Source organism: Chaetura pelagica, unplaced genomic scaffold, assembly GCF_000747805.2.
Source record: "Chaetura pelagica isolate M959 unplaced genomic scaffold, ChaPel_1.0 scaffold29, whole genome shotgun sequence".
Lineage (NCBI taxonomy): Eukaryota > Metazoa > Chordata > Aves > Apodiformes > Apodidae > Chaetura > Chaetura pelagica.
In genome coordinates this window covers 561,553-627,284 of record NW_009970720.1, presented here as the reverse complement: position 1 = coordinate 627,284, position 65,732 = coordinate 561,553, and the positions used below count along the sequence as shown (strand labels likewise).

Here is a 65,732-nt window from a genome sequence, read left to right as displayed (position 1 = left end):
AACTGGGGCGGTACTGGGGTGGCGGGAACAGCGGGAACTGCGGGGCCGGGAAGGCAGGGAGGGCCCGGGAGGTGATGCTGAGAAAAGGAGAGAGGGGGTGAGGCAGAAACCCTAGAGGTTTTCTGGCACGTCCTTTCCCTGCCGCCCCTTCCTTCCCTCGGGCGCCGTGAGGAAGGTCAGGGTGACGCTGCCGAGGGATAGGGTGTCAGGAAGCACTTGGCTTCCTGGCGGGACTTGGCAGGAGCAGTGAACCCAAGGGACACTCATGTTCCTGGGTCAGCAGCCAGAGAAACCCCGGACCTGTGCAAAACCCTTCGGACAATGTCACGTTCCCCGTGTTCAGCCGGTTGCAGCCAAGATCCCGGAGCTCCATCACACCAATCCCGATGCCCTGTGGGATGCCCTAAGATCCTCTCCGTTTGTTTGTTTGGGTTTTTTTTATCTCCACAACAAGCTACAAATTTTCACCAGTACTAACGTCTTTGAAACCTCTTGGCTGGCGGGTCTGGGGTCCACAGGACAGGTCTGTTCAGCAGAAGAGAAGGGTGAGCATCCACCGCAGCGTAAGTTGCTTTTCAGCGGGAAATTCACTGGGGAGTTTGTACAAGTTCACTAGAGACTTTTTGTACAAACTGCGGGAAAGACTTTAAAATATGAAGTGGCCTTACAGAAAGGCAGTGGGAAGTCCTGCTGAAGTTTTCCCTGTGGTTACATCCTTTGTTGTCAGTTACGGGCTGAGCCAATGCTGCAGGATCTGGTCTTCCTGAGATTTGAGGGAACATAAATGTCTCCAGTAGTCTCTAATAATACCCCGGAGTCAAATGCAAACAAAATTAGTTTACAGGCTAATGTAGAATATGTAGAAATTGTGTCGAAAATTGAACTGCTTGAATGCTTTTAATTAGTTGCTCATGAAGGAATTGGCAGTGTCCTTAAAGCTGCAATGGAGTTTAAATTACAGGGTTTTTAACTTCAGGAAGTATGAAAATGTTTCTGCTGTTTACTAGCATGCACTTTCCTAAGAAATATAAAAGCTTTCACTTGGAGTTTTACCTCGGTCAACAGCCAAATTAAACAACAGTCACAAGAATCTGTATAAAAACTTCTTATTTAGATTGTTTTCTAAAGCACTTTTGCAATTTCTTAAAAAAAAAAAAAAAAAAAGGTAGAACTTTAGTATCTCTATGTTTGCTCCACTGTTTGCAGTAAATTTTTGTGCCTTGCTAGGGGGAAAGTCAATGGGCTACCAATGAACCTTTTCATTTGTCCCATTAATACCACTGAGCTTTCTCTACCTCACATATTGAAAATCTCAGGCTTACCATTGCTTGTGCAGCTTTATTTTTGCACTTTTCTATATAGTCATTATGAGGTAGATTTTGTCAGCTGCTTTACTTTTTCTGCAGTTGCACATTCAGTGTAGAATTAAAATTTTAAAAAAGGTTTAAAACTGAGTTTTATCTGTTGTGTTACAAAAGGTGTAAAGCTATTATTCTCCATCCATCAGTATATTCTTTGGGACTTAAATGATTTTTATAAAAAATGTATACTTTATTTTCCAGAGTTGTTTTCTTGCTAATCCCCTTTCTACATTTAGTTTGCAGATTCTCTAGCTCAACGCTCAGAAGCACAAAAATGTTCCCAAGTGCTAGCTGCTCTGAAATGATTTCACAGAATCACCAAGCCTGGAAAAGAGCTTTGAGATCATCAAGTCCAGCCTGTGACCTAACATCACCACATCAGCTAGACCATGGCACTAAGTGCCACATCCAGCCTTTCCTTGAGCACATCCAGGGATAATGACTCCACCACTTCCCTGGACAGTCTGTTACGATGTCTGATCACCTCTTCCATGAGGAAGTGCTTCCTGATATCCAACCCGAACCTCCCCTGGTGCAGCTTAATGATTTTGTGTATTAACAAGGCTCTTCCCAAATGGACCTTAAAGAATGCAAGTCTTCCCAGGGCAAAAGGAGAGGTCCCCACATGGGCTTATAACTGGTGATAAGGAGAAAAGATAAAATAAAAGCTGTTCACAGCGGAGGGTGTTGCCAGCAGGCTGTCACACGAATCCATCTGGGACCAATCTTGCTCAGTGTACCCATGAATGACCTAGAAAAGACACTAAAGAGAAATGAAGAGAAATTACAAAATAGTCTCACATTGCCAAGCATCATGAGATCAAAACTAAAATGGAGCATAAGGAGTTGCAGAAGAACCTCAGAGTGAGTGACTACTGAGTGACATACCAGCAGATGGGAGTTCAGTTGAAAACTGAACAGGGGAAAATATACCAGAAAACAAGTTTAACATTCCATACTGGAGTCCTTACTAATCAAGAAGGAAATCTTGGCTGTCACTGTTTTCAAATCAGTCAGAAGGTAAAACTAGGTTAGAAATTATTAGGAAAGGAATACAGCATAAAGGAGATGATCTTGTTTTACCTCACTATAAATCCTTGCTGCTCCTACAGACTGTCTGTATCCTCCATTGCCAAAATCATACTGTAGCATAGAAAATAAGTACCAGAAAGGGAAGAAAGCCATGATCAAAGATTCAGAAAAAAAAAAATCTCTAGATGGAGAAATTGAATACATCATGACTCCATAGCATAGGGAAGAGACTTCTCATGAGGGCAGTAGAATTCTGTAACCTCATAAATGCCCTGGAGAAGATGACTAGAGAGTGATGATAAACTTCTTCTCATAACAAGAGCTATCAGACAGGAATTTTAAAATAGAGAAAAGCAGGGAACAACACAAATACTGGAGCTCACTGCTGTGAGCTGTAGTGAGGGGTAAAAAAAAATAAAATAAAAAAAATTCTTCATTTAAAAAATTGACAAATTTAAGGAAGAATTGTTCATGAAACAGCAGCATGTTTGAAATAACTTGCCCCTAACTTCCCAGTGTCAATCTATAATCTTCAGTAAGACAACTTAAAAAGAGTATAATGTTTTGCTGCATTAGAGTGCTACAAAAGAAAAAAATAAAGGGACTGTGGGACACCCCACCAAGACATAGCGCAAATCAGAGTCAGGCTTTAAGCTTCACATACAGTACCTGAACAGTGAAATAATCAAATAACCTAGCCAGATGGGTCCCATCCCTTTTCATGTGGTTTTAGATTGACATCAGGAACAGAATTTCTCTGAATGAGAAGAAATAAGCTATCAGAAACAAGCTATGAGAATCTGCCCTTCAACTTAGTTGTAGACAGGATTAAAACTCCATATTGCTGAATTGATGTAATAATTATAGCTGAATTGTCATGTTTCCATTTAGAAACATTTATCTTGAGTTTAAATAAGGTATTTTTGCATACTAAAGACTTATTTATCTACAGTTCAAAACCAAAACTGTGCATCTATGTCTGAACTGGGTAGAAATGCTGTGTGTCTGACACTGAAGAGTTTTATTTGGGTTTCCTTTGCCCTTAGATAAGTGGGATGTGGCTGAAGGGATATTGTTCATTGGCAGTGGGTTGGCAGGGGACACTGCCCTAGAACTTGTACACTATGAGGCTGGATATATGGTCTGCTTGTGAGCTTTGCAGAAGTGGAAATGGCAGTCGGCTCGTACTTCATTCACCCTTGTCATTAGTGCTTGTTGCAGTGTGGGATTTCCTTGGCCAGGAGGGATGGTTAATCCTAACTGAAGGAAGCACCATTGAAGAGCACCTGGTTACGACAGAGCCTGAGCTAAGACTGTTTTATTAATTTGTATTCCAAGATCTCTCTTATTCCTTCACTGAAGTATTTGTTGAGATCAAAAGAAGAACTGCTGATCCTTTCCAATAAATAAGGCTAAGAGAGCCTTGGGACATACTGCAGATTACCTGTTCTGAACTGTCCCCACACTGGTGCCCAGGCCTGGGGTGCAATCAGAGGTTCTGCAGGCTCGCACCCTGCACAGCTGGGCTGAAGGGCTGCTCTGAAACCCCAGCAGCAGCCTGCTGGGCAAGAGCAAGGTGGGAAAGGGCTGTGTGATGCTGTGCCAGGGCCCTCAGCCCTGCACAGAGCTGGACTCTGAACAGACCCAGGTGACCACCTCAGACCTGCTCTGATCCTCCTGCTTGGGTTCCATGGGTCTGCATTGGATAGGTCAGAGTCCTGCCCCACCATCACCCTTGGCTTCCTGGCTGGGGGCACTAGAGCCTGGTGAGAGAAATAAGCACAGATGAACCCCTCAGGCCCAGGGAGTCACTTCCTGCTGGGACAGCATATGGAGGTCAACCAGCAATAACTCTGAGCAGCCTAGACCTGCCTGGAAGACTAACTAGGTAACAGAGTCCCTATATCAGGCACCTTTTAATCCCTCCCTTGTGTACAGCTGCACAAGGTCTAAAAAGCCTGTTCTGCAGGCTGCCCTCTGTGTCTTTCTTCATGCACTTCAGAAAAGACTCACTGGCTGTTCCACTGTCTTGCTACACTCTCCATGAAGAACTTTACAATCAAGATGTAAAATGGTCTGCCTAATTCTTTATGGCTTGAGAATGCTTATGAGGTCTTGAACCAAAACTGCCTTTGAGATACAGGAATTTACACCCTCCAGCAGTTCTTTGGAAACATTTTTTAGCACTAAATATATTTTAAAAAAAATATTTCCTAGCCATGTACAGTTCTTTGGCTCATCCACAGGAGAATAAGTCCCTGCTTGAGCAGATCTCTCAGAAAGTAGAGCAGAAAGGACTGGGCATTGTTCTGAAATGAGAACCCATAGTCAGGATGACTCAGTGTGCAGAAATGTACTGTAATTATATCTGTGGGCTTTCATCCACTGATTTAGCTATTTCATGTTTATAAAGTTTGCTCAGAAAGCCTCTTTTCTGTAAGGCCTTGTTAAGGACATTTATATTTATGACACCCATAGTCTGACGTTCTTCTGCTGTACCAAAGGAGAAATGCACTTTTCCCTGTTAATAATAATTTAAAAATCATTGTTGTCTAGGACTGGCGTTTTCCCTGCCTTTAATTGTGTTTGCTGTGCAAGATCAGTTTATAGTGTGCTTTCAAACTCTGTGGAGATCACACCCCTATGAAACACCGGGTTTATCTGTGTTTGACCACTATTTGAAAATTTTGGTTTTCAGGTGTTGGTGGAAAGGGGGTTGCAAAGCTGAAGCCTTTTTTCTTCCTCTCAACATGCCACGGGTAATTCTGCAGCCTTGTATTTATGCCAGCAGAGAAAGCTTCCGCAGCTTCAAACACAGGCAGATTGCCTTCTGCAGCTAGACCCAGCTGTGCATATCAGTTCTGATTCAACAAGCCATCTAGTCTGAAAATGGTCTATTACAGATTCAAAGTTTGAAGTTCAAACAATGTCATTCTGCTTTAAGTCTTGTGAATGCTGAAGGGGAAAAAATGTCTATTAGATTTTCATGTTCCCTGAAGAAAAAAATTCAGTCTTTTGCTATGTTTGTGTAAAACATGCTGTTCTAGATATATATTTTTCACTTCTTGCAGTCATATATTTCATAGAAGATTGCAGGTTTTTCAGATTCTTCTTCATAGGAGAAAATTCACTTTCTCCTGGTGCTGAGAGTCATAATGGATAAGCCAAGATGAGGCAGGAAATGCAAGAAATGTCTCAAGTGTTGTATGCCCTTTATTAATAATGAGCCTGAAAGTATTTTAGTATTCCAGGAAGACAATTAAAATTAGATGGGACCTAGAGCTCATTAAGAAACATGAGACTGCACTGTGCCTCTGCCCCCAAAGAGCATCATTTCATTAAACCTGGCTTTTTATAAAGCTTTCTCTTACCCTCTTGTCACACAATCCAAACATAAGCAAACAGAAGAAAATGCACCTTCTCCATCTTCTCACATTTCACATCTTGTAATGGAGACATCAGTTCTTATCTCAGATTAATGTCTGTGTACACAGCAGACTAGCAAAATCTCCAGACTAAATGGATCCATTCAGGATGACCCTGTAATCGTTATGAGATGCTTTCACCAATAATTATGTCCCTGGACAGTCCATGTCATCACAGATCTAAAATATTTACTCACAGGCTACAGTTGGCCCGGCAGAAAAAGCTGCCTATGATATCATTGATAACTGATAAGAAGCGGTCTTACAATCAACTGCATTATCTCACCATTTTCATTCAAGAATTGTCACATTTTTCGCCCTTCATTAATCTCATGAGATACCAGAAGCTGCCTGTAAAACCTTGTGTCAACAGAATTGTATTGATTTCATCCATTAAACACAAACCCATATGGATTCCTGCAAGTTTCAGTTGTTGGTCTGGGGTGTTGGTAACACAGGAAAACCACTGCGACGTGATGAGTCTTTCAGACTATAGCTTCATGTTGCACTTAATCCAATTTAGCTGCTGCCAAAATGCTGATCCGGCTCTTCCTTTCTCCCAGCCCTGGCTCCTGTCCTTCCATTAGCAATCACATGCCTGCATGGTGATTTGAATCAGTTTGCTGATCCCACGGGAAACGCGCCCGTGTCCTGCTGGGTCAGTCTCTGTGGCAGCCGTCTCTGGATGCCATGCAGCAGGGACACTGTGGGTGTGGGAGGGAGGGATGGCCAGTGCATCTCATTCACCTGTAGTCAGCACTTAGTTGGGATGGGGCTGAAGGCGAAACTCCATCCAGAATGTCCTGTTTGGAGTGGGATGGTGGCTCCAGCTCTTTCATACCACAAAATCTATCTTCTCAGCTTGCAGCAAGGAACGCTCCTGCACACAGTTTAAGCCCAGAGCTGTGGATCAGGAGTGGTCAGTCTTTGCAGAGCAGGTAGAGAAGCAAACAGCTGCCTTTGCTAGGTAATCTGAGACCTTCAGTACCTAGGAACACCAGCCTGTAGCCTTCCCAGTCCCAAAATTTAAAGTCCAAGAGCAAAAACCCAGAAATCACAAATATCCCGCAAAAATGTGAGTTTGTTATTTTGGGAGGTTTTCTGTTATGAAAATGAATTACAGCTTGTAAGCTGCTTTCCAACATATGAACCTACCATCATCACTGCTAAGTATGTGTGTGGGACAGTTACAGCCTGTAATAACAGGCTCCTGTGCATGTGTCCTCCTACCCTCCCCATTGTTCCCATCCCACAGCCTTCTAAAATTGGTTACCCAGTAAGTTCCTGTAATGCTTGCAGTGCTCTGCCACACCCCAGCCATCTTCCAGCTCTTCCTGCAGACCTCCTTTCATTCACAAAAACCTGCTGCCACTTCCCACTTGTACCAGACCTTTGGCAAGATCCCAAAGCCTCGTGCTCCACCAGCTTCTACAGTTGCTGGCTCAGTTTTCCTCCCATCCTTTTCAAGAGATCAGGCTTCCTGGGTTTTTGGACTCTTCTTCCAGCTGAGGCGGTGGATTCTTGATGCTTTACTTGCAAAGAAGAGCAGATTTTGCTGTTCCAAACCAGCACCAGTGTTCTTCCCCACTCAGAAGTAAATATACATGGCAAGTTACGGGCTGTACGCTCACATGAACACTGCAACGGGGTGGCAGGGCTGCACACACAGAAAAACTGGGGAGGGACTTTTTACAAGGGCTTCTCGTGAGGGGACAAGAGGTAATGGATCAAAACCGGAAGAGGGGAGATTTAGGTTGGACATTAGGAGAATATTTAGTCTGAAACTGGAACAGGTTGCCCAGAGAAGTTGTGGAAACCCCATCCCTGGAAGTGTTCAAGACCAGGTTGGATGGGCCTCTCAGCAGCCTGATCTAGTGGGAGGTGTCCCTGCCCATCCAGGAGGGTTGGAATTCATTGATCTTTAAGGTCTCTTCCAACTCAAACAGTTCTATGATTCTATTCAATGCAAATTTCTGCTACTCTCGGTGTGCAGAATTCACCTAGACAGTCTGTTCTTCCTGAATCAGGTTCTAGTTTATTATCTTAATACCATGATACAAGGACCTACTCTCAGTTCTGCCCATTCTGCTTCTTGCACTTGGACTATATCCTGCCCCCAAACTGCACCTTCCTCCCGAACTCCCTCAGTGCTAGTCATGGCCCTTCCCTCCCTTCTCTGAGAAAGTCTCCAGTGCCAACGTGCCACCCACCCATATGGAAGAGGTGCTGTAGTTATATGCACTGATGGGCTCAAGCAAAGCACACTGACATCAGTGGAAAGATTATAATCAACTTCACTGGATTTTTAATTTCTCCTGTCTCCAGGTAGTACATAGGCTCCTCAGCCCATGGCACTTCTTCCTCATCTTCCTTCCCACTTGTATAAAGGCTGACACTATAGCCACTGACTTATTTCCTTAAGTATTTGTCTCCAAGAGCAGGCTTGGGTTGCTTTATAATGCAGCTCTCTGCTAGCATTTATTCGCATTTATGGAAGTAAAAGAAAAATTTCTAACCTGGCCCTTATTAGACCTCAAGGTTTTACCATGTGTTTTTATGTCATTCTTCCAGCAGAAACACGAGGGCATGTATTCATGTTAAATAAAGAACAAAACACTTTCAAAGTATGTGTATCTGTGATTTTTGTGCACATAAAGCGTTTGTATAGAATGATTTGGCCATTTAATCAACTTTAAAATTAAATTCCAGGCTCCCAAGAAGTCCTTGTGAGGATGAGGGTGCAGAATCACGAGAGGTTTTGATTTCTCAAAGACTGCCCTTTCCAGTGACTACCTCATTCTTCAGCACTGGCATAATTTCTCGTTAACTTAACCTAAACTGGAAACCACACCCCTAGCCTCAAGAGATCCTGAGCTGAAGTTTCATCTGTTTCTGTAGGGAAGACACCATCTAGGACAGAGCCCATAGTAGCAGCCTTGGTGAGAGGGATCAGGCTGCAGCAGTCCCTGCACACAGGTCCTTGGCCCCAGCCTGAAGATCTGATGAGGACTGCCGCAGGAATTGCCATCTAGAGATCCTCCTAACTCCTCTCATGGCAAAGTTTGACACCTGGCATCCCAAATTCTCAGACATCCACCCTTCCCAAACTACTTCAGCATGCAATGCCACAGTAATCCAATTTTCTTTTCCTAGCAGTGCTGCCTCTGAAGCTCTGCCAACAAAGTCGTAACTCACTGCAAGTCTCTTCTGCTTCGAAGACCTCAAAGCCAGATGCCTCTGGGCCCACCCAGACCCTGCTCACAATCCTCAGCCTCTGCAAGAGCAGCATTCACAGCACCACAGGTTGGAGGTTCCTTGTTGCTCATGCAAGGACAATAACAGCCCTATACCCAAAGCTATTTCCTGAGTATGTCTGAGTTTGACCCTAGAGGTTGTGGGATAGCTCAAAAACCTGCTTCTGTATACACTTCAGGAGACATCAGTGTGAAAACAAACAGACTTTAGGAGAAGTCTAAAACTGAATGTCATTTGGGAATGAGATGCTCTTCAAGTAAATTTCCCTGATGGACTATATCTAGTTGGCATGGCCTCAGCAAGTGCCATCTCAAGAGACTTGGGGCTCCTATCAAAAGTGGTGATGGTGGTTTTCTTTTTAAAGACAGGGGCTGAGCTGAGTGGTTGCTCAGCACCCATCAACAGCTTGAGAAGTCATGCAGGAGGCTGGAATCTGAAATCATAGAATCATAGAATGCCAGGTTGGAAGGGACCTCAAGGACCACCTGGTCCAACCTTTCTACACAATACTATAGTTTTATAGGAGATGGCTCAGCACCCTGTCGAGCTGAGTCTTAAAACTGTCCAATGTGGGGGAATCTACCACTTCCCTTGGGAGATTATTCCAATGTTTGACTGTCCTCATGGTGAAAAATTTAGCTCAGGTGTCCAACTGGAATCTCCCCAGGACCAACTTATGCCCATTATCCCTCATCTTTTCCATGTGACTCCTTGTAAAAAGGGAGTAGATGCCAAAAAGTGCATCCTTAGTCTGTCAGAACCAAATGTAGATCAACCCAAATTCTGTATCCACTTCAAAATTATCTTTTTCTGAAGTGCCCCTACATCCCTGTATTAACATGGTGCTGTTTTCTCTAGGCACAGATCCACTGGGTCCACAGAAGCCAGTTTTGCTTTGCCTGGCTGGCATGTTGCTCATTGGCAAAAACTCCCCCAAACCTGCTTGTGTCTTTGTTTGTTAGGGCAGGGTTTTATGCCCAGGATTTAAATTCCTGCAGTTAAATTGGACTAAGTGCAAAATGAAGCTGTGACTTTTTCATCTTTCAGAGTAAAAGTGTTGGGTATTGCAGAACAGTGGGCTTTATTCTTGTTCTGTACTATCCTTCAATATCACAGTCTCTTTATTTATCACCACGTAGGATTTGGGGCAGTTTTAACAAGCTTTACAAAGTTTTTAAGGAGAGATGCCTTCCACCTGTGCTGCCAGGGACCATCTCTTGCTTAAATCCATCCAGGTGCTTTTATTATTCTAAATTTGCAGCAGCCCCGCGGTCTTCAGAAGTGACACTGATCCGCGCAGGAGGCATTTTCATAGGCTGACTGAGGAGTTTGAGAATACCGCGAGTGAAACAAGCCGAAGGGCAGGACGCAGCAGAGTTTTCTCGGCATCCCCCACCCGGTTCTCCCACCTCTGCCGTGTCTTTTCCTGCCACCTGGTGGCGGGAAATGCCCCCGCTCCTCCTGTGTTTTGTCATCTTCGCCGTTTTGCTCCCCTGCCTCTCCTCCCTCTCCCCCCTGTGCAGTCAGATCAGCTGCTAAACTTCTCAGAACACGGGCATCCTCAGTGGTTCTGAACCAGCTCCTGGTAGAGCAGGATGATTGCAGGAGTCGCTGCTTTCTCCTTGATGATTTTGTCCATCTTTCACTGTCTAAGGTGCGATTCAATTGTTCAGTTAGCAATATTCTAACCTGTGCGAGATGTTCAGTGATATTATGCCAAAGCACTGTATCAAGGTGTGAATGGAAAATGTAAAAGCAATTTGTAGAGGATCAGTATTTATAGCTGGCTTGCAAATACTTCCAGCAATTTAATTCCAGGAATTAAAAAAAACAACAACACAGCAACTTTGTACAGACTTTTGCCTAAAATTGTAAAGGAATCTTTGAAAGGATTTTGAGGCTTGTGGGCCCATTTTCAAGAACAGCAAATGGCAGCAAACAGATCAATGTAAGTCACAGAATCTGACTTTGGACAGTTCTAAGTGCCCTGGTCAAGTGTCATTAGGTTAAGCTAATGAGGAGTAGGAAAAACATGGAAGTTGTACAGTATATTTGTAATATTAGTAAGCACACAGACATACACATTCCTGTATGAACGTGGCCAGACATGAGTGCAGATTTGATTGCCTGAACAGGCATTCATAATTCATCAGTCTTGCTTTTTTTAAATTATTATTTTTAAAAGATTTTTGTTTATTTTAAATAAGAACTGAAGTGAGAATGAACAACTGTTAATTCAATTGATTTCAGGGTATCTTCTCTGTAACAGAATAAGATACACAAAAGGCCATCACAGCAGCCTGGTAGCCCATAAAGCAGCATCCAAAACTAAATGCTGTCAGAGTTAGAGGTGAACCATATCTCTTTAATCCTCTAAGCTAAGGGACTTAAAACACCTGATTCCAGCCTGAAAACAAATTCCTTGTGCATGACTTCTGGTCACAGGCACAGCAACACAGGCAAAAGCTGCCCAGATGTCTATATAACATTCCCTGATAGATTTTTTTTACATGGATATTTTAACTTCTATTACCTCAATCCCTGTTTTAAATGAGATCTCTATCCTACCTCCCAGGGCTGAAGAGATGAGGAAGTCTAGGAAGGATTTCTCATCAAATCATACAGCATTACTGGCTTTCTACCCATAAAATGTCCATTGCACATAGTAGACAAGTTAGTGGGTTTGCTAAAGTATTAACCTCCAACAGCTTACGATATTAAAAATAGACATATGACCTGAATATAAAAGGAAAAAAGAAATATAAAATGCTAAATAAACATAGCAACTGGTATGGGCAAAATAGTGGACAGAAGGTGCTACCTTGTACAGGTACAGTTAAGAGACAATTCTGCTTAATGCGCATGGCAAAAGCTGGTGAGTCCACCCCAAGTAAAGTTAGTTACATCCTCAGAGGATGACATGGAACCAGGTCCTTCTAGGGCTGTTCAAGGAAACCCCCAGTCCCATGGGCTAGGGGGATCCCCAGCATCTTGAATCCATGGGAAAAGCTCTCACTGGGTGCCCTTGGGAGGCCAGTTTGGGTACAGGACTAACTAGGATGCAGGGGAAAAGCACCTTGGACTTGTGCCATCAAACTCCATTTCTAACTGTTTGGGTTAGGTGAGTGGCTCTATTCTCTGATACATGGAGGTTTAAGGGCCAGCAGCTAGGACTAGGAACCAGGGGTGCCAGGACCCATGCACCTGCATTGCACATTGATTGAATATCTATGCCTGTATGGTCATTTGCTGTAAATCAGGGTAAGAGCAGTGGAAACCAGGTACCAAAGCATCTTCAAGTCTGGCCAAGGACTAGGAAGTACAAGCCAGCTCCTGCAGCAAGTGTAGGATGTGGATCCAAATACAGGAATTCAGGCAACTGGCTCTCTGTAACATGGCCCACAGGGTTAGAGAATCCTGTGAAGAACCAAACTTTAGGGTTTCCTACTATAGATGTGATGGTTGTTACAGGTATATTAAGACAGAGAAGACTGACACTGGTCTACTTAGTTTCAAGCACTGGATCACACATGAAGCAGCAGCAGAGAGGTGGTACCAAGTTTTGTTAACATGCAACTAAGTCATACACTTACCTTGCTCCCATTAGTTTGTTACAACACAAGTTTTATTGCTGTTGCTTATTTCAAATGTCATTCACCCTTGTCTGTTTACCTGAGTGGGCATCTCATTCATATCCTTAATTTAAAACATAACAGAAGTTAAATGGGTAGTTAACAGGCACACAAAACATTCTATTATGGCAGAAGTCCAGGTTACTGTCATGTGGAGCAAAGACAGCACTTTAAGCTGAACAATGCCAGAGTTTTGCTCCCATGATCCTTAAGGAAATACAAAAGGAATTTAAGGCACATGTGACCTGCTCCTTTCAAGTAACAGTGAGGCTAGAGGGGTCATGCAGACAGCTCGGTTTCAATTACTATTTCTTGGCAATACTCGTTTCTTTCATGATATAAAATTGAAATGCAGTATAAAAATACATCTTTCCACAGGGTCTAATAGTGCCAAGTGCAATTTCAATATTTCAAAGCTTTCATAGGTAAGCTTGAGGTACATTAACAGTGCAAATTCTGCTGGAGTTTCTTCAAGATACCATGTTCAGTACAAGAAAAACTGATCTTTTCCTCTTGCTTCCCAAGAGAGGCTGCATTTTAAGTTAAACCAGTTTTTCTTAACCTCTCCCATTCGGCATTTCATCCAGACATGTTACTGATGTCCTGATTCTTCTTACTGCAGGGGTAGTTAATGTGATACCATAATTTACAAACACTCCTTGATTACACATTTTACAAGTGAGAGTCAGCTTCAACTTGCTTTTCATTGAAGTCTTCATTCTTTTTTGCTTGCTTCTTTTCTTCCTCATCAAGTTGGGCTTCAATCTCATTTGGATCAACATAGGTATAAAAATAAGCCATGATAGCAAAAATGATGCAAACTGCCAACAGCAAGGCAGCAAACAGAACATATTCTGCCCACTGTAAATAAATAAGAAGTATAATTTATCCATCAATAGTTATTCCTCAAAAGAATTACACCTTCTTACTGTTTGTAAGGGATTAAGTTAATTCAGAATGTGAAACTAAGCACATATAACAAGTACCATATGTCTTCAAGGATGAAGTATTAGATGTTTATGATAAATATTAAAGCAACTCAGAATTTACTCCCTTCCAACAGTTCTGACTTCAACGAAGAGACAAAAGTTCTATGAATGCTAGAAAGTTCTACAATATCCTCTTTCTGGAGGCATGAAAATGAAGTGAAAGCCTGAGAAGGAAACTCAGCATCTCCTTTTGGTCAGGTAATTTCATTTTTAACCAGGCTGGTAGTGAACCAGTTTTCACTTATGTCAGCAGTAAAGTTTCTACTGACCAGAAACAAGGGCAGAGATCAAGCCCAGAAACTTTGGTTTCAAAGTGCTATGTCCACTTGAAAAGCCTGTTTCATGCTTTTTCTGGTTAATTTAGCTGAAACTGAGTCTGCCAGACCCATTTCCAAGACAGGTTTCCCCTCTCTGTTATCCTTTTTGATTCATTAGGGAGTGCCACAAACGGTCTGAGAAAATGCCAAGTGCTTTTTACCAGGAGAACCACAGCTCTCATGCTCCAAGAAGTGAGATTTGAAACAAATGGAGCCAGAAGAAGTGTTGTGGCAAGACTGAGGTATGCAGATGAAGGTTCATTAGCAGTGAACAGAATTTTTGTAGCTTTTAATCCCATTACTCTAGAATTTCAGCTCAGGAGTTCAACAGCATTTCCACACCATGAGAAGCAATTTATTATAGAGATGCTAGAAACTGCTGCTTGCAAGAGAAGGAGCCTGACAGAGCCAGAGATAGGAATGGCAAAATACAGGTAAGAGGTAGAAACCTTTGTTGAAGGAGTATTTGTTAGAATCCTAGAATGGTTTGGCTTGGAAAGGACCTTAAAAATAATCTAGTTCCAACTCCCTTGCCATAGAACCTTCCACTAGACCAGGCTGCTCAAGGGCTCAGAGTTGTTTAATTTTGGGGGGAAAAAAAGACCAAGAGGAACTTTAGAAGTGTCTAGAAGACAAGTTTTAATCCAGTTAGCTTAAAAAGATTCATAACTCTGTTACTTGTGTACTCTAAAGAGATTCAGTCAAGCACTAGTTCTACAACTGACTGCTATACTCTTGTAGGCAACAGTAACCTCCTACATTCCAATTATAAATGCAAATCCACCATAAAGCTGGTGTTCAAAAGTTGTGGTTGAGGATTATCTACCCTCACTCCCCCCTGTATTCAAGCTGCTTTCTCTTCCTGTACCACAAAGGCACCTGACTGCTGATGTGCTTACCTGCTCACTGATTTCTGATGCTTCAGCCACAATGAGGACAATTATGTTACCAACAGCCACGGTCAGCAGCCATCCTGCCTGCAGCACTGCCTTCATGTTAGACGGGGCCTAGAGAAGTAAAGGCACTTCAGCTTTAGTCAGACACTGCTACCACTTATTTTCTGATGCTTACCACATTCTTTACATTATAACAAACACTAGTTGTCTGGGGACTTCTTGGTTTGGTTGGCGTTTGTGTTGTGGTTTTTGTTTTAATTTAAAATGTATATAGAGAACTAAACAGACCTGAGAAGGCTTTGAGGGGCAAGAGGTTGATAATACTGACTGTAACACCTTTTACTTTGTACACATTGAGTAACTAACAGGCACATTTTGCATCTGACTCAGTTGCACGTGGCACACATTAAATTAAGAAACCGAGTGCATCAGAGCCCAGCAAGGCACATCTTAGGGTGTTCCCATTGCTGCAGATTATGGACTCAGAATTAAGGGAATAAATACACACAGCTGATAATACAAACGAGAGCTGGAAGACAAAGGAATTAAAAGTATATAATCAAACTGCCACTAAATATTCTATGGAAGGAATTGGTGTGGGGATAACGTGTCAGTACTTGTTCAGTTTGAGTGCTCTCCTGTTTGGTTTTGCAGCAGCAGTGCAGTTCCACTTATTTTCAATGGAAAGTCACACATGGGAAGGAGATATAAATATTGATGGTTGAGTCTGCAAATTATGTAATTCAGAAGAGCTTAATGGGAAACAGTGAGTGCAAGTGAAACAAAGCCAGCTTGCACCAGCCTGTAGTCCTGCTAGTGAGCTCTGAAGGACATAACTGTCCAAAGCAGTAGTATGAAAGCACCAGTTTTGTTTGTAAAAACAATAGATCACAGAAGATCTTAATTTGTACCAGGATTCCTAACACAAGGAGAGCTCTGAAGGTAAAAACCTACCTGTGAATATGAAAACTCAAGCCCAGTGACAGAGAAGACTACTTCTGCACACGTAAGAATAAAATACTGAGGAATCTGCCAAGCCATATGGACTGTATTGGGTGGGATATCTTGAGAATATTCTACAGTAAGAGTTTCTGCAGTACACTGGAAATTAAAATGGCACATTAGGAACAGTGATAAAGAAAGAGTCTTGTACACTAAGCACTCTAAGCAGTTCTGTATCATCTCCACAGTTATATATGTACACACAGTTCTGGGTAAATAAGAAATACTGTATATGAAGCACTGCATACCTAGTTATAAAGCAGTAGTTATTTTATAGCAGATGCCATGCAAATTCTCAGTGTCTAACAGGCTAAAGTTTTAAGGCCATTAATGATGAACATAAAATTCTTGCATTATGCCATAATCATACATACCCATCATTATTTTTATAGTTAACCATGTTTTTATGTTCTGTTTAACATACCAGAGTTTTATCATATATATGACTAAGGACAAGAGTGATAATTCTACAAGAGGGTTTTTTTTAATTAAAAGAAAATGTTGCCATGAAAATAAATTCTGTTTTGTCTGTTCAAAAGCACTGGCAACTTACCTCATTAATTACAATAGTATAGGCACTGCCAAATCCAAATGCCTGTGCAGGAGCTGAACAAGTAACTGAATTTCTAGTGGCTGTAATTGTATCTTTTCTGAAAAAGAAAAAACACAGCTCAGACCACAGGTATAGACAATCATGTGTATCATAAAAATGAGAGAGATCTATGCCCTTTTCCCAGGGTCAAGCATGTTTTTAAGTGGCTTGATTAGGGTAAGGGAAAATGCTTACCTTCCTCCTGCAAAGGTGGTATAATTAGTGTTAGAAAGAGACATCAGTTCTCCAAAAGAAGTGTCACCCATAGTGACGTTGATAGGATCAGGCAAATTGTTTATGAACCTTAAAAATGCAACAATGTTGAAACACTAAATAATGTGTAAGTCAAAGAAGGCAGGCTTTACTTTTAATTAGATCCTGGCAGCACAGTAACCCCTTCCATTTCTGCCCATCAACATTTTTGAAAGAACTCTAAGTCTCTGGAAGCGTGGCTCATGCGAAAAGCAATCTAGACCCACACCAGCCCCCTGTTTGCTTAGGAGGATGGCAAAAGCAAGCCTCTGCTACAACCAGTAACAAATGCATCTGCAAATAGAAGATGGAGAAGAAAAGCAGGGGAGTGGTATGATACTTGTGACCCAAGATGAAAAAGGAGGTATAGACACGCAACCTGTGCCACTTGTCTCCAAATGTCTAGACAGTGAAGCAAAGTATACACTTCCAATTTCAACTAAGTTATACCCAAAGTAGATATGCAAGACAACTTGAATGGATCATGCCCCAGAAGTCCCTACAACCCTCAACCATTGAGTGAAGTGCCCAGCAAGTGCCAAGCTCCCACAGCATAGAAAATTATGGTAAGCAATGAGAACCCACCCAAGAGGCAGATTGAAGAGACAGCCAAAATTTAGGAGCAAACAAACTCTACCTGATGAGATTCTTTCCTTGTTCTGGTTTTGAGGTGACATTGTCAAACAGCTGATGGAAGAAACAATTATTAAGATACTTTGCTGGCAACAGTGAACAACTTAAATGTGCGCTATTACATAGCAGTGAGAATTCACAGAGATTTCAGAGCAAGGCTCCAGATTTCCCTGTCAGGATCCTACTAGAAAACACTGTATGACCACACATTTAAGTCTTGGTGAAAGGGTAACCATCAAATTAAACACTAAATTGATAACTTTTTTACTTTGGGGTTTTTTTTTAAACAACATCTTGTCCTGCTCTCTACAGCTCAACAGTCTCACTAGTGCAGCAGAGAGGAGACAGAAAATACCACAAAGGGAAAAGCTTCCCAGACAGAGTTTGTCCTCTCAGCTTCACACACCATGTAGATGCTGCTAAGACATGAATGTACATCTTGGGAATTAAGCAGACTTACCCATTCAGCAACAAGGTCAGTCTCAGTTTTTTTAACTTCAAGAGTGTGACGGTTTCCCTTTGCAAAGCTAAAAACTGCTTCTGTTGTTTGACCTCCAGAAGTTACGTTTACTGATTTCAGCTGAGAGTACTCAAATGTCATGTAGTCAGTCTACAAAGACAAACAAATTGCCATGAACTTCCATGCAACTGCATGTTTGTCTACACCTTTGAGGGAGTGTTAAGGACTTTGGGGCGAAGGGGGATGTGTCAGAAGTTTACACGTGTGCTACTTCTGAAGTGCCAGAGTTCATGAGCATCTCCTAACTTTCAATTCTGTTTGGTTTTCCACATCAAGCACTAATTTCATTTTATCACTGTTTTTTATCCATTTCTTTTGTTACACAAGCTTCAAAGCAACAGGACCTTCCCACAAGCATTATGGAATAGCTGTTAAATTTTCCTGTGTATTTCTTGCTCCAGATAAACCAGGCTTACCACCTCCACTACCAAGTAAAATAATGTTAAGATACCGAGGCAGCACCAGCATAAATTAAGATACAGCCTATTCCAAATAGTAACATCTCTTAAGAAATGCAAATGCAAGCTGCATATTTCTGCTTTTAGCATAAAAGAAGTTACTATTAGCAGGATATGTTTTAAATATTCTAAATACATTTCTCATCAACAGAAAAATAGTTAAGCATCAATAAACACATTAATGTAGAACTAACAAAACCCTTGTTTTATATGACTATGTTTTTTATAATCCAAAACATCTGGATTATAAAATGTCTATAGTAAGGAGTGGAGCATTTTACACTGTTCATTTTCAGGTATGCACCATGCTTATACCAATTCCACGTCAGCATACAATTTGAGTGCCCATATCTTCTCCTCACAGCTCAGGTTCCGTGTGAGGCAAATGGAGGGGGATGGAATAGTTTCTCCTCTTACATGGAAGCAGGAGTGCAGGCTATTAAAGAACACACTTCCTAACTTAATTAAAATTATTTAAAATGTCCATCAGCTCCACCACATTTAGCTGTCAATAGGGCTATCAAGGTTGTACAGTAACAGAAAAAGTTATTAGGCAGCAAAATCTGAAGCTTTATATATGTAACAGTGTAGCCTCAGAAAGAGCTCCTTGTTATAAAGTAAGTGATCCCTTGCAGTAAGAGTGAGTGACTTACTACAGCTGTATGGACTTTTACTGAAGGAAGGAGTGTTCTTGCTGTTAAGAAATGACACCTTTTTAGCAAGAGTGAAGTTTACATTTAGTTCAAAGTCACTACTAAGTTTCTTACACTTGCTTGAAAAATACGCTTGCCAATATAAACTAGTGCTACTTTGAATATTGAAATAGTTGCCATTTCTTTGTTCACTGTTTTTTCAGCAACAATTCATTTCACAATACAAAAAATAAAACAAATAAATAAAATATTTAAAATTGCTAAAGAAAAAAAGCCCTAGAAATGATAAATTTTGAACCATTAGTTAAGGACCAGTTTAATGTACTCCATTAGCTTTTTAATTTATTTTTCTTACTTGCTGATCTCCAGATCTCCTTACTTACCCACTTCATAGGTTGTACTGTCACATTCTCAAGTTGAGATCCAAACTGAACTGTTGCACTATGAGCACCTAGATTTATTATTTTGATTTGGGATTGGCTACCTGCAGGGAAGACTGGAATAGTTTTCTGTAAGGAAAGAAAATGCGAAATCAATTCCCTATCATAAGTCACATGGAAAAAGTACTAAAATTATGGTGATCTCAATTATCTCATGAGGAAGAACAGCATTTGCCTGAGGGATGCAACTTCAACAATGGGTTTTATTACTAGTCTCACAAGCTGCCTTACTGCAGGAAAGGAGTCTTTCACCCACAATGCCTCTATGGCCAGATGTGACTTCTCTTTGATCACGTCCTGCATCATGCTGCCACTACCAAGCCCACACTGCAGTTCACGGAATGGGCTTTTCCCACATCCTATGGCTACCTGGCCATAGTGTCTTTGTACCATGTTCTGACTTGTTCTCCCCTGCTGCTGAATTGGGCAGAAATGTATTGGCACTGACCAGTGTGATAGACTATTGAAAATGAACTATCACAATATTCTTTATTATTTTCCCTCCCTCTGCTTCTCTGCTCTGTTCCAATTTTCCCCCTAAACACGCTTTGTTCTGTACTACCATCTAAAAACAACAGTAAATACTTGCATGTGGCTGAACTTACATCTATCTGCACTTGCACAAGGGCAGCAGCAACAAAAGCCATAGACGCAAGGAACATGCCCACAGTCATCTTCCTCAGGGGCCTAGTAAAACAACAAAACACATCTGTGAGTTTCAAGACAAACATTAATTCAAAGTTTCAGCTGTTGGTTGGTTTCTTTCCATGGTGGGAAACTCAAATGGCCACAACTAAAATGTTATCTCCATTTGAAGGGCTGATGTTGTTAGAGAAGGTATCCTGCTAAGCTGAGTGCCTCAATTCATAGTTACACTATTGGGAAATAAATCTTTCCTGTAGCATCTTAATAATCTGTTACTCTGCATTGTGCTGGGCTCAGACATTGGCTGAACATGATGATTAGGTTTCTAGAAAAGTCTGATCTGCAGGAAGAAATAACACGCCAATGCAGTATGGTTTGAAACAGGGCATTAAAACAATGAAGGCAACACCTTGTGCCTATATTGCAATGTTTAAACCAAATTAATATCAAACAATAAAAAGTCTGGGAAATATGTTGAATTAGGAGACACCTATTGACATTCAGGTAAGCTGTAATGGTAAACTTAAGGCAGATATTTTGTTTATGGCATTGTTTCTCAGATGCAGAGTGTCCATCAGTGAATAACCATGTTTCCAGGACAGCACATTCCCTCTGTTTTTGATAACTAGATGGAAAAACAGAATTGCATCTTAGCCCTACAAAAACTGTTTTAAGAATGGTATTTTCTTCTGCCTCTCCATCTTGCAAGTGCTAGCTACTTCATTACCAACATTACAAATAATGTGAAATGCTCTCTGAAGCTACACCCAGAAGTCCTCAGTGAGCCAAAGTCCTCCCTGGGACCAAAGAGGAAACACATCTCCTCTCAGGCAGTTTTAAGCCCAAAACATGACACATACTAAGGATGTATGTTGTATTTCTACTTCTTATACTTCAGGAGGTAGAGGGAGTAGACAAGAGAGTAGTGGAAACCAGTAAACATAATCTCTCCTGCAATTAAAATATTTTTTCCTTAACTGGAAAATATTGTTACTTTATTATTTGATTGTTACTTTACTATTAGATCCTCTTCCTCTAGTCTGTGGTGACTCTACATACCTCTTGCAGTATTTTATGAGGTTTTTAATTTTAATTTCTTTAAAATATTAACCCCATTTTAAATACACTACTATTTTCTCCTTAGCTGAACACTTTCCCTTATTACATTAGGAATGGAAGAGCCTCATGAGCCCCTGTTAAAGTCAGATAAGTACATCAACTTACGTAAAATTGATCCTACATTTCCTGATTAAAGGATAAATCACAGCATCTACAACTGGGACCATTATAATGATCAGGATCGGATTCACAGTCTGTTAAAGATGAACATAAGGGGAAAAAAATTATTTCAAAGTTGTATTTTTAAGACAGACAATTTATATACATATACAACACACATGCATATACACACACACATACAAATAAATACTATCTCTAGGAAGCACTTAAAATTGGCAGAGAGAAGATTACTGTACCTGCATTTGGTCTGGCTGAATACGAATAGTTCCCTGGTGAAGAAACAACAAACAGATTTTCATATTATGACAACAAATAAAACTGATATGAAAGTAAGTGTTGATTAAGGGAAAAAAAGGCAATAAAAAGTAACCTACAAAATTCCCATCCATTGTTGTGGCTTGCAGTGTCCATCTTGACCCCTTAACAAAAGAAGAAAAAGTTAAATGCCACCATAAATAAATTTTCCAAAGTTCCTCTTGAATTGTTTTCATAAGTAAAGTGTTGGGAAAGACACAATAAAAAATAAAGCTAGCTTGCTACAGGAGTATTCTTACTCTGTAATGTAAACATTTGAACAGAGTGATCCTCATGGCCCATTTCACTTTATTTACTAGCTTTGTGAGATAGAGTGGAAAATACCTTAGATGCAGAGATTAGCCAGAGAGATGCCAAGTACAAGCTGTGCACAGAAACCACGGGGCACCTTTGTGCCACCTGCCTGAGCCCAGACACCACACACCATGGACATGCCTGTCCTTCCCTCCTGCAGCCCAGCAGTGAGCAGCCAGGCTGGGGCTGGGCCTGCCTGGAGCCCTCTACCCAGATAAGCTGCTGACTACCAGGTCAAGAGGATGGGTCAATAGTAGGACAAGGAGTAATGGTTTTAAGCTAGAGAAGGGGAGATTTAGGTTGGACATTTGGAAGTTCTTCAATATGAGGGTGCTGGATCCCTGGAATGGGTTGCTTAGGGAGCTGATGGAGGACCCATTCCTGGAGACATTCAAAATCAGGCTTGATGGGGCTCTGAGCAATCTGTTCTAGTGTGAGATGCCCCCGTTTATTGTAGGGAGGTTGGACTAGATGGTCTTTTAGAGGTGCCTTCCAGCCCAAGACGTTCTATGGTTCTATGAGGGGCTGACTTTCAGCCTGAGCCCAGGATGAGACATAAATGTGCATCCAAGGGGCAATGGGTGCAAAGTGGAGCATAGGAGTTCCACACAAGTGTGAGGAAAAACTTCTTCACTGTGAGAGCGACAGAGCACTGGAACATGCTGCCCAGAGAGGTTGTGGAGTCTCCTTCTCTGGGGACATTCAAAACCCACATGGACACGTTCCTGTGTGATGTGCTCTGGGTGATCCTGCTCTGGCAGGGGGGTTGGACTGGATGATCTTTTGAGGTTCCTTCCAACCCCCAAGATTCTGTGATTCTGTGAAAGCTGTCTTAGAGATGTGTTTTTACTCATGTAATGAGCATTTAGTTCTGAATTCCACAGCAGGGTTGCCTGTTTGCAACAGGTCATTCTGATAGTCAGAGCTCACTGGTATTAGACTAAAGCAGCATGATCTGGGCACTGTATACATGGTTTCCTACATTCTGCCTTGGATTAAGCTTTTCAGTTTTCAGTTCTCTCAGATACCCTCATAAATTTATACTTCACTATGAAAGCCTGCTTCCATGAGTCCTGAGCACTCAGTCCATCAAGTGAAGAGGAATTACACTTCTGCTTGAAGGCCTGAGGTATCTCTAACAGCTTTGAGTGACTGAGCAAACTGGCATCTCCAGGTCATTTCAGCCCTGATTCTCCAGAGCATTTACACTAGGACCCTAAACTTCATCTTATAGCTGACAGTGGAAGAAGGGTGAGAACTAAGACAGCCTTAAATTACTGTTTCATTTCTATGAGGGGCTGACTTTCAGCCTGAGCCCAGGATGAGACATAAATGTGCATCCAAGGGGCAATGGGTGCAAAGTGGAGCATAGGAGTTCCACACAAGTGTGAGGAAAAACTTCTTCACTGTGAGAGCGACAGAGCACTGGAACAGGCTGCCCAGAGAGGTTTTGGAGTCTCCTTCTCTGGGGACATTCAAAACCCACATGGACACGTTCCTGTGTGATGTGCTCTGGGTGATCCTGCTCTGGCAGGGGGGTTGGACTGGATGATCTTTTGAGGTTCCTTCCAACCCCCAAGATTCTGTGATTCTGTGAAAGCTGTCTTAGAGATGTGTTTTTACTCATGTAATGAGCATTTAGTTCTGAATTCCACAGCAGGGTTGCCTGTTTGCAACAGGTCATTCTGATAGTCAGAGCTCACTGGTATTAGACTAAAGCAGCATGATCTGGGCACTATATACATGGTTTCCTACATTCTGCCTTGGATTAAGCTTTTCAGTTTTCAGTTCTCTCAGATACCCTCATAAATTTATACTTCACTATGAAAGCCTGCTTCCATGAGTCCTGAGCACTCAGTCCATCAAGTGAAGAGGAATTACACTTCTGCTTGAAGGCCTGAGGTATCTCTAACAGCTTTGAGTGACTGAGCAAACTGGCATCTCCAGGTCATTTCAGCCCTGATTCTCCAGAGCATTTACACTAGGACCCTAAACTTCATCTTATAGCTGACAGTGGAAGAAGGGTGAGAACTAAGACAGCCTTAAATTACTGTTTCATCCTCTGGGTCCTGGCTGATATAAGATCTGGACAGGCCTGAGTTACTGATACAGTCCTGAGCACATCCAGATAAGCTGACTTGCCCCTGGGTGCAGAACATCCCATACTAACATGACTCAGTAACTACCCCTCTGCATTAGAACCAGGTTAAAACATTTGCAAAGAATTATCTTCCACCCTCCCATAGGCACCTCTGGTGACCTCAGACTATGTAGAGTGACATGTTACAGCTCTAGTTACCAAGCCAAACAATTTCTACTTTACCTGCTGGTCAAAGAGTGCCCAGAACATGGGAAGGGGGATGTAAAGGAAAAGTACTTTCAACACCATCTTAGTCTGAGTAATCAGTCGTTTCTGCAGCAAATGAGAATTACACAGGAGGAATTGGTCAAAAAAAAGAAGAAAGAAATAAAAAAAATAAAAAAGAGACAGTCGCAGACATTCACGACACAGTAATGGGTAAAGAGACAACACGTAATATTTACCCATGTTCTAAAGTTTGGAGGTTGCAGGTACTTCTGCAGATTTCTGTTAAAAAGCAGGTCTGCCAGTGAGTGTGGGAAGGGCTGCTGGTTAAAGGTGACACTGATACAGGACAGACCTGTGCCCCTTGGCACGTGTACTGTGCTCCCTGCTTTGTTTTTCTAGGAAGGGGGCATTTGAACGACCTGTGACTGGGGAGTGCATTTCACACAGGGAAAATGCATATAGGCACAAGGAAAACAAAAGGGATACACTAAGGCTTGTGCTGCCATTGACATCAGAGCGCAGAGGCATAGGATGTGGTTGGGGACTGGGAGACACAATGCTTTGAGAGTCATGGTAAGGAGCTTGTACTGAGGCCAGGAGGATGCAGTGTTCATCCCCTTAAGCTGAGATTCCTAAGCATAATTCTCCAGTTTGATTCCATGACAAGTGTTATGGCCCTGTGTATTACCCATGACAGCCAACCCCATGCCCATTTTCCCCTCCTACAGTCATTGCACCAGGATACTTGTGCTTGAAGCCAGTTTACCAAGAGAAACAAAAAGGTGACAAGAAAAATGCTTGCTGATTAACTAACTCAAAAACCAAAAGGTGCTCATATTTGTTTGATAAGGAAAATGGTCTCTTCTTCATCTCCCTTGAATTTCCCTGGGAAGCATACGATCCCACAAAGCATCAAGGGACACAGCTCTGCTTTCTCCCACAGGAGCTGGGGAGAATCCCAGGGGAGCACTGAGGCTTGGCCAGAGCATTATCTTCTAAATGATTGAGAGGCCCAAATCCATCTGTCCAGCACATGAGGCAATGGAACAGAGCAGACAGAAGGGAGGCTGAGGGTCAGAGGATCTGATGGCACAGGAGTGCCCAGGCAGCACTTACATCATACTTCTCACTCGCCCAGTCTAACCAGTGTTCTCTCTTAGGGAACACCTTGCTGCGATGCCGAAACCGGTTTTTGATGGCAAACTGAGGAGAGAAACAGTTTTGTTTAATGGCAATTATAAATACTTGCACAGTATTTGTAAATGCTACAGGCTGTTTTGTCATTAAAAATCACACTCCTGCTTCCTAGTGCTAAAGGTGACTTACTTCTGTTAACTGCTCAGGGCATCTAAGGGAATATGGCATTTAAGGCCTCACACTGCATATCCAGCAGAGCATGCACCTGGGATTAGACAAACCAAACAGCTCAGAGAGGTCTCTCTCAGTGTGGGTTCCTGGTAGGATCTTGAAGACCTGCCTACTTCAGACCAACTTACATACAACAATAAGCAGAAGAATGTTTTCAGAGCTGAATGGCTGTCAGTGTATTTCACTATGAGAAGCTGCATCCTTGTCCTGGTTTAAATATTAAAGGTGAATCCCAAACACCAGAGAACAGAATTGTTCTCTATTACCGACACCCCCCACCCCCCCCCACCCTCCCAAGGGAAGAGAGACTTACACTTTGGAAATTGAAACTAGAAACAAATTTACTGTAACACAGGATAAAGGGGTAAAACATGGGGGAAGAACAGGTAAGTATCTATACACAAAATCAATCTCAAGGATGGCAGGGATATGGGAAAAGCAGGGCTGCTCCAGGGAGAGGTCCACGGCTCCTCCCAGCACCCGATGCAGTTGGATTCTGGAGCGAGCACGTGGGAAGCCAAAGGAACCAGCAGCAGCCCCAGCAGGGAGAAAGGAGCAGGTAGGGAGAAGGGCCTGGTTTCCAGCTCTCCTGGCTTTTATAGATTGTGACAGGAAGCGGGCGGGAATACTGACCCTTCCAGTCTGTCAGGGTCCTAAGGACCCTATATATGTGCCAGGGTCTCCCAAACCATAACAATCCTGTAGATATTCCTCATACTGAATATGCACAAGTCCTGAAGAACTCTTGAGACTTTCTGCATGGAAAGCACGCAGAGCTGACTATGCACAAGTCCTGAAGAACTCTTGAGACTTCCTGCTCAGCAGAGCTGAGCTGGGCCTTGGTGGCAGTGCCCGAAGCAATGGCCAAAGTCACCTACAGAGATTTGGGCTTGGCAGCTCTTACCATACAAGCAACGGTCTGAGCTACAACAAGCTAGCAGATCTGCATGGAGAATGAAAAAGGCCTTAAATGAAAAAAAAAAATCCCCTGATCTCAAAATTGAGGCACTGCAAAGTTGAGACATGCAGTGCTATTGATGCAGATTTAGCTGCCTTGCTTGCAGGCTTGTGCTAAAACCATAACACTCCCAGACCTCCCTGACACACTGGGGAATCAATATACCTCTGCATTGTAAATAACATTCTTTCAATAAGCAATAATTTTTTGCTGATAAGATGTACTAGTAGCTCTGCTCTTGACTCAGGTCAAGGCACCTGTGTTTCTCTTACTACAGGGCTGCAATAAAGCGTACAAACGAGGAAGGAATGATTCCCAGAAGTCATGATGAATTTTTACACATCACTGATATCTTACTTTGTTTCCTCTGTGTATAAAGTCACATACAAACCAAGATATAGATAAATAAAAAGGCAGTCTAAATTTGGAGGTGTCAGTAAGAAGCCTTCCTTAAGGAAAAAAAGTAAAACACTTCAGAAGCTTTCCTTGCATTATGACAGATTTCTGGCCTAGGCAACTTGACTGAACAGTCTTAAAAACTGCTGCCAGGGTTTTTGGCAATATAAATAGTACTTACTCCAATACATTTGGAAACTTGAATCATTACATTGCCTTGAGGTTCAACTTTCTTGTACATTCCACTTCCAACTACGAACACAACTACAATAGGAAATAGAAAAAAATAATATATATATATATAAACAACTGAGGAGTAACTGAAAATAGTGGCAAGTAATTTGATATGAAGCTGTGACAGTCAAGCAGTGACATGGGGATGGCAATAAGCATCCTAAGGAGCAATGCAATTACCTGTTGGCACGTTATACAGTAAAAAACATTAATACCAGCAGATTGCTTTTATTTAAGAGAAAGGACTAAATTTTGAAACTCCTTGGTTAAGTCCTCAGTGGGGTGTTAGCTTAATTGGGGGATGGTCAAAACAAGGCCCACTCAGGCTCTTGGCCCTGGCTTGGCTGTGCCAGATCAAGCCAGCTTTAAGAGCTCCTCCTCAGGAGCCCAGGGTGCTGTAGCTCAGGTCACGCGAGGCCACGTGAGGCTCTGGCTGAGCCTCAGGACTCGCCAAAGTGCCCTAAGCTCCCACGCCCAGGCAGGCTCCCTTGCCTCAGCCTCCCACGAGTAGGGCAGGACGTGGGCAGAGCCCTGCAGGCACCATCCAGCCCAGCTGGGGTGCAGAGGCGAGATGGGTCACCCACCAACCCCAGCTGGAGGCCCAGCCTTGGTGGGCTCCCAGTCAGGTCCATGAAAGACCAGGACCACGAGGGATGACACTGTGGTACGTACGGAACCACCCCCCCAGTTTCTTGGCCTTCGTGCTGCAGCAGAAAGCCTTGGGGAGCTGGTGAAAATGCAGGTGCTTGAGAAATACTGACACACCAGTCTGGCATTTCTCCAGTGCACAGACAGTTGCCTCCTACAGTCTGCGATCTGAACCACAGAGAGTTTCCAAAAACTGGATTTTCTCAGAGTTCTCACCTGAGAACTACATTCGAAAGACCTTATTTATACACCCCAGTAGTCCAAGAAATACTGGCAGTAAAGTGTATAGTGTACAGAACTCTAGGGTGTATTTGTGCCTCTCTCTAGTCTCAGTTTCTTTTGTAAAAGTGAATGCTCCAGGTTAATTCCAAACACCACTCCTCCCCCCAAAAAAGAAGAGTTTAAGTAAAAAATGGCATAAAAAGATCAGATACTGGTAGAGGTTGATATCTGGAAATTTCTGTCACTTACTCATTATTCTGAGATCATTATAACCACGTGTATAACTGAAGCAGCAAGATGGAAATAGTTCCACTTACCCAGGGCAACTCCCATGAGGGCAGCAGGAACTCCGAAAGCCAGTGGGTAGCATTGCTGTTTGCTATGGATGCCACACTCCTGAGCTGAAGTACAAAGTAACATGAGAAAAAAAAGTTCCGGTCAGCCCTACCAGTGTTTTACACAGGGTTTCTCTTTGCACTCACTGTTAACTCGGGAAATAAAAAAATCTCTGCTGATGTTATTGACAGAACAGATGATCATTATCCAGCTTATATTTCATTACTGAAAAAAGAAATTATATAACCCAGAATAGTTTAGGTTGGAAGGGACCTCTGGACATGATCTAGTCCAACCCCTCCCTGCTCAAGCAGGGCCACTTGGAACTGCTTGTCCAGGACCATGTCCAGGTGGCTTTTGAGTATCTCCACGGATGGACAGCCTCCCTTGCCAACCTGTGCCAGGGCTCAGTCACCCTCACAGTGAAAGTGTATTTCCTGATGCTCAGAGCGAAACTCCTGTGTTCCAGTTTGTGCCCATTGCCTCTGGTCCTGTCACTGGGCACCACTGAGAAGACCCTGACTGTCTTCTTTGCATTCTCCCTTCAGGTATTTACATACACTGATGAGATACCCCTGAGCCTTCTCTTCTCCAGGTTGAGCAGTCCCAGTTCTCTCAGCCTCCCCTCATAGGAGATTTACATTTAATTTTACACTGAGAAGTGAAGAATCCTACTAGAATGATCAAATGCATGTTCTTAGTGAGAAAGGAACCAGATTACAAAAGTTTTAGGAGAAGTTGAAAAAATTCTCAAACCTATGCCCTCCCCCACAGCAGTAGTCAGAGGTTTGGCTCCATAATCTTCACACATACATCCTGAAACTATGCTCAGAGTGTGGACATAGCTACTAGCAGGGAAAAGTAAAAGACTAAACAAAATTATTACCTTTTTCACCATACTTTTTCTAACAGTAAAATTAGAGAGTCTGATTTGGAAAAATAATAAAATAAAATTTAAAATAGCCTTCAGCTTATTAATACCTTGATTTAATCTATTAGCCTTTTGGTTAAACCTTTACAGGACATGATGATTCCACTTTCCCCAGCTGAATTTGTGGTTTTTTTCAGGGTAGTTTTAATTCTGTAACAGCAAGGAAGTAAACCCTGTGTTGTGCCTCATGCATACCTCCTTCAATTTTAGGAAAAGATAGAGCAAAGTGCTCAAATGCTTCTATAGAGACTGTTTCAGTCAAGAAATCCAAAGGCTGGAATTTCAGCCCAGTGCTATAGGGTTATTGCAGAACTCATGAGCTGTTCTCTTTCTTTTGAGAAAAACAGCCTTCCTCAAACTCCTGCCAAGAACATCCATACAGCACCATCTGTGCAAGGTTGTCACAAAAATCCATATGCATATGAATCAGTGAATTGTTTGCTTTTTGTTTGGGATCATGCTATTCATTTCAAGCACAAGAGAAAATAACTTTCTCCTTTAACCATATGAAAAACATGTTTATCACATGGACACATGTATTCCCATGTGCATAGATGCCTCTGTATTTTGCACAGGCACACTTCAGGGTAGTTTCCACTTCCAGAACAGAGGGCTCTCCTCCCCTTCACAAGCAGTACAACTCTTTCTTGTGTGATGGTTTTAAAGGCACTGGAAGAGGTGCCACATTTAGTCCTGCGTGGAATTGAAGCCTGCGTTAGGCATACAAGTTGATGGCTTCAGCACATCTCTTCAGATCCAGTACTTCTGATCCTAAAGGCAATTCAGATCTCAAACTAGCTTGTTTTTGACCGTACTTCACCTGCAAGAAGTTGGATGACATCCATGAAAACTTGACAACTATTTGCCACAGAACTCCACAAGATGTCAAAGGGCAGACCATTGATTTAAATCTACCTGGACTGTAATCAAACATTCATCCTTTACTGATGTTTAACTATTTTATAAACAAATGCGTGGCCTTACCTCTGAAAATCGGGGTGATTATAGTAGACAGGAGACTTCCAGCATTAATAGACAAATAAAATATAGAGAAGAATCTCCTTCTTTGTTTTTCCTACAGTAAAAACAAAAAGATGTTAAGAAATGCTTAGGCATAACCACGTTTATCAGCCTAGTTTGAACAACCAGCAGCTCAGTTTGCACAGTTCAAGATGAAATAGTTATCTAGTTCCTTTTCCAGCTTCTTAGGAAACACTACAGTAATGCACATGTCTAAATATAGATATCCTTAGAGAATTAAAATAGTCAAACAACAGTAAGAGTATCTGTATGACTGAACATCAGAAGGATATTATTACCTGATCTTCTTCAAATTGATCTCCACCAAACGCTGACACACAAGGTTTGATCCCACCCGTACCAAGGGCAATGAGGATCAAGCCAGTCATGGACAGAGCGCTGGAACAAAGCAGGAAAGAGAAAAAGGGAGGAAAAAGGTATCACTTTCTTACTTAAAGTGTACACAAGAGACAGATTGCCAACACAGTTGAAATTGAAGTAGCATAAGTTTAAGGTATAACTTGTCCTACCCTTCGTCAACCTGAAAAGGGCCCATGCAGAAGGGAACTCACATATGCAGCGTTAGATTATCAGGAGAGCCATCCCGGTTGTAATCTGTCAGGTCGTTTATGGAGCTCACAGCTGTGACCGCCTGCCCAATCGCATAGACAATGGACAGGCAGACAATGGTTCTGGCAAAGAGAGATCCATTTTTACACATATTAACACAATTACATGTGTATATATACACACACAGATAAGGTAGACTTTTACTCATTTCAAAGACACTTAGTGAGGAAGCGTAATTAACAGATATGCCAGATTATGGATTTATCACAAGCTGCTGTAAAATTCCATCCACGTACCTCTGTCACAGCATTTCTATTCTGTTTATTGTAATATTTATTATTATTATTATTATTATTATTATTATTATTTATTTATTTATTTATTTCAGCTAGCCTTGTTTAATTAAGCAAGACAAGATGACAATCAGATTCTGCGGGTATCAGAGGAGAAGAGATTCAAGGTCTACAAAGCTTCATTTGTTAAAGTAGGTAAAACCCAAAATAAATTTTTAAAAAATGAAAAATCAAAATCATACCATCTGAACAGAAGTGCAAATATATTCAGGCTGCACTCTGCAAGATATCAAGCTACTTGCAATGAGTTTACACTGATGGGCTCCAAAGAGCACGCCTGGTCATGGTCACAGCCCTGCTCAACACAGCAGAAGATGGTGCAGACTGCAGCTGACTGACTGCACAGCCAGGTTCATCTCTAATCTCTGGGAGACCTTTGACAAGTCAGCTAACATTCCTGACTCATATCCCTCCATAAAATCTTTATTGTGCTTTTTTTCTGACAATGTAAACACTATTAGAATCACAACCTCAGGAAAGGAGAGCAAAATCAGGCTGTTGGAAATAATTCAGTAGCACTTCAAAGCACTTGACTCAGTGGTGCTTTTCTGAGCAACTGGCACGCAGGTAAAAACCCAGAATTCATCAATTAAAGAAAGAGTTGCAACTCAGAAAAGCCTCCCACTGAGCTGTCAAGTTGATACTGAAATTAATCATAGAATGGTTTGGGTTGGGAGGGTTCTTGAAAGATCATCTAGCTCCAACCCCCCTGCATGGCCAGGGACACCTCCCACTAGATCAGGTTGCCAAAAGCCCCATCCAACCTGGCCTTGAACACTTCCAGGGAAGAGGCAGCCACAGCTAGAAGTCCCAGTTAATACCAGATAACACAGTATTTCACCATTTCATTGGCCACCTGCAGTAGTTAGATTCAAACCAATGCACTTATAACCTTCAGTATCTATCTTCATAATCTAGTGAATGCTTTTCCTTAGTTCAGCTTACACTTTGGCCAGATGAGAGAAAAACACATTCATTGTGCCTGGAAAGCAAGTTACTACCTTTAGCTGATTAGCAGAACCATAACAAATGTTAACTCATAGTGCAGTTTCAAGAGCTAAATCAACTAAAAACTCAAGCTTTGGGGAAAAAAACCCGCACAAACAATTCTAGCATAGCCAGCTGTTCCAGACAGTTGCTTTAGGAGATGGTCTCAGTACCACTGAGCTCAGCCAAGCTTTCATAGTTTTTGGCTTTCTGAGGAAACACTCACTTAAACTTTCCCAGCCAAGAGTCTGCAATGAGCGCTCCGAGGATCGGTGTCAAGTAGCACAGAGCAAGGAATGTGTGGTAGATGGCTGTAGAGAAGTTGTTATCCCATTTCAGGAAATATTTGAAGTACAAAACAAGCACCGCTGTAGGAAGAACAGAACAATGGATTACAAACCAAAGTCAGGTTTGGGTAAATAATGGTAGGCACAAGGACACGCAGGACACAGGTCATACCTTTCATGCCATAGTAGGAGAACCGCTCACAGAACTCATTAATGATGATGAAGAAGATGCTCAAGGGGTATCCAAAGCAGTTCGGCTGAAGGAGAGAGACAGAGAGCATGAGCTCAAAGCTCTGCAACACAGACCAACATTGCTCACTGCAGCCTACAGCTTGAGCAAGCTCAATACAGACTCAGGGGAGTGGGTAGGTGCTCGGGGGTTAGGAGGCTGCATAAGCATCTGTGGAACAACACTGGGTTGCCTGAACCAAGAGTCCTCAGAGCTCTGCAGACTTCTCATCTGCCCTTTGTGAGAGATCTTTAGCAATGCTATATTTGACCTTCAAGTGTTGTGCTGTGCACATCTGAAGTCTTCAGCATCTAACCCTCAGAGCAATCTTGATTGGTATTAAAAAAAAAAATAAATGCAAACCCCAATATTTTCAAAAAACCCCAACCCAACAAAAAAAACCCTGCCCTGCCAAACGCCCACAGCACAACAAAATTAGAATCCTAAGGATATTGCTAAATACCTCCAGCTGAGACCGATAAATGTTTGAACATGTTATTCATTTATGAATACTGCAAAAGAAAGTAAAATAAGGGGGAGCAGCGAGAGTATTGCTGACAGCCTGACTTGGGCATGAGAATGTGCAAGCAGCCTGAACAGCATTGATTTTTGTTATCACCTGAACCAGTGCACATGTTATTCATGGTCTGATAGGAATCTTCACTGAAGGAATCTTACTTGAGCCAAGGTGAATGCCACGGGGGACTAATTTATCTTTAGAGCAATTAGAGATCTAAGTAGAAGCTTCTCATTCCTGACATCATGTCCTTCATGCACAGGAAGAGGTGTCTCCAAAGGAAGGCCATCCACGTGTATCTCAAAATTAGATAAAAACCCACTTGAAGGCATCCAATTCCTCCAGCTGAAGATGTAGGAGCTCTAGATTACTAGTCCCAGCTTGGACACAGCTTGGGTGGTCTGGAGTTTCTACAGGAGATCGCCACGCAGCTCTGTCTGTGAATCACCAGTAAGCCACACATGGTTTCTGAGGAGGTGGGTGGGGAACCATGAAGGTTTGGCTCAGCACCCATTAAACACATCCCAAAGGTTTTGATTTCAGCAGTTGTTTGGTCAGGACCTAAAACAGTGATCCACACACTGCATCTGGTTTCTGCTAAGGTTTCAGCAGGGGAGGAGAGCGTGTCCCCACCTGAAGTAGGAGACAGCCTTCCCCACGTTTGGCCTGCCTGCAGAAAAAAGGGACAGGGCAGTCCTGGCCCAGGGGCTGGTGGGATCCAGAAAAATCTAAATAAAACATTTTTGTCCTTCCTGGGGCTCTCAAACCTCCATCCCTCCCTGCTGCTACACCATCACACCGCCCAGCAGCTCATGGTGCTGGTGGTGCTATAGGCTAAACTGGGGAGGTAACACTTTTCAGCAAGGTCAGGAGTTTGTTTGAAGTCAGCAGTGCTTATGCACCTTGCAGAGATGTCCTGCATTCACATGCCAGCACCACAGCCACAGGGCTTTTCCTGGCTGTTCCTGAACTGGTGGAGATTTGAATGCCACAGCCAGGGTCAAACAGGGGCCCAAAGAAACAGACCTTATCCTTTTTTTTCCTAGATGAAACCAGCAAGAGCAGTATATGCAGCTGTACCTTGCTAAACATAAACAGTTCTTATTTTGCACTGTATGTCCTCTTAAACCTCTGGTGCATTATACATGTGCACACACACATTTACTGAAGCCTTTTCTGCTGTGATCCCTATTGGTCAGAAAGCACTGGATCCACCACTGAGGAGGCAACCTGCAGAATATGTTTTAATGCTTCTGGCAACCTTCCCCTGCCCTGGGGGTGCCAGGCACGTGTCCAACATCACTGTGCTGCACAATTTTGACTTTGGCTCCTGAGGAAGCCACTAAGCTGTGAGAAACCTGCAGGAAAAGTCTGTGGAGCAAAACTTGGCAAGATAAGAAAAGCGAAGGCAGAGATAGGGTTGCTGAGACAGGTGTCATAAATAGTTCAAAGATTCAAGAGGAAGAACTAACACTGAAAGTCAAAAGAGTCCTAAGGGAGAGTGGGTGGATGATGACAACTCAGCCACAGGAAAGATGGGCTCCAGGGACTTTTCTCCTCCCACCCTAGGTCTACTCTCTCAGCAAAGGCTCTTCAGATGTTTTATCTGGGAGCTGAGCACACTTAATGCTCAGCTGGGTTTTAATAAGCTACCAGGTGTAGCTTTACATGTGTTGGCTAATAACTCATTATATTATACTTGTAAAGTATTTTTAATAGGATGATTATTTTTTGTGCACTCACAAACTATCCAAACAACATTACTCAAAGAGAGTCAGGATAGCAACTTATTATAGGAGAAAACAATACTTACCGACTTTCCTTTTGCAGCTGTGGAGGGAAAAATACAGACAAGTTAAATAACATTCCTTTTAAACCACTGAAAGACAGTGGAAAAGTTCAGCTGGAAACAAATCTTCAAGCACAAGCACAGTATTGTTCAAGATTAGCAAATTTTCAGTTTGTCAAAGGTGACATTTCATGGTACAAGGAGATTATTAGAAAAAAATTTGCTGGATTGCCTTTTGTTTTTATTAGAAAAAATGTTGCTGGATTACCTCTTGTTTTCCAGGCACATGTACTCTCCCAGGGAAATATCAAAAAGGACTGGTGAGACAAAGCATCTTATCTGTGGGTTGACGACACCATCCTGCTATGACTGCTCACCACACACCATTCAAAGTGGTGAGAGACCACCCTATCACCCACACAGAAGATGAATCCTGTTCCAATTTACTCTCAGGGATGTTACCTTAAAGGCAAGTCAAGAGTAAAGAGTAGCCTGAAGATACCCTTCCAGGGGTAGATGTCAAGTCCTGAAAAGGGACAAATTTCCCACAGCTCAGACTTAAGGAGGCCTGAATACATGGCCTAGTGGAGTGATCCACATTAGCAGTCGTTCCCATAACCTGGGAAGCTCTGGAAGCACAGCAGGGGTCCCACTGAGGTCAGCAAGAGAAGGCAGCTGCTGGCAGCCCTGGAGCTGCTTCCAGCTGCTCAGGACAGGTTCACTGTTCGTGGCAGCCTTCCAAGCATTGTCCTCCAGGGCTTGCTGGGCTCAGGGGACAGGCTTGAAGGCTGAGCTTACACTGCTGCAGGTAAAGGCCCTGTGCCCACAGAGTGGATTGTCAGCATTTCCTATAAAACCATGAGTGATTTCATTATCATTAAGATAAGACCAAGTACAAGATGTGAACTTTGACATCCCTGCTTGCAAATGATGTGTGCCCGTAATAGATCACTACAAGAAAAATATGTTTGCTGAGATCGTCATTTAGTCCATAGTTCACAGCAAATGAAAATAGCTGACAGCAACACTGTGGTGTTCAACGTGATACTGAATACTCACTTACAGAAATTACTAAAACAAATTGATCTGATTGTTTCCTTCACTGCCTTGGATGACACTCTTTATGATAGAGACAGAGGAAGTAAAATGCAGCTAATTCAAGAACGTAACATCATAGAATGGTTTGGTTTGAAAGGGACCTCTCCAGGGCTTGCTGGGCTCAGGGGACAGGCTTGAAGGCTGAGCTTACACTGCTGCAGGTAAAGGCCCTGTGCCCACAGAGTGGATTGTCAGCATTTCCTATAAAACCATGAGTGATTTCATTATCATTAAGATAAGACCAAGTACAAGATGTGAACTTTGACATCCCTGCTTGCAAATGATGTGTGCCCGTAATAGATCACTACAAGAAAAATATGTTTGCTGAGATCGTCATTTAGTCCATAGTTCACAGCAAATGAAAATAGCTGACAGCAACACTGTGGTGTTCAACGTGATACTGAATACTCACTTACAGAAATTACTAAAACAAATTGATCTGATTGTTTCCTTCACTGCCTTGGATGACACTCTTTATGATAGAGACAGAGGAAGTAAAATGCAGCTAATTCAAGAACGTAACATCATAGAATGGTTTGGTTTGAAAGGGACCTTAAAGATCATCTAGTTCCAACCCTCCTACTAAGGGGTTTCCATTTTCCAGGAAAACAAGTAAGATCCATAAAATGCTAACATGCCAATTTCAGGGCACAGGCAGATACCTGAGGCATTAAAATTATTGGTAATGTTCCTTACATGACTCCCGTGAGCAGATGTACTGAAGGATACCAAGGGGTTAGTCACAGACTATCTTCAAAACAACTTCTTAATTATTTTCACTTGCCGGGCTTTCCAGCACTCAAGCATTAAAATGCCATATACAGGAAACATCAGATTAAGCAGCTCATTTCTGCTTGTCAGTTAAGCCTTGAGATAAAAATATCAAGGAACTTGTATAGTTGATTAGGTTTTTTTTTTCTCCTTTCCAGAAGGTAAATGTATCACCTCTGCAAGAAACCCTGTGCAGGGGATATCACAAAGGCATTTTTTTGAGAGACAACGTAGACCAATATTTAAGAGGCAAACTTACTTCTCAACCATTTTGACTTTATCCCTCTATTCTCCTTTTACAGAGAGAGTCAGAAAACTCCTGATGGATTAAACCCAGCATTTCAACAAAGGCACCTAAAGTGTCTGAGGAACTCCACTGTCAGCTTCATGTTTAGAGCTACGAAAGCACTGAGCACCCAGCACTTTTCATTAATTTCAGTGATAAATCTGGGGTTTGCTGGTGACACCTTGAAACAGTGTCTCCTTTGAGCAATTCTCAGTACCTCTCATTGTCTCCCCACAGAGAACAACCTGCAGAACTGCTCATTTTCACCACAAGATACGTAAAAGCTTCACATTTTTCAGAGCAAAACTCTGGGCAGGTCTGTATTTGCATTCCCTTAAGATATTAAAATATTTTTAAATGGTGTAAAGACAGAAGGCACTTAGTTCTTGGCTTGGGCACTGAATCTAAATATTTATTTATGGGTGGGTCACACTCTCCTTCCTGCACTTGGAGGCAAAGTGGGGGCAGGCTCATGGCTCTGACCCCTTCCCCATCACCTCCCACCAGCATGGCTCCCTGCAGCTGCAGAGGTGCTGTAGCTCTTGCTGCTCATGGTGCTTGGCAGGAGAGTGGAGCACCTGCCTCGCTCCTTGCACCCGTCACAGCAACTTTACCCAACTGCAATACTCCCAAGTCTGCAGCTGGGCTAAATCTCTCTACACAACCATACTGTCACCTGGGGAAGTTCCTGGCTCCAGAGCAAATCTGCTCTCCTGCTACCTGACTCGTGGCACAGCCAAGTCTGTTGCCTCTGCTCCCTGGAGCAGCCTTACATCATCCATGCAAGGACCAGTGACTCCCAGAGTCCCTGCTTCACACATGGCTCTTCCAGAAGACACCAACACAGAAAGCATCAAGGCAAACAAGTAACACAGCAAACCTGATATTACCTGAGCAGCTGCCTTAGATTACTCTCTCTCCCCAGAGTAATCACAATTTTCCCAGCTGGCCTCCCAAGCCAACAGGACCTGGTGCCCCTCTGGGCAGGGGCACTGCCAGCCTCTGCCTGCTCATCTCTGTCATTGCCCACCACTATGGTTGCCTGTTCCCAGAGCACAGATTTGCCTGCCAAAGCTGCAGTGGTACTTTCTCATATTTTGGGCACCTCAGGGTTCCTCCTGTAAACGCGACAAGGTCTCCCCAGCTCAGGAACTGCTTGTGAGGAGAAGAACATTAACATGCTCAGGCACTAAAGGACTTCAGTGAAGGGCCATGGAGAGCTACACCATGGAAAAGCATCATTTGTGCCTTTACTACTCAGCATTCCAGTTTACACAGGCACAAGTCTCCAGGATTAACTAGATCAGCAGCCTCCGCCCTCATCTGGATCTTCTAGCTGTGTTTCTATGTATTTAAAAAACACTGATTAGGTCAAACCTAGGTAAACACTCTGGTGAAAAAGCTTTATTTAACAGCTGGGAGAAACACCACATTTCACTCCTGCTGGGATTTTCAACTCCACATGCCTTAGAAGTCTAAGATAACCTTCCCTGCTAGGGGCTCAGACCTTACAGGGCTAAGGTACCATCACTTGGCTTTCACCAAGGTTTCAAGGCAGGTTCACATCAACCTGCCTACAGCCCTGCCAGAGGAAATGCTGCCCCGGAGGGACAGAGAGGGCTGATGAAGGAGCAGCAGCTGGGGATGGACCAAAGGAGCACAAAGCACCCGCAGGTGCCCTCAGACCTGCCAGCCCTTGGCTGCCCGGCCACACTGCCGGCCCCTGGCAGCCCGGATCGGGGCAGGATGGGGGGTAGGGGCGGCCTGAGTGACCCCCCAGCCGGGGGGCAACCTCCGCATCCCATCCCACCCCGTCCCGTCCCATCCCATCCCATCCCACCCGCGGGGCGCTGCCCGCCCCGCAGTACCTACCCATGCTGCCGGCAGGGTCCCGGCGGGGCGGAGGGACAGGAGGAGGGAGAGGAGGAAGGCAGGAAGGAGGATGCCGGAGCCAGGCGGGTTTTAAGGAGCGCCCCGGGTGCCCCGCCCGAGCGGGTCGTGGCCGCGGGAGCCGCCGTCGGGCTCGGAGCGGGGAGGAGGGTTTGGCAGCCGGTCCCGGCGCTTCCCCCCTCGCAGGCTTCGCCACGAGGAGGAGAGCAACTGGTTTGGTTTGGGTTTGTTGTTGTGTGTGTTGTGTGACTGAAGGCGCCGAGCCCTCCCTGCCAACCCCCCTTCGACGGGTCCGTTCGGTGTCGGTGCCGTGAGGGAAAAACTGCTCAGCGAGTCGTGTGGAAGGGCAACTTCCCTACCCCCTCCTGCCCTCCCCGTTCCCTCCTTTCCAGCCCGGGAGATGGAGTTTCTCCCAGCACAAGACAACACGCAAGTTTGCGTTCCCAACCTGACACACGGGTCCCCTGAGCCGCTGCTTCCCAGAGGCTGCCCAGGGAAGAAGCTGTGGATACCCCGTTCCTGGACATCTGCAAGGTCAGGCTGGACAGGGCTTTGAGCAACCTGATCTAGTGAAAGCTGCCCCTGCCCCACAGCAGGGGGGTTGGACTAGGTGACCCTCCAAGGTCACTTCCTACCCAGACCGTTCTGCCAGTCAGTGTTTCTGTAACCCAGTTGCCTTGTAAGTTTGGGTCTGTCTGGGGCAGCGTCCCGTGGGTGCTGCCAAATGACAGGGAAAAGCTGGGAGAACGCTGGTCAGTGTAACGGGATGCACGGCTCATCCATGCACCTTATGTGACTGTGTATGTGGGGGAAAAAATGGATGAGAAGCTTAGCATGAGAAGAAGAGCCAGGGCAGAAGACCAACAAGTGAAGGGGATTAGGGAGGTACCCAGAGGTGTGGAAACAAAGAAATATTAGTATGCAGCGCCAAAATAAAAAGAGAAATTTCTGAAAGAAGAATAAAACCTTTCTTTGAGGCTTGCTGATGGGTTACACTAGTCCACAGTTTATGCAACCGGTCTGATGGCATCTCCTACAATGTGCACTTGATAATTACCTGGCTGCTGAACAGGTTGATTTCTTCTTAGGAATAGATCAAACAAGAGTTGCAACGTGGAATTGCAATGGGGAGTAGCTACAGTCAGCACTTCAGGTGCTAAAGAAGGCTCTTCTGACCTGTGATGAAGAGCTACAGCTGAAGCTGGATTTCTTAAACCATGGTTATATGTGGGTAATCTGCTCAAAGAAGCTCTGCCTTCTTATCAGTTACATATACTCTTGACTGTTGAAATTAATTAATAAATTGTGAAGGTAAAGAAAAAGTTGCTGGCTATAGCTATATTTATATCACCCACTCCTGTAAGAAACACAAATCTTGCTGTATAAGCTCCACTGCCACAGCTGGTGCCAGTCATATATCACTGTTCTGTGATATATATATATATGGCCACGGAGCACAGGGAGTGTTGCATTTCTCTATTATGGTTACTTCAGCAAAACAAGCCGTCCGTAAGGCAGCAAATAAAGCTGAAATCGCTGACAGCTCATTCATGTGCAGAAATAATTGAGATACTACCACCATTTCTGAGTTGTTAAAATATGAAATGAAAGATGGGATTTCCTCCCTGAATGTCTGGTCTATTCCTTTTGCAAAAACAACAGTGGGGTACAGGAATTCCAGTTTGTTCCCAAGCACATCTTGTATACCACCATGCATTTGGTGGAAACAAATAGTTGGTCTTTGATGTTTCTTCCTAGAAAGAGACATGCAAGAAAGAAGCAGAAATTAAGAAAACCACACCTGTTTTCTCAGGAATTTGAGATAAATGGCTTAGTTGTATCACCCTGGCTCCCACTCATCTTTCAATATTCAAGGTGTTTCTTACACCAACAATGAAAAAAAAGGAAAAAAATGTACAGAAATCTTCTAACTACGAAAGCAAAGAATTTTCCCTGGTGAGTACAAATGTTGTAATTTGCCTTACAGAGGTAAAGCTCTACACAAGAGCTTCACAGCTGCTTCTGTGGTGGACTGGATTCTGCTTTCATTTACTAAGCTGATGCCATGAGGTTCACCTCTGTAGGGCAATTCTGTGGTTTGTACTTACCAGAGGGACAGAATTTGTTCTCAGAGGGTTTGAGTTTGCCACAGAAGCTCACTTTCTAGCAGAGCTCAGGGCACAGCAGGACTGTTAGTCATCAATAATGTTATGAATAAAGATGAAGATGTAATTCTTGCTTTCTTCTACAAAGCTCTGAACTCGCAGGACTGTACTTTCAAGGTGTTAAAGAAAACTCAGGCCACATAACTTTGAATAATTAAGTATAAACTACAGTTGGTGGCTAGAAAGTACAGTATGTGATTTCTGTAACCTGTGCAAGTTAAAATTACACATAATCCTAAGACCATATCCTAGCACCAACTGTTTGGCTGTATGGGCGGAAATTTTAATTGATGGGTACCTTACTCTGTCATTAGTTAAATGCCACAAAATATATCTCAGTTAAAGGTTGTAGGAAAGTCAATAAGATTGTTAACCTGTGTCTCCTAGGTAGGAAGAACATGACAATTTCAGAGAAGCTGGTGAGGTGAATCCATAATGTGGAATAGTGGATAACAAGTATTCATTATTTAAGGACTAACAACGTGAATTAAGTCTGAAGTACCTTAAAGAAAATTAAGAAAATGCACTATTTGTTTGGAATGTGTGTATTTTATAAACCGTAACAGATGTTTTTGACTCAATATTTTAGATTGGAGAAATGACAATAGGCACAAAGAAATTGCAAGGCTGTGCAGCTCATTATGGGACAGCCAGCATTAGGTGAGACACTGAAAACTGATTTAGATAGTGTGTTGATTCCATTATGAACAAAAGACTAATGGATTTGGTCTGTAACAACGTATGTGGCTTTCCCAATGGTAGTAGCCAAACACTAACACCACTCACTTCCCTGTAGCTACTCCTCCCAAGATAATACATCCTTCCAGGAAAGGTTTATCCCCACCTTCCAGATAGGGAATCTGAGTTAAAAAAAAAGTGATTAGGGAATCAGAAGGTGCATACAAAAGCCTTCCACAGAGGAGCTGCACTTTCTAACATAACTGAGACATTCTGCTAAAACCCCGAGCATTCAGATAACAAAGAAAACAGAATTTGTTTGCTGTCACCCTTCTCCTAGCACTACGTCTTGGGGTTTTTCCTCTCCTTGAAGACAGTTTGCTAGCAAAGCAAATTATCAGTGGGATGGTCTGAAGGAGCTGAGGACCACAGGGAGAGACGGCACTAGAGGCCTCTGACAAGGGGTCTGCAGCAGTTTAGCTGCACTCAACCACCAGCAATGCAACTGTCAGGTGTTGTGCCCTGCCATAAGTGACACCAGCTCTGGTATTTGAGATGCTCACTTGATTTCTATGCAAAGATCAACTGTAGCCAAAAACATACAGGCTTGCTGCTCCAGAAGTTTGCTAAACTAGACCAGAGATATACAGAGAAAGAAAAGTTTCCTACCAACCCAGCCTGCCAGCCCAGCTCCACAGCATTTGGCAAGTATTCCTCCAAAAAAAAGGAAAGGAGTTCATGCTCTGTGGCCCAGAAGGGGCTTAGCTTCCCTGGCAGGTCTGTCTGTACACACACTGAATGTGTGGGTGGGGGTGGAAGCAGGGGAACAGGAGCCAGAGTGGAGACTTGTACATAAATAAAGTAACTAAGTAAATTTTATCTACCTGGAGCTGTCCCAGACTGATGCCAAAAACCTCTGGGTCGTTCCCAGCACCTGTGACAATGTGCAAAGTTAACATAGCTGATATAGACCTAATGAGATAATGGTACATGATACATTGTGAAGTCACCTCTGCCAAAAAGTGGGTTTGGCTTGCCTTTTTTTTTTTCCTTCCCTCAAAACATAACTTAATGTCAATAACTCAAAGTGGTTTATTTCCAGTTTGTTTACTATGTTTGAAAACATTGTCCTATCTGTAGAGCCAACTACATTCACTTGTATTTTTAGCAGTGAGGAAAGCTCAGGGTGGATTCCCAGTAAGGAAAAGAAGAGACATCTGTCAAGAGTAGACACAATCCAGGGGTTTCCCCAAGGAGATGGGATTTACCCCTTCTCCACTTCCTCTTTATAACCACCTCCATCACGACAACAGCTTTGCTGCTTTTGACCTCCACGGTTTTTCCCTCGAGGAATCTGAAGGGACAATGTTTGGTGCAAAGCCTGGGTTTAATAGGGAACTTCAGATCTGGAAACGCAGGTCTGTATGGAAACCAGCACTAGCTCACAGTTGCAAGGCAGTGTGAAAACTCTCGATTTTGGACCTAGAGAGGTGACCATCCCTTCCAGCCTTGAAATGCCTCTGTGGGCCCAGCCTTCAACCTTAACCTTTGTACCACGCGCCGCAGTCGATAAACAGAGAGATCACGCGTGGGGCTGTGCCCGTGCAAAGGCAGGAGGCATGCGACTGGGAGAACAAAAACACACAGGGTAATCCCAGTTTTGGTGCTGAGTTACCATCAGACCTTGTGCAACCTGTCTCTGAGGCTGGGAGATTCTGGCCTGCCAAGCAAGGGCACTCCCAGCAGGTATGTGGGGTAGACAAATAGGAGTGTTAGCATAAGTATTAAGGGCACCTGGTAAGGGAAGTAGGGCAGGACAAAAAGAGTTCCTGATCCAAAGCTTTTATGTATTCATTCCTACTACAGAGCAACACATACCTTCACAGCACGAATCACACAGAATCAGAGAATTGTCATGACTGGAAAAGACCTCTAAGATCACCAGGTCCAAGCATCCACCTGGAGGAAGAAAAGAAAAACAAAACAAACCCCACAAAATCCCGGACACCACCACAAAACCACAACCAAAAGCCCCACAAAACAAAAACCAACACACAACCCACAAAAAACCCACTAGAGCATGCCCTGAAGTGCCACATCTACATATTTCTTGAATACCTTCAGGGACGATGACTCTGCCACCTCCCTGGGCAGCCTGTTCCAGTGCCTGACTACTCAATCAGTAAAGAAATTCTTACTAATATCTAGTCTAAGCCTCCTCTGGCCTTACTTTAGGCCATTTCCTCTAGTCCTATAGTTACCTACTTGGGAGAAGAGGCCAACACCCACCTCGCTACAACCTCCTTTCGGGTAGTTGTGGAGAGCATTTAAGAAAAAACAAATAACAACAAAGCTGTAAATATCCTGCACCCAGCTAGGATTCAAGCCTGTCATTGGGTAGTGAAAGCAATAGAACAGAAGTTTGCTGAATGTTGTTCAAAGCACAGTTTTCCTTTCTGCTCCCACATGGATATTCTTCTGAAACTTCATATTTGTGTTGTGGGACCAGACATTTTCAAGCAAACTTTTCAGCTTTTCACCGCATTGTGTCTGCTGAAGGTTCATCATGAGCATGTTTTCAGCCAAAATGCACTTAGCTTTTTTGTTAAGAACAGCACATCAGAGTGTCAGCACCACAACAGCTGCTAGGCCTGACTGGATTATCTTGTCAGCTTACACAACCAGCCCTACAAAATTAATCACGTTGTTGATTCGACAATGCAAGTACAAGTGTCATCTCTTGAACAACCTGTGTTTTGATTCAAGCAGATTTTAAAAGACTGGAGTTAAGCTGACCCAGTATTTAGGGACTTGTGCTGCTTTGGTTTGGAGGGTTTTTTTTTGTAGCAGGGGAGGAGCCCCATGGGTAGGTCTGGTAAGAAGCTCCCCCAGCTCCAAAACCAGCCAGCTGAGGAGCCATTAGAGAGGGACAATGGATGTCTCTGCGACTGCCATATGAAAGAACTGATAAAAGACCTAAACAGGGCGAGTAGTTAGAAGGAGCTGAGCTGGAGAGGCACAGCGGTGTGGGGTGAAGAGCCCGCGGTTGGTGAGGAAGAAGGGGAAAGAAGGTGTCCAAGCAGAAGTTTCCCTGCAACCTATGGTGAGATGGCAGCTGCCCCCCCGCAATGTGGTGGAACATTCCCTAAAGGCGCCAGGAGCAGTAAGTGTGGATTTGCTGCCAGTGGAAGACCCCATGCTATGGGAAGTGACTGTTCCCAAAGCAGCCCGTGACTCTGTGGGAAGCCCAGGCTGGAGCAGCTCCCGACCTCGTGGGGAAGCAGGGCAGGACTGTAAGGAATCCTTCTTCCTGAGGATGAAGGAGCAGCAGGAACCCCCAGCCTGTGAACTGACTCTAAACCCCATCCCCTGTCCCCCTGTGCCGCTGGGGGGTAGGAGGGAGAGAAACCGGGAACAAAGTGATTTGGGCGTGGGAAGAAGGGAGGGGTGGGGTAACATCTGCAAGCCCTGCTCTGTGTGTGTTTGTGTCCTGTGTGTGTGTGATTAGTGTGAAATTAAATTATTATTTTTCCCAAAAAGTTTTCCCCCAACTCAAAACGGTTGAGTCTGTTTTGCCCGGGACCTTAATCGGCGAAGAACCCTCCTTGTCCTTTGTCTTGACCTAGAATATTCTAGTTGGTCTTTGTCCTCCCCATCCCACACAGTGTGTGAGGGGGAGGAGGTGAGTGAGTGGCCACAAGGCTGTTTCTATGTTGTCATGTTAGGCCCAAACCATGACAGAACTGAAGTGTGATTTGTATATAACTTGTGGAGATCCTTAGACGACTATATATAAGTGATGTACTTTTTTTTCCCTCTCAAATAAATCACCTTGTAAGAGCAGATGCTCATATTTTCAAGGGAGAACAGCCTTTGACTGTGTATATAATTTTTTGGGGTGTAAGAGGCAGGGTTGCTACACAAAACATACATGACTTCAGATGACACCTATGTCCAAAGTGGAAATAACAAATTTTGAGTTCAAAGTAATAGGACAGGAACATAAAATTTCCTAAAGATGTATATTCTAGTGTTGAAATTCTGCAGCTGGAGACCTAAAAAGGTTGGACCTGATGATCCTTGAGGTCGCTTCCAACCTGGCACTCTATGATTCTATGGTAAGGGCTGACACCATCTTACTGTTGCAGCCTTGTTAGAAGTTTACAGATGGGCTCATCCCTCCTGCAATGGCTTTTCCCATTATCTACACAGACATTCATATTGTCACCATATGATACAAAGGTTCCTTCTTCCCATTACCTATAGTTCTATTGTATCTCCCTCAGATTTAAATGAAAACTTTAGCAGCAGTATGTTACAGAATTTAATATGTAATTAAAACTTCAGTATCTCATTTCTCTTTTGTGAGGTCACTATGAAGCAATTTTACATATCACATCTTAGAAATCTTGGTCAGTTTTGCTGCTACTGAAAGATCCAAGCATCCAGGGCTCAAATGGATTAATTCAGCCCACCATGTTTCGAGGGGCTGGTGGGAGGAGAGGTCAGATGGAAGGGACAGTGTGGTGGGGGTAAGGGCTAGAGGAGGGTTTCACAGTGGGGGTCCCACAGTGAGGGGGAATAGGGTCTGAAAAGAGGGGCAGGAACATCTGTAGCTCATTAACCTGGGAAAGCAGCCAACGAGGTACATAAAAATCAAGACACTTTTGTTGCTCACCCCCTCAATAAAATTAATTTGAGCTCCCTGTCATCTTCCCTTATGGAGCATCTCACAGCCTCCACTCTAAACCCCTTTCACTCCTCCTGCTCCCCTTTTTGCACCCTCAGGCTGTCACCTGGACCCCCATTCAGGCAAAACCGAGTTTGGTCTATGGCAGCAAGAAAGACTGAGCCAATATAGATTCACCCATGAGACTACAAGAGCACTGCCTCCATACTGTGGTTTCTCCAAGGGCTTCCCTGCTTCTCTACTTCTCTTTGGTCTTTTCCAGTAGCACCTCTAACCTTCTCTTAGCTGGCCTCATTTTTTTAATACTTGTCCAAATTAAGAAAAAAATGTTTTACTATTAACTTGTGCAGTTATATATTTTTTTGTTTGTTTGTTTGGTTTGGTTTGGTTTTGGTTTTTTTTTTGCTCTTGGCACTCTTCTGTGCAACTGTCCAGTAGGCAGCACAACACCACTAAATGAACTTGTTCTTTCAGCTTTTAAAGCAGGGATATCTCTTTATATTCCTAGGTTTGGAAAGCTCAGGATTTGCTGTTACTTGGATTTGTTTACACTTCCTGCTACTATCTCAGTCTATTTTCCCCTTAAGAGAGCAGGGAATCTTGAAAAAAAAATAAAATTAAAAAAAGACCCCAAAATTAAAAAAAAACACAACTGGCAACAGTTTTTTGCTTCTTGTAAAGGCTTCTGGGTAAATGCATTCAATACAAAGGTAATGTTACAATGCAACAGCACATAAACCACCTAAAATTACACAATACATTTCACAAACTGAAACTGCAGCATGTAAATAGCCTTGTCCTGCATGTCAGCATAACGTGTTGCTGGGTTACTTGCTGCTTCCCTCTCCATGATGAGTTTTTCAAGGAATAGGAGACAATACTCTTCTGAGAAGAACCAGAGAGAGAAGTAGAAAATAAGAAGCATTCCCATTCCAAGTGCTGTTCAAAATGGCACTGTTTTCCTGCTCTAGATACACTTGTTGCAATACACCCAGCCATTTCTTTCTTGTAAGTGCATTTTTCTTCTGTGTTGAAACATATTCCATTTATGAGAAGTGGTTCCTGAAGAGCCCAACAACCAAGTGAAAGATAATTGACAATCTACTCACAAAAAAAAAAAAAAAAAGATGGTTCAGGTTTTTCTAGCACTGACCTCTTCAGAGAAGTAGCATCAGCAGTACAGAGATTTTAATTTTGTAATGAAATTGGCTGCAGCTTTGGTGCTGAAAGCTATTCTGCAAAGAGTAAATGAAAAGACAACTTTTTAGCAGCTCTTGAGAGAAAACATCTTTGGTTTCTACATCTGAGCTAATGTTTTAAAGAACAGTACTGAGGGGAGGTGGGCCCTTTTCCTCCAGGGGGAGGCTTTACCTTCTGCTTCATCTCTGCTCCCTCCTTCTCTCACAAGATTAGCAATCAAATTGCCAGCTCTCAACCTCCTGCCTGAAATCCTGGTACTGAAGGAAGGTTGGAATGGGAAGAAAAATTAAAGGTAGAACGTGTGATTGAGCTCTTGCAGTCTCCAGTTCTTCTGGTAGACATGGCAGTTACGTATAGAAAAGGTAAGGACTGCAAACCGTATGTCTTATTGTTTGTAGGTGCTTAAAAAACAACCCAAAAATAAGACAGTGAAAAGTAAATCAATTTCTGCCACTCATAAGCCACTTATGTCTTGTGGTGGAAGAAGTGTTCAATTAAGTGAAAGGTAAAATCCAAATATATCCATGGCAGCAGTGTACAACGTTTTTATTGTGACAGATATCATGTTTTGAGAATTCTGATTATCCAGTGCTAAAAAAAGGTGTTTGAAGATACAACTGAAGTTTCAGGAGGCTTTGTAAGTTACTCAAGCACCTGCAGTTAGCTATTAAAAACCCGAAATAGTTAAAAAATAATATGCTGTCTAATCAAATGTTCTATCTTGCTACATATATTGATCAGTACTTAATTTTCACTCTGCTCTTTTAACTGCCAAAGTGCGCAGAGTTTGCAGTTGCTTTTGTACTGCAAATCTCTTTTTAATGTGTGAGTTTTACAGAACAAGTTGTAATTAATTAAAGGGTAACAGGTCTAATGGGATTCAGAATTCATGGCATTAGTTCATTCTTTGCTGTTGACCCACTGACACTTCAGTGAATAACCTAAACACCCCTCATTTTTCTGTCTGCAAAAACATAGCAGTTATGTAGATATTCATCAGATTTTCACATAGAAAATTTTCTACATCTTTACTCTAAAAAACACTACATCATGTGATGGTACTTTGCATTCAAAATTGCGTCAATCTTCTTAGACATAAGATCATGGAGGTTAGCACATTGGAAGTCTTGAGATCTCACATACGTGGTCCGTGAAAATCTTCCTTTTAAAAAATTTCAAATTGCTGAACCTGTACGAGAGATGCACTATATAACCAAGAAACATTTTATTTTCATTTTCTATAATGAGAACAGTCCCTTGTGATGCAAAACCAATACAGAGCAATAAAATAAAGGGAAAAAAAAATAATAAAAAAAAAAGGGCACATAAGCAGAATAAATTGCTCTACTTTTTGTTTGGAAACTGATGTGGAACAGCCTGCAATGAAGTGCATAAACAAGCAATTCTCTCTGGTGAGAGCAAAGCTCTTTAAAACATTTCTAGCTGATTATAGGTAAAAAGTCTAAAAAAAAAAAAGCCTAAAATGGAAGGGATGGAAAGGCTCTAAGACACTTGAGCATTTTAGTTGCAGGGTATAAAATAATCTTCCAGAGAAAAAATAAGCACAAGCAACACAAATCACTTGAGCTGGAGTGGTTGCGTCCTGGTTTGAGCCAGGATGAAGCCAATTTTCCTTTTACTGATCTTTTTTTCCTTCAACAAGCTTTCTTCTAACTAGCAACAGTCTGTTCTAACTAAGGCTGATCAGAGAGGAATGTTCTTCTAACTGCTGGGTCTTCAAGGTTGCACCTTTACTCTGCCAGTTCAGACACTACAGGGAGATCTATGACCCCTCCTAGGAGGCTGAGTTAGACAGACAGCAAAATTGGCCAGAGATACTCCATTCCATATATCTACGTAAGCTCAGAGGAAGGTCAGAGATCACAGAAGACAACTTCCTCCTGGCTTCTTTTTCCTTTCTCTTCTGTCCATGGCTGGCATCTGGGGAGGACTCTGTCCATCCATGACCATCGACCCTTAGGCTCGGGCTCTCCTGACCCTCATCACTCTGCTCTCTCTGGCAGCTCCAGCACTTTTTGGGACTGTTCCCAGCTAAGGAGGTTGCTGTGGGAGTTACTGGGGGTGAGGGGAGGCAATAGGGGTTTGCACATTCCTGAACAAATTTGAATATAATTGTATATATTATCTTATATCATTAGTGGATAATTAAAGCTGTGTAGTTTAGTTTTCAATCCAGCCAAGTCTCTCTCTTTCTCTGTGTCCTTCCCTACCTGGGTGGGAGGGGGAGGGGATCAAGAACGTTGTTGTCAGACCTGAGTCAAATGGTGACAGGTTGAGAATCAGTTTGTCCACCAGTAGTTAATCCAGGCTTATCTCTCCAGAACTGCAGATGCTTTAAGTGAAGCAAGTACTAGAATACAGCCCATATTTATCAGCTTCAATACTGGAGTTAAATATACTTTTAAGCTCTAAGTTAAGCTTGTACACTGTTGTTAGCAAGCAGTTATTTATTATTTGCAGATCCAAGAACATTATTACCTTCCTTTTTAGGAATGTAATATTGATCAGAAATGCCTTCTTTACCAAGTCCTGCTACTGCTGCAGTAATACCTGTTTTTGCTTATGGTAAAAAATAAGTCTGTCCAAGCAGAAAGGGTTTCTCTCCGTAAGAAACACAAATACCCACTTCATTATGGTGTACATATTGAATAGCTTTGTACTTTGTGACCTCCTTTACGATAAAATCAAGTCGCTTATTTATTACAACCTCTCTAACACTTCTTGGTGTGTCCCAACAAGGAGTATCCACAGATACATTCATCCTCATATTGAGAAAGATTCATTTTATCCTCTTTCTGAGAATACTTTCTAAAAGTGGATGAGAAAACATGGTCAAAGAACAAGGTATCATCCTCTCGCTCCCACATCCATTCACTTACAGTTCCTGGAGACAACAAGCAGTTCCTGGTGTTGCATCCTACTGAAACGACTTCCTCTTCCTTCCTGTTATTAGCCAGGACAAACTCCTGATGAGGCCTCTCAGCTATAGCTGGTTTCACTAATATTCTCACTGAACTTTCCTTCATGGTTCACTGGGGAACAGCTGATCCTGGGTATCTGCTTGAGACTTGAAATACTCCAACCAGTAACCCTTGACAAGCTTCTCTGGAACCCTGCAAAACCTTCCAGAAAAGGTGTCTAACTGCCCTTAGCTGAGATCACAGATTTTTCACAGGGCAAACATTGCTTAGTACAGAAAAACCCCAGTATCTTCAGGAAGCTTGTACAGAGATGGATGCTGCCCCACCAAAAATCCTCAATGACAACACACCTTGTTGTGTGGGGTCATTAATGGGCAGCAAGACAGATCTCTGGTGGAAGATGACCCAGGTAAGGATGGACTGAGATGAAATTAAGGACACCATTGTAGTACACATGCACAGCTCAAAATATTTGTGTCTGGCTCACTTTAAACATGATGAGCTGAACCATGACATGGGAATGATGGTCAAGAAGATGTTATCTGATGCTGTTTTCTGAGCCGGAATGCTGCCAACTCAAGCTGTGTAAGAGGAGATGAACACAGTGAAGGACTTTGGTTAAACGGCTCATTTCACAACATCACAGCATCATTCTGTTTGGAAAAGACCTTCAAGTTCATCGAGTCCAACCACTACCCTAACTCTGCCACATCCACCACTAAACCCTGTCCCCTGGCACCACATCTGTCTTTTTAGATGTCTCCAGGGATGGTGGCTCAACCACCTCCTCAGACAGCCTGGATCACCCTGTCCAACTCCCACCCCAGAACAGGATGACCCCAAAGTTTGCACCATGTCCCTGAGGGCACTGTCCAAGCATTTCTTGAATATTCTTAGGCGATTACTGCTTCCCTGGGGAGCCTATTCCAGTGCTCAGTGCAGGGAAGGCAACTATTTATTTATTTTTTTTGGCCAGAACAAGGCCACCAGACCTGAAGAGAATTGAGAATGGTCACAGATGAGTGTTCAGAGACTGGGACTTGCAGGTGGACTGTGAGGAGAAAGACCAGTTTCCCTAAAGGGAAGATTTTATCTAAAGGAAGTTTTGGTACAGACAGGACCAAGCACCAAGAGTATCTCAGTGGTCGAACAGCTGAAAATTAACTGGCACAAAAGTCAGGTTTAAAGGTCAGTCCTGGCAGAAGGGATGCACTGTACCTGATTTATCTCTGCCCTTCTCATGATCAAACATGTATTTTTCACTCCTGCTGTTACACAATTCTGTTGTACCTTATGAAACCATTGCCACATCCTCCTAACAGGCGTTGCTGCATTTTGTATCGGGGTGAAGTTGGAACCATATTAATTGTGTTGGTTTTTTTTTTTTAATTATTTGGGATAGAGAGGTGCTATTTAACTTTCACTGTAGGAAGTAAAATTTATATTCTTTTACTGGCATCTGACATTTTGTAATCAGGACAGACAGAAGGAATAGAGATGATAAAATATAATCAGTTTTTAATTTAGTGGCGCAGTTCTAGTGAAGACGTTGCCAAGAAGCAAGATTTCAGTAAGGGAGAAGCTAGGCCTGAGGCAAGGTCAGGAAGCTGGATGGCACTGTAACATTACCTCAGATTTTCCCCTCTAACATCACCAATAAATAAACAAACAACAAACAAACAAATAAATTAAATCTCTATCAGTTATTGTTAAATACAGGTTCTGAAAAACAGGTCTGATTACAAGGTTTCTTATAAATTGCACACAATACATCCAAGAAAGCAAAGGGCAATTTAGTGCAGGTTTTCAACAAGAATTTGCAAGCTTCAGTGGCAATGTAACACAAGCTGCTAGGAAAAGATGGAGATCTGTTCATGTCTTAATTTACCAAGAGCAATATAATTAGCTAAGGATAGACTTCAGCTGAGGTACATTATTTTCTTAATTGAAAGGAATAAAAATGAATTAAAATAGAAAAACAAGTCAGGCAGATTAAGGGGGTTGAAACAGGTTGAACTGAAATGCTTTCTATCAAATATTTAACTGTTTGATCAATAATTCCAATGGAATTTAATCATACATAAGTGGCTTGGAATTTGGCAAAAGGAAAAAAGGAAGAAACAACCCTCAAATTAAAGACTTATGAGCTGCAGGAGCAGCTAAAAAATTACTTTTACATTTAAATAGGACAACAAAGTATATTGTGGAAATTTTCACACGCTGATTAATTTATATTAACTCAGTTTTCAGTAAAGCCCCACACATCCACAACTTGAGCAAGAACAGCTGTCGGACAACAAACAGGAAATGGTTTAAGCCTACAGTTGTTCCCAGTGCATCAGCAAATGGCTATATGAAGTTAGGACAGTTTAAAAATTACAAATTAGGACACAAGACACCTCCTGTATGAAATTGGATTGAGGAATTCCAAGGTACAAGAATTTCAGTCCAGGGCCTTTCTTCTTTTAACAGGACTTGACAAAATCCAGCTTTCATGCTGCACAGACAAAATGGTTTAACTGTTTTGTTGAAGGTGATATGTACCACCCAAACCTGAGATAAAGTAACTTTCTCACTGCTACCTGAAAGGTGGAGGAAGAGGAAAGGAATGAGACTGAAGTTCTAGGTCATTCATACACGACACTGTTCTCTCAAACGAGCATCCCAGGTATTTCTTCACTTACAAGCATTTCAAATTGCTTCAAACACTAGAAATATTGGCACATAATTGCTTGTCAACTGCTTCACTTGCAGTACAAGCTTCTGCTGTGCCCAAAAACTGGCTGAAAGCTGGCAGCTGACCACAAGTCTTTTGAAAAGTAACAACTCACTGCCCTGAATGAAGCCCCAGTCAACAATAAGATTACTTCCTAAAATTATCATGTTTGAGACTACATGCATCTGTTTTTCCAGATTATTGTTATAAAATAGCCATGAGACAGGACAAGTTAATAGTAACTGAGCTGAAGACAGCTAATGATTTAATACTCTCTTCCAGATTTTGGCTGTAGCATCTAAAATTAAGACAGACCATTGGCTCTGAACTAAAGCACACAGCTTGTGTGTTGTACCACAGGTTACCTCTACCTGACATAAAGGAGCACTTACATAAATAAGCTCCCCTCTACTTAAGTTCTTCCCTACTGCCAGAAGATCATTGAATGTTAGGGCTTGGAGGGGACCTCTAGAGATCATCTAGTCCAACCCCCCTGCCAGAGCAGGATCACCCAAAGCACATCACACAGGAACATGTCCAGGTGGGTTTTGAATGTCCCCAGAGAAGGAGACTCCACAACCTCTCTGGGCAGCCTGTTCCAGTGCTCTGTCACTCTCACAGTAAAGAAGTTTCTCCTCATGTTGAGGTGGTACTTCCTGTGTTCTAGCTCATATCCATTGCTCCTTGTCCTGTTACTGGACACCACTAAAACCAGACTGGCCCCTTCCTCTTGACACCCACCCCTCACATATTTATAGACATTATTAAGATTCCCTCTCAGCTTTCTCTTCTCAAGACTAAACAGCCCCAGTTCTCTCAGCTTTTCTTCACAGGAGAGACATTCAAGTCCCTTAATAATCCTTGTAGCTCTCTCTGTTGGACTCTCCAGTAGATCCCTGTCTCTCTTGAACTGGGGAGCCCAAAATTGGATACAATATTCCAGGTGTGGTCTCACCAGGACAGAGTAGAGGCAGAGTAGAGGGGGAGGACAACTTCTCTAGACCTGCTGGACACGCTTTTCTTAATACACCCCAGGACACCATTGACCCTCTTGGCCACAAGGGCACATGGCAGTCCCATGGATAACTTGGTGCCCACTAGAACTCCAAGGTCCTTCTCCGTGAACCTGCTTTCCAGCAGGATGACCCCTATTCTGTACTGGTGCTTGGTGTTATCCATCCCCAGATGCAAGACTCTACACTTGTCCTTATTGAACTTCATGAGGTTCACCTTTGCCCAGCTCTCTAGTTGGTGCAGATCTTATTGGAAGGCAGCACAGACTTCTGGTGTGTCAGCCACCCCTCCCAGCTTTGTACCATCAGTGAACTTGCTCTGTCCCCTCATCCAGGCCATTGATGAAGATACTGAACAAAACTGGACCCAGTACTGATCCCTGGGGATCCAACTTGACTCTGTGCCACTGATCACAACCCTCTAAACTCTGCTGTTGAGCCAGTTTTTAATCCACCTCACAGTCCAATAACCTATCCCACACTTCTAGAGTTTTCATATGATGATATTATGGGAGACAGTATCAAAAGCCTTAGTGAAGTCAAGGTAGATGACATCCTGTCACTGTTGACTCACGATCGACAACAACGCTCTCGATCCCCTCTCCCTCCCACCCAGGTGGGGAAGGAGAGAGAGAGTAAGAGAGAGACTCTTCTGGATTGAAAACAAAACTAGGCAGCTTTAATTAAGCACTAATGATAAAAGAAAAGATATACAATTATATACAAATTTGTTCAGGAATGTGCAAACCCCTATTGCCTCCCCTCACCCCCAGTAACTCCTACAGCACCCTCCTTAGCTGGGAACAGTCCCAAAAAGTGCTGGAGCTGCCAGAGAGAGCAGAGTGATGAGGGTCAGCAGAGCTCAAGCCTGGGGGTCTGTGGTGATGGATGAACGGAGTCCTCCCCGGACGCCGGCCATGGACAGAAGAGAAGGGAAGAAGAAGCAGGAAGGAAGTTGTCTTCTGTGATCTCTGACCTTCCTCTGAGTTACATACATGGAATGGAATATCTCTGGCCAGTTTTGCTGTCTAATTCAGGCTCCTATAGGGGGGTCACAGAACTCCCTGTAGTGTTTGAGCTGGCAGAGTGAAGATGTGACCTTGAAGCCAGCAGTTACAAAAACATTCCAGCCTTCGTTATTAGTCCAAGCTGGAACACTTACTGAAGGAAAAAAAAAATAAATCAGTAAAAGTGGCTTCATCCTGGCTCAAACCAAGACACATCCATTGCTCTCCCTCATCTACCCATTTGGTTATGCCTTCATAGAAGGATATCAGATTAGTCAAACAATATTTCCCCTTAGTAAATCCATGTTGGCTACTCCTGATAATCTTCTTTTCTTCCATGTGGTTAGAAATGGCCTCCAGAATGAGCCCCTCCATCACCTTTCCAGGGATGGAGGTCAGGCTGACTGGTCTGTAGTTGCCTGGGTCTTTCTTCTTGCCCATTTTGAAGACTGGAATGACATTGGCTTTGTTTTCAGTCCTCAGGCACCTCTCCTGTTCTCCATGATTTTTCAAAAATGAAGAGCAGCTCAGCCAGATCTCTCAGCACACGTGGATGCACCTCATTGGAGCCCATGGATTTATGTGTTTTCAGTTCATTCAAGCGATCTCTAACCCAATCCTCACTGACCAGTGGAGAGTCTTCATCCCTCCAATTTTGCTCCCTTACTTCCAGTGACTGGGATTCCTGAGGGCTGGTCTTAGGAGACTGAGGCAAAGAAGGAACTCAGCAATTCTGCCATCTCTGCATCCTCTGTTATCATATCTCCCACCTCATTTAGCTGTGGACCCACTTCTTCCCTACTCTTCCTGTTCTCACTGATGCATTTGAAGATCTTCTGGTTTTCTTTCACCTCCCTAGCCAGACTAAGTTCCAAGAAAGCCTTGGCTATTCTTGTTCAGTGTCTACATACTCTGGCAGAGTTTCAATAATCCTCCCAATTAACCAGACTCTTTTTCCACATCTTGTAAATTTCCCTCTTCCATTTGAGTTTTTCCAGAGGCTCCTTGTTTATCCATGCAGGTCTCTTGTGTCCTCTACTTGATTTTTCATCAAGGGAATACATTCTTCTTGAGCTTGGAGGAGGCAGTGTTTGAATATTGACCAGCCCTCTTGGGCCCCCTACCTCCTAGAGCCCTAGGCCACCAGATACTTCTAAGCAGATCTTTGAAGAGGACAAAGTTAGCCCTCTTAAAAGTCCAGGGTAGAAATTTCACTTATTACCCTGCTTCTTTCCCTAACAATACTGAACTCTAACGTGTCATGATCACTACAGCCAAGACTGCTCCCAACCTTAACATCCACAACCAGACCTTCTTTGTTAATACAAACCCCAGCAGAAAGTTGTCATCAATGCACTGCAGGAACATTTTGGACTGATAATGCCTGGCTGTGTGATCTTTCCAACTAATATCAGAGTGATTAAAGTCACCCATGAGCACCAGGGCATGTGACCTGAGGCTGCTTCCAGCTTCCCAGACCTTTGGAGTTCAGCACCATCAGTAGCATTCAGTGTGGTGGTTAATGAGAATTACGAGCCTGATTTGAATTTCTAATCTGAATTTGCTTGGCATCAGCATCTGATCTCTTATGTCTTCCTTAACCATGTAAAAAAGCCTAGCAGGATCCACGATGCTCTTTGGTAAGATTGCTTTTGCATTGTACACCCCTTCTCAATTTCCTACCTGACAAGTCAAAACACTTTACTCCAGGCCCCCTACCATGTAAGATTTTCCTCTATTCCTTGAACTTGGGTTTTTGTGACTCTTGCATACATTAAGTTTCATCTTTTTAAAACCACAGCCCCAATGTCTGTCCAGTAGCACAGTTGTTTCATAGGGGTAAAACCATCACAATACACTCTGCATACATCCACTTGCTGCATTAGTCCTGTTTGCTACCAAATTACATTAGGAGTTTGCTTGTGGGAAGCTCCATGTTAAGAACAACCCTTAAATCCTTTTCACTAGCACTATTTTCCAAGAGAGAATGTGTACATTTCATGTTTGGGTTTTTTTCTATAAGTGTGACTTTGCAGGCAATAGCACTAACATACTATTTTTAAAGGTCTAGTTTGGAGCAATTAACATAGGAGAGACTGAGCTTTGTTTTAAGTCAATTTAAATTGGCAGGGGTTTAAAAGATTTGTCTCTGGAATACCAGTGAAAATGCTGACTAGTACCACTGTGACACCAGGAGCCGGAAGAACCACCAGCCTGTGAAGTGACTCTAAACCCCATCCCCTGTCCCCCTGTGCCGCTGAGGGGAAGGAGGGAGAGAAACCAGGAACAAAGTGAGTTCGGCCTGGGAAGAAGGGAGGGTGGGGTAACATATGCAAGCCCTGCTCTGTGTGTGTCTGTGTCCTGTGTGTGTCTGATTAGTGTGAAATTAAATTATTATTTTTCCCCAAGTTGAGTCTGTTTTGCCTGGGACCTTAATCGGTGAAGAACCCTCCTTGTCCTTTGTCTCAACCCATGACCTTGGTCCTCTTCATCCCAGAGTGTGTGTGCGAAGCTGAGTGAGCGGCCACAGGGATGTTTCTTTGTTGTCGCATTAGGCCCAAACCACAACAGGTCTCTAAAAGCACTTCAGCACCTGGACACAAGCTCTGGTATAATGGCTCACTCCCATCAAACTATCACGTGGTGCTGCAGGGAGCTGGAACAGAAACATTAAGGTTGCTTGAATGAAATATGAGCGGAAATAATTTATATGAAAGCACGAGGAGCAGCACGTGTTGAAGGAAGACCATTAATTGATAACCAAGGATGTGATTAACAGCAATTAAACTGGTAAGTGCTAAGGAATGTGCTGTTTACATCAAGACCAGGAGGCCTGAGCTCTGATAAGGCCACATCAGGATGACTTGTCAGCAGAGGACTACGGTTCCAACAACAGGAGGATGGCAGCTGAGCTGCAGCACACAGTGTGCCAGTCTGCTGCTGCTTATCCCAGCAGGAAGAAAGGCTGCAGCCATAAAAAGAAGAAAACACAAACAACAGGTAGAAACCTTCCTGATGGTTTATGGAGGATGAGGTAAGCAAGATTATGATGGAAAATCACTTTCTAATAGCTGAAGGATACAAATACCTGGATGATTGTTGTGGTTCAACCTCAGCTAGCAAGTCAGCCCCTCGGCTGCTGGCTAATCCTCCACCCAGTGGAACAGGACACAGAATCAGAAAGGTGTAAGTGTGGTGACTTGTGAATTGAGGTATTTCAATAATTAGAACAAAAAGAACCCCACAAAGCAACCTCCCTACCCTTCCCAAACGAAACAGCAACAACCAAAGTTTAAAAAGAACACCAGCAACAACCACCTCAAGAAAAACAAGTGCTGTCAAAAGTCTAATTGCTTACCACCAATCAATCCACTGATGCCCAGCCAGTCCCCAAGAAACTGCTGCCCTGGCCAACCTCTCTCTTCCCAGTGTGATCGCTGAGCACAACATCATATGCTCTGGGCTGTCCCTCTGCTCAGCTGGGGTCAGCTGTTGGGGCTCTGTCTCCTCCCAACTCCTTGTGCAGCCCCAGCCTGCTCCCTGAGGGGGGTAATGTGAGGAGCAGAAAAGGCCTTAATGCTGTGCAAGCATTGCTTGGCAATAACCAAAAGATCTCTGCATTATCAAGGCTCTTTCCACCACAAATCCAAACCACAGCCCACACCAGCTGCTGAACTTCAACTCTATCTGACAAAACCAGCACACTGAAAAAGTTTTCCACTGCCAAGGAAGACCCTTGGCAATGTGGTATTTACTCATGAGCCATCATTCCTTGTCTTCCATGAGGACCTCCAACCTGCCTTGCTTGGCTACTTGAACATGGGCTTCTTGGTGCTTGTGAGCATGTGAGGGTGAGAATACAACTGGGTGAAATCTATAAGGAGAGGCAACATGAGTGACTAAGATCAGTTTTGTTTAAAATACACACTGTTTTCCCTTTCATTTGGTCTTGAAGTTTGTCACAGTGATTTCCTACTGCACACTGTCAATGAACTACAAAATAGCCTCTAAATTTACAGTCCCTGCAAAGAAGAAGGACAGCTGTTTGACCAGACCTATTTTCTGTATAAGCCTATTTTAGTTCTTACTTGAATCTTGTGATAGACCTCCCAGTGTGGTGTTTCTCACCAATACCATGGCAACAAGAATATCATCATCCCACACACTTTCTCTGAATATTGGGGCAATGTGAACATTATTGCAAACTGACTGTGCTCAAGGGTCTCTTTTGAAGGAGCACCAGCAGGCCAGCACCTTTCAGTCAACTCTTACTATGCCTGGTTCCAGTTTTTAGGCCTGTAGATACTGAATACCTGACAGAAGTAAAATTCCTGTTGGATTATAAGAGAGTAATGAATGATATCATTATCTTTATGCAAAAACATGCTTTTGTGACTGTTTCTAAAGATAGAACATAAACACTTTGAACATATCTCCACACCTAACAATCTGACCTTTGACCAACCTGCCTAGTGAGGAGGCTATATTGCAGCTAGCAAAAACCTCAGCAAAATGCCTTAATAACCTCATCTGCACGAGGCAGATTTCTCCACTCAACATCTTAAATTCCTTAACAATTTCCTGTACTTTAATTTCTATTTAATTTTCTTTCCGCATAATATTTGTGAATTTTTAAAGTGTCAGTATTTAACCATTGTCCTCAGTTTCTAAAAAATCAAAACATTTCCTCTCTTGCTGTCATAGTCTTGTACCCATTTGGTCAACTCTTTTTTACAACTTCTAGTTGTTACCAATTTATTTAATTAACAAGCTGAACATACTCTTTTTGTAATAAAATGTACATTTCATTTTAAGGTTCTCTCTGCCGGCTGGTAACATATATTGTCAAGTTTTGATCACTTGTTTCTAGACATGCACTAAAACCCAGTATTGGTAACTATTTAATGATAATGAATCCAAGCCAGCTTTGTATTTTCTAGGTACAATGGTTTTCCACAAGCACATTGCAATAAGCATATTTTACTACTGGCTGTGACTCATCTTTCCCCACAGATGTGTACTGCAAGTTAATCATCCAGTGCTGAGTTCTGAGGCACATTGCTGCCTCATGCTTTACCTGCCAGTGCATTCCTTCATTTCTCAATTCCTATGGTTTGGAGTTATCATTATCTCCAAAACAAGAAACAATCAATTTTAGTGTAGGGTGTCACCTCTCCTGAGTTATCTTTTTCAAGTAAATAAGTGATACTGAAGAAAAAATAAGAATTCCCAGACACTGAGTTACTTGAGGCACATTTAAATAAAATGCTTCAAGGTTTTATTATGTACTTTTGCAGTCTACTAGCACACTGCAATGAGAAAATACTCAGCTGTTTCAAATTACAGATGCAAAACAAGGATCCATCACTGGTGGTGATGAGCGAAAAAAGTTTTAAGGAATCTGAAAAAAACCCCCATCAGGCAGCTGATGAATGAACAGAATTTTTCTTTTCTTGTCACAGGCCTTTCAAAAGCCTAAATAGGTATGCTGACAATTCTTTCATTTCATTAGACCAATTATAAAAGGTGTTTGTGCCCTTACGCGCCTTGTTACTGTGGTTAAGGAGGCTACTAAAACCTTGACTAAATGAAATACAGCTTTGTACTGGGCTCTCCCCCAGCAACATTCATGGAGTTCTGAGAGTTAGGGAATGAGTAATGGATTGAACTATTTTACTTAACTAAGGTTCTTTTCTTACTGCTCCTTCTTGGGAGCTTCTTATCTCTTCCATTTACAGTTCATGCCATTGAAAAACGTCATGTCCCTTAACAGCTCCATCAGAATCCTCAGCTCTCTCTTGGTAGTTGTGCTAATAACATTGACTAGAGCAAAATTATGCTGCCAGTTTCTGTTCAGATTTCTTTCAAGCTTCAATTTTTTCAAACCTTAAACACCAGTTTGACCTTACTCAACATTTACCAGCATTTTCTTGTTTATAGTCTGTTGACTGTTCTAGACTGGTAGGCATCTGTTTTTCTTGATACACCTGAAAAAAGTCTGATGTTTTACTTTCATTAATTTGAAAATTATGTCTGTGTGAAGCTGGTTAAACCTTTTACCAATGCTTAAAATATTAAATGGAAAATAAACTAATTTAAAATAATATTTATTTTGGGACATGAGCTTGTATTAAAGATCTCAGCTGTAGTTCTGTCAATTTTGATCACAATTTCTATGTCTCTCATCTTAATTTGTCAAGTTACACATTCACATTTTTTGGAGTATGATATCAGTGACAAACAAAGAGATTATATAGCACTAGCTGCAAAACCCACCATTTCAAGAAACTACCCTAGCTATTCAGGTATCCAGTATCAATGAATCTTACAGAACAGAGAGAGGGTTAAAAAAAACTTGATAAAACAAAAAAGCAATTTAAAACGAAGCATGCATTAGCTGAATTCATTCAGTATTGTTTTAAAATGGATGCAGCAAACCTGCAGTCTGTGGCTGCACTGTCCAACATTTGGGGAAAGAAATAACAGACATATCAACCCAAGACATAAAAGAACACCCAGGTGTTGGCTTTAAAAGTTCCCTTTTAGCCATAAGTGCGTGGCATTTGAAGTCATCCAAGCCCTCCAGCTTCAAAGTAGCAGTTAAATCAACCCATAAAATACCAGAAAATAGGTGCTCTAAGGATTCAGTGAAAGATCATCTACTTAAATCTCTTCAGCCTCCTCTTCCCTGCCTTTCTACCAGCGAGCTCATCTTTTATAATCCAAACAGCAAAACAGAACCATGCAGCTAGCAAAGCTGCTATTGTGACATAGCAGCTACTATACATAATCCTGCTGCAGCCAAAACCAATACAGAGCCCCTAAGTCTTCACAAATAAAATAACACGTATTAGATACTTAATTTACATGTTGCAGCAAGACAGCAGAAAAGGGAGGCTGGTCCAGAATTAATTATTCAGGAGGTAAAACCCAACAATTATAATATTAGCATATCTAAAAGCAAAACAATACATTAGAGAGTGTGTTCTCTCATATAAATGCATCATGTGAGAACATAAAATGTCTGTAGATTTGGAACTGAACATGTTAATCATTAATGTAAACCTCCATCAATGTTTTGTCAACTACATTTCACTATTTTTCATAAGCCAGCTTTCAGCAAGTAAGCAAAACAGTTACACATAGATTCAGATTTATCTAAATGTACACAGATACATATTCCATTATGAATACATACTACATTTATAGGTTGGTTAGCAGATGAAACTCCATCAAACTGAGGTCTCAGTGCAAAAAGTGTTGTGCAACTGTATAAAACTCGGATTTGCTCCCAGGGCAACGGGGAACGTAGAAAAACTGGAGTAATTGCAAGAAGTTACTGTCATGTACATTATTAATATAATGATATAGAAATCTTCCTGAGAGGCAAAACAACTTTACAGGATATTTTCTCCTAATAATTAAATACCTTTTGAGACTAACTACATTGATGTATAACAAGCTATTCCTACACCCCTTTCCACAAATGAAAAGAAAAAGTGAAAGTGTGTAGGATGGAGGCAGAAAAAGGGGACTGTCTCTTATCAGAGCATTATGGTTCATTGTCTAGAAGTATTAATCTGGTTTCTTACATTCCTTTTTTTTTTTTTTTTTTTTTTTTTTTTTTTTTTTTTTTTTTTTTAAGGAAAATAATGTTAAACAAACAGGAATTCTGTTTCAGAAATGTAATTGGAAAAAGCACAGTTATTTCACTGCCAGGATGAAGCTGTATTGGAAAAAATCTTTGATGAGTAATGACAACATAGGAGTTTCATGCTGTGCTACAGACAGTAAACCTTATGTCATAAGGAAAACATTATTTTTCCTGTCAAGGAATCATGGAATTGTCAGAGTTGGAAGGGACCTCTAGAGATCATCTAGTCCAACTCCCCTGCTAAACCAGGATCATCCAAAACTTATGTCTTAAATAATAACCTAAATTCTCTTTGTTGACAAGGGATACAAAGTGTCCTAGAAGTGTCTGCATCTGATACTTAAGCTGCAAAAAGCCTATTTTTTTATATCAAGCATTCAACTTTCTCAAGGACATACCTAAAATAAAAACCAGAGCACACGGTGAGAAAAGTTAACTACTTTTTTCCTTTTAATATAGATGTAGTACAGAATGTTTAATTACAGCAGGACAGTGCTTCAAGTTAAATAAAATTAAAAACCTTTATTTCCCCCCAAATATAAAATTACTAAATTAATGTCTTAAAAGAATATGGAAAAAGCTTTAAATTATACCACCATTTACCACAGTAACCATGATCACCGATTACATACTCCATTGCTTTGGCAAAAAAGTTCTTTTCTTTTAATAACTGCATATAAACCTAACATAGCAAAGACTGTATACATCTTTATATTGCACTTATTTATATACAGGAATAAATGAACTGTAAAGTTTGCATATACTTGGTATGAGCAAATTTTCACAAGAAACTAAAAGCAGAAGGATAAGAGCTGGTATGAATATTAAAAAATACTTAGAAATGTAATACATTTATGTACAGACTGTATGGACTGTATTAACAAACAATATGTACATAACAATTTACTACTTGATATTTTAGTACGACTCAGTGTTCATTAATACAGACCTTTGGTTGTATTTAGTTGTTTTAATAAGATGTAAGCTCACAGATCTCCAAAATGCAACTAGTTATAAAATAAAGCACAACTTGCCAAATGGTACAAAAACTACTGTTGTCAGTTCCATTAAACCCAAAAAACTAGTGTCTCTGTCTAGCCCCAAAATAGTTCTTGTACTTGGAATCAACTTCTATGTGCCATACACAAAAAGAACACCTGAATGTTACATATCTGCAAAATTACATCCCACAAGACTTTTTTTTGTTATGTGCAATTCATTTTAATAATACTTTCTAGCAAAAAAGAGAAATTAATTTCGACTTTGCAATTTCCCAACACGCACTTCTGCAATGACATTGTCAATACTTTTAAATGTTACCAGCAGGATCAAATGATGGATGTGTGCCTCCCTTACTCTAAAAGACTATTACCAGTAACTGCTATTTTCTAAAAGTGTGCCCAGACATTTGTATTAATTATGCTGCTTGCACGTGCCCAACACTTAGCTTCAAAATCATCCTGAGTTTGCACACAGTGAAGCAAATCCATATACGTAAAATAAAACCAAAACAAATGAACATACTTTCCTCTACAAATCAATCATGCAACTGAAGAAGAACTGGGCATCCCGTGAACTGTTGTGCTTGTTGGAGTCCCACTTATGGCGTTGAAAATGTGCAGCGAATTAGGCATAACACTGGCCTTTTCTTCAACAGGAGTTATCTTGAAATGGAAAACATGTATTTACCACAATGTTACAAAACGACCTCAGCATTTATAAAACAGCTAACCAATGCCATAACCTGCTGCTTATCAGCTCAGCTTGACAGCACTTTCTCAACTACATAGAACTTCTTCCTGAGGATGCTTACTCTTTTCAGACATCCTCTAATAGATTTAGAAGGGCACCAATTATTTCTCTGACATCAACTTACTTTATTTAGGTCCTCTCTAGGGGCAGCCTGAATAACTTTTCTCATTTATCTTGTTAACTTTCAAAAAGAGTTTCACAATGACAACAGGCTTGGCCATTTTTTTTGTTTTGTTTTTTTGACTTAGAGGTATGATTTGAGCATTTCCTATCAAAAGCTATCAACGCACCATCAAGACTTCACTCTTAATAGGTACAAATTTACTGATGCTAAGATCAGAAATATCGCAAAAAGAGGTACTACATAAAGGTTAGACAAACTAGAAGCAGAAGTAAAGAAAAGTAATTACCATCCCATCTGATCATATTGGCAAGCATCAGAGGAGAAAAGAGAAAAATCTGTTAAGATTATTTTCTATATTTTTAATAGCAATTTTTTTGCAGTTGTTAAAAACCCACACTATTATAAGACAGCTCACAGTTTCTTCAATGACTTTAGAATAAACATTATGAGAAGCTCTTTTTCCAAATACAGAAATGAGCAGGTATAGAAAGTTTACATTTTTAAAGATTTCGGTGAAGGGCCTCATTATTCTAAGCCTTCAGGGAGTGATCAATCAAAAAAACCCCCAAACAATAAACACAGCAAAAACCAACCCAATAGAGCGTGTTTTAATTATTTACAACTAATTACATTTCTATAAAAA

The 65,732-nt window shown here is 42.3% G+C and overlaps 2 protein-coding genes across 2 annotated transcripts in view; both read right to left on the bottom strand.

Moving 5' to 3' along the window:
• Positions 1 to 13,377: 13,377 nt before the first annotated feature.
• Positions 13,378 to 32,849, bottom strand: SLC15A1 (solute carrier family 15 (oligopeptide transporter), member 1). Its single transcript, XM_010006346.1, has 21 exons — positions 32,741 to 32,849; positions 32,508 to 32,649; positions 30,944 to 31,063; positions 30,671 to 30,770; positions 30,336 to 30,426; positions 28,402 to 28,485; positions 27,162 to 27,244; positions 25,375 to 25,461; positions 24,274 to 24,363; positions 21,716 to 21,760; positions 21,578 to 21,610; positions 21,327 to 21,415; positions 20,063 to 20,144; positions 19,401 to 19,526; positions 17,847 to 17,996; positions 17,391 to 17,440; positions 16,697 to 16,804; positions 16,463 to 16,559; positions 15,862 to 16,008; positions 14,911 to 15,018; positions 13,378 to 13,566 (listed from the first exon to the last, which is right to left on the bottom strand). The coding sequence occupies exons 1-21, from the start codon at positions 32,847 to 32,849 to the stop codon at positions 13,378 to 13,380; spliced, it is 2,130 nt and encodes a 709-aa protein (XP_010004648.1).
• Positions 32,850 to 64,614: 31,765 nt separating this feature from the next.
• Positions 64,615 to 65,732, bottom strand: part of DOCK9 (dedicator of cytokinesis 9) — a 101,824-nt gene continuing 100,706 nt past the window's right edge. The window contains exon 54 of the mRNA XM_010006332.1: positions 64,615 to 64,877. Coding sequence (XP_010004634.1) covers positions 64,755 to 64,877 — 123 coding nt within the window. The 3' untranslated portion in view covers positions 64,615 to 64,754. The remainder of the gene's footprint in view (positions 64,878 to 65,732) is intronic.

What these genes read in the sequence shown, in the direction of transcription:
- SLC15A1 (XM_010006346.1), bottom strand. Translation starts at nt 32,849, where the DNA reads ATGCTCTCTGTCTCTCTCCTTCAGCCGAACTGCTTTGGATACCCCTTG. An exon ending in TTGTGCAAGTGCAGATAGAT is followed by an intron (nt 19,527 to 20,062) that starts GTAAGTTCAGCC and finishes CTTTCCTTACAG; the next exon opens with AAAACTATTCCAGTCTTCCC. An exon ending in CTGACCTTGTTGCTGAATGG is followed by an intron (nt 17,441 to 17,846) that starts GTAAGTCTGCTT and finishes TTCTTCCATCAG; the next exon opens with CTGTTTGACAATGTCACCTC.